Source organism: Ursus arctos, unplaced genomic scaffold (assembly GCF_023065955.2).
Source record: "Ursus arctos isolate Adak ecotype North America unplaced genomic scaffold, UrsArc2.0 scaffold_2, whole genome shotgun sequence".
Classification (NCBI taxonomy): domain Eukaryota; kingdom Metazoa; phylum Chordata; class Mammalia; order Carnivora; family Ursidae; genus Ursus; species Ursus arctos.
In genome coordinates, this window is record NW_026622874.1 from 32,312,825 (window position 1) to 32,384,913 (window position 72,089).

A 72,089-nucleotide genomic window follows, 5' to 3' on the forward strand; every position below is an offset into this window, starting at 1 on the left:
CGTTCCCCATCAAGAGTTGAAATCTATTTCTCCATCTCTTGAGCCTGGGCAAGCTTGTAGCTACCCCCACAAATAGAAAGTGATGGAGGTGACGCAGTGTGACTTCCCAGGCTAGGTTAGAAATGGTGATACAGCTTCCGCCTGGATTTCTTTCTCTTGGATGTTCACCTTTGAAACTCAGGCATCATGTTGTATGAAAGCCCAAGTCACATGGAGACGTCGTGTGTAAGTATTCACTACCAGATGTTTGAATGAATGAGAGATGGTTCAGTACCCAGCCTTCAAGCTGCCTTGGCCGATCCTGAGTGGAGCAGAGATGAACTATCCCCACTAAGCCCAGCCCAAACCTGAGCAAAAGACATAATGCCATTGATATAAGCCATTAAATTTTGGAACTGTTTCATATACTTGGATATACTAGGATGTTATGCTGTTACAAAGGGAACAATCCCAGTGGCAAGTATTTCTCTGTACTTAGCATTTGGCACTGATTACTTTTCCTAATCAAAATATAACTTACATGCAAAAAAGCACAGATCTCAAGTTTTCAAGGAATATGATGAGCTTTGACAATTATATATATATATATATATACCCTCGTAATCACATCCCAGAAGAAGAAATAAAATGTTTTTATTGTCAGAGAAATTTTCCTCATACCCACACAGTAGTGTGCTGGAGCCGGCTTGCATTGCCTCGTGCGAATCAATTGTGTATATCCATTCCCAGCTCCTCATGCAGCCACGTCATGGTGGCAGCTGGAAATCTTGAAATTGAGAGTATTTACAGAGTGAAAATCAGCAGACGCTATAAATCAGGACTTTCACCCCACCCCACCCGCACTGGTTGTTAAACATTTAACAGACACTATCGCTCATGCCTTCTTCCAGTCAATTCTTCCATGCTCCTGAGGCAGATACTTTTTAAATTTCTCTCCCTATAGCTTGTTTTGTCTATTTCTAGATTTCTTATCATGGGCTCATACAGCGTGTATTTTTCTGTGTTTGCCTTCTTTCACTTAAAATAATGTCTAGAAATTTATCCATGTTGCTGCTTCTATCCATAATTCACTCTTTTTTAATTGCTGAGCTGTATTCATTGTATGAACATGCAACAATTTCTTTATCTTTTTTGGTGAACGTTTGGGCTGTGCCCCCAATATTGAGCTACTGTGAATGTGGCATCGTATCTTAAACCTGTCGTCCTGTGGATGTGTCTTCATTTCTCTCGAGTAAATATCTAGGAATGTATTGCTGGGTCACAGCACAGAGGTATGTTTAGCATTATGAGAACAAGAGAAACAGTTCACCGAATTGGCTGTAACATTTTCCTGAGCCATAAGCAACGTACAAGAGTTTCAGTTGTTCCACGTACTTGTCAAGATTTGGTATAACTGGCATTTGACTTTAGACGTAGTTGTGGGCACGTATGGTATGTCATTTTGGTCTCAATGTGTGTATCTCTGATAAGATGTTGAGATCTCTTTTCATGTTATTAATCTTGTGATCAATGGCCATTTGTAGCTTCTTTTTAAACTGTCTGTTCAAGCATGCTTTTATATTGGATTGTTTGTTTTCTTATAATTCATTTGTAGAGGTTCTTCATACATTCTTTAGGCAAGTCTTTTGCTCTATCTATAATCTATCTATCTATCTATCTATCTATCTATCTATCTATCTATCTATCATCACCCATCTATTTATTTATCAGTCATCTATCTAGCTATCAGTATTTTTTCCAGTTTGTGGCTTGCCTATTCTTTTCTGGCTAATGCTTTTCATGTTCTTTAAAAATACAAAGTTCTTTAACTTCCCCTAGGTTGCAAAGACATTCTCTTCTGTTTTCTTCTAGCAGTTTAAGGTTCTTGCTAATGGTGGGATTTATTAGACATCTTAAATCAATGTTAATGTATGTTGGTAAGTCAGATAGGGCTTGGGGATCATTTTTGGTCCATACTTTCATCAGACATCCCAGCACTATTTAAAATTAACTTTGTTTTCCTATACACATCCTTTCTCTTCCCCAGTTGAATGGCACAGTGATTTGGTTGAAAATTAATTGACTGTATATATGTGGATATATCTTGGACTATCTAATCTGTTCTGTTGATCCATTTATCTATCTTTGTGGTAGCACCACGCTGTCTTGCTTACTGGAACTTTATAAAAAGTCTTCCGATCAAGTAGTATCAGTTCTTATTGTTTATGATTGTTTTGACTCTTCCAGATCACTTTATCTTCTATATAAGCTGTAGAAATAGTTTGTCAATCTCTTTAAAAAGAAAAAGCATGTGCTTTGTTTTTTATTCAGATTATGTTGAATGCATTACATTTTCTGATTATGTTGGGGAGAATGGCTTTGTGGTGATGTTCTCTTGATATCAATAATTTGTGGTTTTGTTGTTTTGTTTATTTTGAAGGAATTTATAAACTTATTAATATTTCAAAAGGATAAACTTGAATTTCTTGATTTTCTCTGTATTTTATGGTTTCCATATAAAAGGAATCTTGGAATATGTACTCTTTTATATGTCTTTCTGAGAGCATTGGATTTTTAAATTAATCTATGTTGTTGCAGGTATCCATAGTTTGTTCCTTTTTAATGTTCAGTAATAGCCATTTTATGTATATACCCTGGTTGAAGGACTTTTGAATTGTTTCCAGTTTGGGGCTATTCTGAAAACAGCCACTGTAAGTATTTGAGTACAAGCGCTGGTGTAGACACATTTTTAGTTCTCTTGGGTAAGTGTCTAAAAATTGAATGGCTAAGTTTCATGGTATATGTATGTATAATTTTTTAAGAAACTGACAGATGTTTTTCTTAAGTGGTTATGTCATTTTCCATCCCACTGGTTCCACGTGAGAATTCCGGTTGTTCCACAGCCTTACCGACACTTGCATTTGTTGGATGTTATTTTCTAATTTTAGTTATTCTAATATGCATGAAGTATTATACTTTTGTGGTTTTAACTTACATTTTTCAGGTGACCAAAGATGTTGAGCGTGCTTCCATGTGCTTATTGACCATTCATTTATCTTCTTCTGTTAAATATCTTTTTGAAATGTTTGCCATTATCTTAATTGTTTGTTTTCTTCTGGTTGAGTTGGTAGGGTTCTATATGTTTTCTGAATGTAAGTCCATATCAGATATGACTATCCTCCCAGGCAGTGGCTTGCTTCTTAATTTCTTTTTTTTTTTAAAGATTTTTATTTATTTGTTCAACAGAGATAGAGACAGCCAGCGAGAGAGGGAACACAAGCAGGGGGAGTGGGAGAGGAAGAAGCAGGCTCATAGCGGAGGAGCCTGATGTGGGGCTCGATCCCGGAACACCGGGATCACGCCCTGAGCCGAAGGCAGACGCTTAACCGCTGTGCCACCCAGGCGCCCCTGCTTCTTAATTTCTTACTGGTGTCTTCAGAAGAGCCGAAGGTAATGATCTTGATGATGTACAGTTTATCCAACTTTTATGTCTCATGCTTTTTGTGTCCTCTCTAAGAAGACTTTACTTATTTCCATGTCCCCAATTTTTTTTCCTCTAATGTTTCCTTCTAGAAGTTTTAGAGTTTTACTTTAGAAAGCATCCACTGGTATTTTGATAATAGGTTATAATGTGACAATTACTATAATAACACAATGGTGTTAGGTATCGGTGTAACTGAATACACTTTTTCAGAAAAGCAACTGGACATACAGCATCTCTATATTGCTTTTGGATATGTTCAGTTGATAATATACATTTAAAATTACTTTTTTATTTATGCTAAGTGAAATAAGCCAGACAGAGAAAGACAAATACTATATGATTTCACTTATATGTGGAATTTAAAAAACAAAATCTAAAACAGACTCAAATACAGAGAACAAACTGGTGGTTGACACAAGGAAGGTGGGTGGGAAGATGGGTGAAATAAAGCAGATTGTGTGGTACAAACTTCCAGTTTTAAAATAAATAGGTCACAGAGATGAAAAGTACAGCATAGGAAATATAATCAATAATATTGAAATAATGTTATATGGTGACAGATGTTGACTACACTTACAGTGGTGAGTACTGAGTAATGAATGTATGGAATTATTAAATCATTATGTTGTACACCTGAAACTAATATAATATTATAGAGTTTGCTTTTACTTTTAGGTCTATGATTCATTTTGTATTAGTTTTTGGTTACAATGAAAGGTAAAGGCTGAGGTTCACGTGTTTCCTTTGGAATGAGCAGTTGTTCCAGTATTATTTGTAGAAAAGATTCTATTTCCCAACTAAATTACCTGTCCTTTTTGTCAAAAATCAATTTTGTGTGGTTTTATTCTGGACTTTCTATTCTGTTTCATAATCTATGTTTGTTTTGGCCTTTTAAAATTTCTATCAATGATGTCTTGTATTCTTCTGTGCACAGGTTTTGCATATATTTTGTTAAATTTCTCCACAAATATTTCATATTTGGATGCTATAAAAATGGTATTACATTTACTATTTCCATTTCCAATTTTCCATTGCTAGCTTATAGGAATATTAGCCTATTAAGCTGCTCTCTTTCTAAACTCGTGTATTCTGGTAGTTCTTAGTAGATTCATTTTTTTCCCTCTCTCTCTTCTTTTTTTTCTCTTTTTTCAATTTAAATTCAATTAGCCAACATATAGGACATCATTAGTTTCAGATGTAGTGTTCAATAATTTACCAGTTGCCTGTAACATCCTGTGCTCATCACATCACGTGACCTCCTTAATGCCCATCACCCAGTTACCCCAAACCCGCCCCCCATTCCCCTCCAGCAACCCTCAGTTTGTTTCCCAGAGTCAAGAGTCTGTCATGGTTTGTCTCCCTCTCTGATTTTTTCCCATTCAGTTTTCCCTCCCTTCCCCTATGGTCCTCTTCACTGTTTCTTATATTACACATATCAGTGAAACCATATGATAATTGTCTTTCTCTGATTGACTTATTTCACTCAGCACAATACTCTCCAGTTCCATCCAAGTCGATATAAATATAAGTATTCATCCCTTCTGATGGCTGAGTAATAGTCCATTGTATGTATATATACCACATCTTCTTTATCCATTCATCTATTGGTGAACATATCAGCTCTTTCCACAGTTTGGCTATTGTGGACATTGCTGGTGTGAACATTAGGGTGCAGGTACCCCTTCGGATCACTACATTTGTATCTTTGGGGTAAATACCTAATAGTGCAATTGCTGGGTCATAGGGTAGCTCTATTTTTAACTTCTTGAGGAACCTCCATACTGCTTTCCAGAGTTGCTGTACCAACTTGCATTCCTACCAACAGTATAAGAGGGCTCCCCTTTCTCCACAACCTCACCAACATTTGTTGTTTCCTGTCTTGTTAATTTTTGACATTTTGACTTGTGTGAGGTGGTATCTCATTGTGGTTTTGATTTGTATTTCCCTGATGCCAAGTGATGTGGAGCATTTCTTCATGTGTCTGTTGGCCATTTGGATGTCTTCTTTGGAGAAATGTCTGTTCGTGGTTTTTACCCATTTCTTGACTGGATTATTTGTTTTAGGTGTTGAGTTTGATAAGTTCCTTATAGATCTTGGATACTAGCCCTCTATCTGATATGTCATTTGCAAATGTCTTCTCTCATTCAATAGGTCGTGTTTTAGTTTTATTGACTGTTTCCTTCGCTGTGCAGAAGTTTTATCTTGATAAAGTCCTAATAGTTCACTTTTTATTTTGTTTCCCTTGCCTTTGGAGATGTGTTTAGCAAGAAGTTTCTGCAGCCAAGGTTGAAGAGGTTGCCCCCTGTGTCTCCTCTAGGATTTTTATGGATTCCTGTCTCACATTGAGGTCTTTCATCCATTTTGAGTTTGTCTTTGTGTATGGTGTAACAAAATGGTCCAGTCTCATTTTTCTACATGGGGCTGTCCAATTTTCCCAGCACCATTTATTGAAGAGATTGTCATTTTTCCCTTTGATATCCTTTCCTGCTTTATGGAAGAGTAGTTAACTATAGAGTTGAGTGTCCATTTCTAGGTTCTCTATTCTGTTCCTCTGATCTATGTGTCTGTTTTTGTGCCAGTACCATACTGTCTCGATGATGATAGCTTTATAATAAGTTTGAAGTCTGGCATTGTGATGCCACTGGCTTTGGTTTTCTTTTTCGTCTTAGTAGATGCTTTAGGATTTTCTAAGCTACATGATCATGTAAATAAATAGTTTTTTGCATGTAAATAAAGTTTTACCTTTTTCTTCCCAAAATGTAGATTTTAAATTTATTTTTCTTGTCTTAGTACACTAACTAGGAGCATCACTAAAAATACAAGCTGTGGGAGTGGATATCTGTGTTTTCATAAGCTTGGGAAAACGTTCAATATTTCATCATTAAATATGATCTTATCACTAGGTCTTTTTGGTAGAAGCTTCTTACCCAGGTTTGGAAATTATCTTATATTTTTACTTTGCTGAGGCTTTTTTAAAAAATAGTAAACTTATTTATGTACAATTGAAGTACAATGAACTTCATATATTCAAACAGTACAATTTGGTCCACTTTGACAAAAGTATACATATGTGAAAACATCATTACCATCAAAATAATTAACATTTCCATAACTCACAAAGGTCTTTTTATGCCCTTGATAATCTGTCACTCCACTCCTGTCCCTAAGTGACAACTAAATTGCTTTTTGTCACCATAGAATATTTTGCATTTTCTGCAAATTTTATATAAATGAATCATTATGGCATGTACTCTTTTTTATCTGGCTTCTTTTACTAAGCCCAATTATTTTGATTTTTGTTCAGGCTGTTGCCTATAACAGTAAATCATTTTTTTCTTTCTTCTTTGCTATTGTTGTTATCTGTTTGTTCAAATTGTCAAGTAGCATTTCTATACATGAACAATGAGACTGAAGAAAGAGAAATTAGGGAATCCATTCCATTTACAATAGCACCAAAAATCATATGTTATCTTGGAATTAACTTAAGCAGAGAGGTAAAGGATCTATATTCTAGAAACTACAAATCACTCTTGAAAGACATTGAAGAAGACACAAAAAGATGGAAAACTATTCCATGCTCATGGATCGGAAGAATAAACATAGTTAAAATGTCTATGCTTCCCAGAGCAATCTACATTTTCAATGATATCCTGATCAAAATACCAATGACATTTTTCGAAGAACTGGAACAAACAGCCCTTGAATTTGTGTGGAACCAGAAAAGGCCCCAAATCGCCAAGAAATTGTTGAAAAAGAAAAACAGAGCTGGGGGCATCACGTTGCCAGATTTCAAGCTACACTACAAAGCTGTGATCACAAAGACAGCATGGTACTGACAAAAAAACAGACACATAGACCAATGGAACAGAATAGAAAACCCAGAAAAGGACCCTTGGCTTTTTGGGCAACTAATCTTTGACAAAGCAGGAAAAAACATCCAGTGGAAAAAAGACAGTCTCTTCAATAAATGGTTTCAAGAATGAAACTTGACCACTCTCTCACACCATACACAAAGATAAACTCCAAATGGATGAAAGACCTCGATGTGAGACAGGAATCCATCAAAATCCTAGAGGATAACATAGGCTGCAACCTCTTTGACATCAGCCACAGCAACTTTTTTCATGACACATCTCCAAAGGCAAGAGAAACAAAAGAAAAAGTGAACTTGTGGGACTTCATCAGGATAAAAAGCTTCTGCACAGCCAAGGAAACAGTCAAAAAAACTAAGAGGCAGCCCATGGAATGGGAGAAGATATTTGCAAATGACACTACAGATAAAAGACTGGTAGAGATCTACATAGAACTTCTCAAACTCAATTCACAAGAAACAAATAATCAAATAAAAAAAACGGGCAGAAGATATGAACAGACACTTTTCCAGTGAAGACATACAAATGGCTAAGAAACACATGAAAACATGTCCAAAATCATTAGCCATCAGGGAAATTCAAATCAAAACCACATTGAGATACCACCTTGTGCCAGTTAGAATGGCAAAAATGGACAAGGCAGGGAACAACAAATGTTGGAGAGGATATGGAGAAAGGGGATCCCTCTTACACTGGTGGTGGGAATGCAAGTTGGTACAGCCACTTTGGAAAACAGTGTGGAGGTCCCTTAAGAAGTTAAAAATTGAGCTACCCTATGATCCAGCAATTGCACTACTGGGTATTTACCCCAAAGATACAGATGTAGTGAAGAGAAGGGCCATATGCACCCCAATGTTCATAGCAGCATTGTCCATAATAGCTAAATCATGGAAAGAGCTGAGATGCCCTTCAACAGATGACTGGATTAAGAAGATGTGGTCCATATATACAATGGAATATTACTCAGCCATCAGAAAGAATGATTACCCAACATTTGCAGCAACGTGGATGGGACTGGAGGAGATTATGCTAAGTGAAATAAGCAGAGAAAGACAATTATCATATGGTTTCACTCATTTATGGAACATAAGAAATAGGAAGATCGGTAGGAGAAGGAAGGGAAGAATGAAGGGGGATAATCAGAAGGGGGAATGAATCATGAGAGACTATGGACACTAGGAAACAAACTGAGGGCTTCAGAGGGGGAAAGGGGTGGGGGATTGGGATAGGCTGGTGATGGGTATTAAGGAGGGCCTATATTGCATGGTGCACTGGGTGTTATACGAAAATAATGAATCACGGAACATTACATCAAAAACTAAGGATATACTGTATGGTGACTAACATAACATAATAAAAAATTATTATAAAAAAACAAAACAAGCAAACAAAAATCCAAATTGTCAAGTAGTTTTCTATTGTATTGCTATACCACAATTTGTTTATCCATTCACATGCTGCTTGACATTTGGGAAGATTCCAGTTCTTTGATATTACAAATAAATATGCTATGAACATTTGTGTACAAGTCTTTGTATGAGCATATGCTTTCATTTCTCTTAGGTAAACACCTAGGAATAAAATAGCTATTTTATATAGTAGGTCTGTATTTAACTTTTTAAAAAGCTACAAACCATTTTTTTTCAAAATTATTTTATTGTTTAATATCTCATCAGAAATTGAGTTCTATATGCTCCACAATCATATTGAAACATGGAATGATCAATCTTTTAAATTTAGGCATTCTAGGGAGAATACAGATAATGGCTCGTTTTAAGTTCATGTTCCCTAACAATTAATTATTTTATTTTATTTTATTTTATTTTATTTTATTTTATTTTTTTGCCATTTGTACTTATTTGATATTTTGATATCTTCTTTGGTGAAATGTCTATTCAAATCTTTTGACCATTTTTTATTTGACCTTCTTGTCTCCTAATTATTGAGTTGTAACTGTTCTTAATATGTTGTAGACATATATCCTTCATTGGATATATATTTTGGAAAAGATTTCCTTCAGGACTGGGGCATGCCTTTAATTTTAGTAATAGTGTTTTGAAGAGCAACTTTAAACATTGATAAATTCCAAGTTATTGAAGTTTTCCTTTATGGTTCATGATTTTTGAATCTTAAGAAATATTTGCCCAATCCAAGATTACTAAGGCTTTCTACTGATTTTTTCCTAGAAGATTTACATTTTTAACTCTTGCATTTGCCTTATCATCTTTTTCTTTTTGATTTCCTTTTTATATACTGTGGGAGGAAAAGATTGAGGTTAATTGTAAATGGCAATCCAATTATTGCAACATTGCATTTTGAAAGATTTTTTCCCCGTAGAATTACTTTGGCAGCTTTGTTGAAAATCAGTTGACTACATGGGGCGCCTGGGTGGCACAGCGGTTAAGCGTCTGCCTTCGGCTCAGGGCGTGATCCCGGCGATCTGGGATCGAGCCCCACATCAGGCTCTTCCACTATGAGCCTGCTTCTTCCTCTCCCACTCCCCCTGCTTGTGTTCCCTCTCTTGCTGGCTGTCTCTATCTCTGTCAAATAAATAAATAAAATCTTAAAAAAAAAAAAAGAAAATCAGTTGACTACATATATGTAGATCCAGCATTAAGTTTTCTACTCTGTTTCATTGGTGAATATGTACATGTGTTTTGTCAAGCCATGCAGAATTAATTACTTTAGCTTTACTATCAGTATTGCATCAGATTTTCCTTATTATTTTTAAACTATTTTTATTATTTTATAAAGTTGCTTTGCTACTCTAGGTCTATTACATTTCTATATAACTTTCAGAATCTATTTTTTTAATTTTTAGCAAAAAAAAAATAAAATAAAAAAGCCTGCTGCTGACTGGGATTGCACTGAATCTACAGATTAATTTGGGACAGTTGGCATCTTAAAAATATTGAATCTTCTTATCCATGAATATGATATATCAATTTATTTCAATATTTAATTTATTTCAACAATGTTTTATAGTTTCCAGTGCAACAAATTTTATACACCTTTTGTAATATTTACCTTAAGCTTTTTTTCTATATTAATTTCATACACTATAACTTATTAGTTCTAGTACCTTTTTTATGGCTTTCATAGGATTTTTTACATGGATGACTGAGGATAATAACAGTTTTTTTTTTCCATTTTGATCTGTATGTCTTTTATTTCTTTTTCTTGTCTTATTGCATTGACTAGAACTCAAGTGCAATATTGAAAAGTACTGATAAATATGGATACCTTTGTCTCATTCCTGATATTAAAAAGAAGTATTCAGTCTTTCACAATTACATATGGTATTAGCTACAGGTTTTTTTCAGAGATGTTTTTATCAGGTTGAGAAAGTTCTTTTCTTTTTTTTAAATTTGTATGACTGGTTCTTTTTGAATTGGAATTCTAGTTGTGCATTTTATTTTTTGAATACCTTACTCAATTCCTATAAGTATTCTTATGCTTTTTTTTCTGGGATTCAGTTAAGTTACTTGGAAATTGTTTGGTTATATGTAAGTTTTGCTAGTTGGGACCAGAGAAACCTTTAATCTAAGGCTAATTTTTCTCCACTCTTGAAGTAATACCTGTCCAAGTATTCTACTGGTATCCCACAATATATGAATTTTTTTCTCTTTGGATTGTAGGAATACTAACTGTTCCTAGCTCTGTGCAAGCTCCAGAGATTGTTGCCTCTGCTCCTTTCAGGTGATTTTAGCTTCAGGTGGTATCTTCACATGCATGTGCTGACCATTATTCAGCTGAACACCAGAGAGAAAAACTCTACAGATTCATTTGGTTCTTTTCACAGAGTTCATCTCTTTGGTGAAACTCTCCATCTATTTGAGCATGCATCTAACATGTATCTTAGACCCATTAATATAATTGTTGTAGTTATTTTAAAGTCCCTTTATGATAATCCCAATATCCAGGTCATCCTTGTATCTACTTCTCTTGAGTGTTTCTCTCTTGACCAAGGAATTTCATTTTCTTGCCTCTCTAGCCATATTTTTGATAGCATGCTTGAATTGTCTCTAAAAGATCAGTAGGTGCTAAAATAAATAATATTATGCACAAATTGGACATATCTATTCTGTCAGACTATGGGGATTAAGTCAATTTAATCTCTAGTTGAGCTTAATTTGGCTTTTGTTGCAACTTAGATTCAGTTTATCACCGACTTCAAATATTTTGAGGACAAAATCAGGAGTTTACCTTTAGCAAGGCTAAGATCTGAGCCCTCAAGAAACTTTGTATATATTTTATGCTTTGTAGTTCAGCTGCTAGCATTCTGAACCATGAGAAATCTGTCTCTGTTTTCAGGAAAAATGTTAGCTTTTTTTGGTCACTATAGAGTTCTCTTTGCTCACCAGTACCACCTTAAGATCTCAAAACCTCAGAAAATCTATTTCTACTCAGCTTCCTTGCCACTAGCCTTTGAAAGGCAGCTGTCTTATGTATTGTATGGGGTCAGAATACTTTGTATGGGTTTTTATCAGATATCCTTTCCCATCCACAATCTTCTGAAAGTTGCTTCTGTATTCCTTCCTGATGATAGCCTTGCATGACTAAAGGGAGAATCTCTCTCTGTTTTCTGGTTGTGCCCTCATCCTTTGGCATAATACCCCTTATATTCAATTAAGGCTCAAAAGAAAGAATTAAAAGGCTGGCTGCTATTCCCTTTTCCCCAGTTTTCTATGTATCTTTCCTCATCCTATAGCACTGCCAAAAATAAAAGCAGTCATGGGTTTCTTCTCTCCTAGGAAGAGATTTTCACTTTCTGAAATTTAGATTTCTTTGCACTTTCATCTCTCTGATGGGTTTGAAAAAAAGACAAATTTTATAGCTTATTTGGCTTCTTCTCATTAATATGAGAGTAACAGTCTCTCATCCACAATTAACTAAGAATAGGAGCTATTGTGGGTCTCTTCTCTTCTAGGAAGGAGTCATCACTTTCTGGAGTTTAGCTTTCTTCACATTCTCAGCATTATTGTGTGTTTAAACACACACACACACACACACACACTGTATGTTTTTGTAGCACATTTGGCTAATTTCTTTGGTAAGGTAGAAGTAACAGTCTTTTGTGACTTTCCACATAGTAGCTAGAAGCAGTATTATTTGCACTTTAAACACTCAATGTATGCTTTTCTTACTTAAAATAAACTATACACTTCTTGAGGGTAAGAAATACAACTAAAAAAATTCCCACATGCCTAGTTACTCATCCCAGTTACTCAGTACATATTTTATGTACTCAGTACATATTTTAAATGAGTATCTCACACATTATCTAATTTTATCAACTCATTGGTGCCCAAGGAAACCCAGAAAAAAGGTAAAATTATTTATTAAGTTTACTAGTAGAGCCCTGCCTAATGTAGATCTCCTCGCTCCCAATATTTTGTTGAACTATGTTATATTTTATTTGTAGTCCTAATGATATTTTATGTGGTATTTCTCTCTAAGGTGCAATATTATCATCCTCATCCTCATCTTTATCTCCTAGGTATCAAGCTTACGTCTACGTCAATATCTACTTATTTTGTTTTCCAAATGAATTTTTGTGCCATTTTTGCTATTTTAATGGAGTTATATCCCCCATGACCAATTATTGAAAAAGTAAAAGATATCAAAGATGACACTAAAAACTCATTGGGAGAATAAAATATGTAAATACAGACCTAACCATGAGCTTCGCTATAGACGTGATATAGATACATATGTATGTACATCAGCTTGCATCAAATAAAGAGTTAGACAATTTAAATGCCTTTAATATGCATAATTTAAACACCTGATTGCTTTTTTATAGCGATTTCATTTTTTAATGTTTTATATTCCAATTTTCCTTCTTTTAATCTTGCTTTTCTTTCCAGAAACTGCTATCCTGTCTTGAACAGGAGGGCTATTATGGAGCAGGCAAGTAGTTCTTTAATTGAAACACTTATGGGGTGCACTAGAAAACTATAAAGACTTTTAAGAAATAGGAAAGCTTTAATAGGTTCTTGTGTACTCGTGTTGTAACCTATTTCAGTGTTCTTTCAGCAATGCCGGAGGATGTTGCTAATTTATGGGTGTGATGAGCAATAAAGCAATAATAGTAATCTAAAGGTGCAATATTCCTTGTTTAGGGGGCATTTATGGTTATGTATTAAAACTATAAATACTTCAAGAGGCTGCAAAACTGATCTATAGAAAATGAAAGATAAGGTCTCACAGCCTTCTAAAAGTGCTTTTCTAGCAGAAATCTGAACCTGACTTTATGGTTTATAAATATAAACAAACCAAAAGTGAAATGCTCAACGTGTCTACCCCTCCAAAGGGACCACTTAAATAACCACTAGCACTCAAACCTAATAAGGGCTGGAAAGTTCCTTTCCCTCTTCTTTTATTTTTCAACTTTTTATTTCCTTCTTCTTGTTTGCTTTATAAAAATTGTTCTTCCTCTCTCCTTCACATCGTTTACGCTCTTCTTTTTTCCCTGTTTTTTCTCTTCTCTCTCATCTTCCCTCACACTACCTCCTATATCCATATTGGATGAAAGAAGCAAACTGTGTTGGGGTGGAAATAAGGTCCAGCCCACATGAGAGATATGAGGAAATCCAAAACACAAGTTTTTGCAGCCCACATGGCAGAGGGACTCTAGGCAAGTTTTTTCTGACTCTGATGCTCTTCTTGGACCAGCCCTAACCTCCAGACTGCCTGTCCAAGCAAATCCTAACGTTAATATACCTGTTCTATACAGTTGCTGATATCCCTGCCTCTTTTTACGTATCCGTACCACTCTGTCTTGTTCTTGCACTTATCAATCTCATTCCTGTGTTCCCATCCCGCCTTTGATATCTGCTGTTGGAATGTTTCTTTGGTAGCCCATAAAGTACCTTTTTTTCTCTTCTTGGATTGCTATTGTCTAAAAATATGTGTGTTTGATCTCATTATCTCAGGCTGCTACCTTACTTGTCCTTAGGGCCTTCAGTCCCTTTGAGGAAGGGGGGGAATGCAGATAGGTCAATTGATTTCTAATGCAATCAACATCCTATTCATTCTTTAAGGTTTGGGCCAGCTTGTTTCTCTGGTTTGGTACCTCATCTCAATACTCTCATGGTTTCCTATGCGTTTTTCTACCATTGCACCTTTCAGGTTATATCTGATCGTGTGTCTGTGTCTCACACAGAGATATGAGTTCTGTTTAGTTTCTAACACAGGGCCTAACCACAGTGGTCAGTCCATAAATGTAAATTAAATAATTGACACAATGATAAGCGTTATTTCCTCAACACATATTAGTTAAGCACTTGCTCGGTACTATGCTCTGTTTCCAGATACATAGAATCTAACAGTAAACAGGGTAAGTAAAGTCCTTGCCATCATCAGACAGATATTTTAATGGGGCATCCATACAGTGGATAAACAAATAGAAAGTGAAACATCATGTAATGATAAGAGGTATAAAGAAGAAACTAGGATAACAGATTGAGAATGACAGGGTGCCAGATAATCAAATTATAAACATGAAGAAACCTAATGGCGCTATACCAGTCTGAATCTTTCACAGAAAATAAAGAAGCCATAACTCCTTAACTTGGGGCTTTTAATCTCATTTCCTCTACTCCTGGTTCTTCCACTGATAGAGAAGTATTAGAAAAGTTGGAACGGACTTATTTCCTGGGGAAGTCTTCCATTCGTCTCTCTCTCTCTTCCACGGAGTTCTGTCTTCTGGAATCAGCATCAGATGGGCTCCTCAGGGCTGAGAATAAAGGACCACAAGTCCCAGTAGTTTTCATAGGCTCTCAATCCTACATCCGTATTATGACAGAGGCTCCCAGGAGTATCTGCCTGGGCAGGTCCCATTGCAGTTGAGACTCCAGAAATAACAGAGCAAGAGAAGACCATTCAAATATTCATGAGAGGGAGCTGCATGCATATACTTCATAAGAATAAAGTGAGAAGAGGTTTTAAAACAGTGTCTGACAGAATGAACGAAAAACCTATTTCCCTGTTTGCCTTCCTTTTGCTCTTCTCTAGGAGTCCAGGCAAGGAAGCCTAAAAGAAACGAGTAAATTGTGCCTGCATCAGGTCAGCTGATGAGCCCAGGGAGACTTCAGAACCATGTTGGCTGTGCTATAGGGAGAAAAACTGGGGGACCAAACTCTCTGTCCCTGTCCAGTGCCAGGTTGAGAAAAATCACCAACAGCCCCTTATACCAAGGGAATCATTCTTAGGTTTTCTGGCTCTTTCCAGATCACTCTAATTATGAATACTTCACCCTCCCTGTCCAGCATTACCTCCTGGGCTCCTCAACATACAGTGTCCCTGCTTTTGGGTGTGTCATCTTCCTGTCCCATAACACAGCATGTTCATTCTTGCCCCTGGGCAGGTAGTAGAGTTCAGTGGAAAGAACATGATCTCTGGAGTCAAAGAGATTTGGTTCTCTATCTACAATGATCATTTACTGTGTGACTTTGGGTAAATATCTTACCTCTTTGAACCCATGCTTTCATGTCTTTAAAACAAAGATCATACTTCTCTTCTTAAGTTGTACTAGAGGCATTGTGTACATATATAACATCTAGTACCATGTGTGGCACATGGTCACATCCTTGTCTACCCGGTGTCTACTCACCTCCCCCTTCCCCCCGTTCATCCTTCAAGAGTGAGCTCTCAACCCAATCCCTATAACCTTCCTCACTGATTTGTTGGACTCTGTTTTCCTCCTCCTGTGGATTCCTGTAAGAAGTGTGGTTTGTAACAACAAGGTGATCACTTAATAACCTCATGTCTTGGCTCTTCTATGAATTGTTTCTTGGAGAACAAGAGCATTTTACTCTTCTCATAATTGTCAAGCAGAGATCTCAAACACAAGCTTATGGATGAAAATGGGATACAAATCATGTCAGCTTTCTCCAGTGAAGTCTGGGTTTTGATTCAAACAAAATGAAACATTATTTTGAAATTATATAGATAATATGAATTTCTGAATCCCAGAGACTGGTAACCTCAGATAATTAAGGAAAAAAAGGAAACCCTGGTTTGTTATGACATTTCACATGTTACTTTATCTAACCAACAAGACATTTCTGTCTTAAGTGTATTAAGTATATATATTTCATGATAGGGAAATAGAGGTGGAAAGAGGGCGTGCCATAAAAGGAGAGTCAAAACTGGCAACTCTGACTCCAGACCACAAACCCCATGCCTCTTCATTTATGCAACTTCGCCATTCCCCTTCAATCTCTTAACTTTTTTAAGGTTACCATTACCCTTGTTTTCTTCTATGTCCAAATACCTGCACTCCAAATATCAAACTTGTCTGCACTAGGGATTGGGGGCATTTGGTTCTGCCCATTGCCCCAGAGTCCTTGAAATTTCTTGCCTTTCTCATTAGAAACAAATACCTCAAACAGCAAAATAATCCTTGTTTTGATATGCTAGAGCCCCGTTGTGTGGTGCTTTAGGGCTGCTGGTTCCTGAGAATTCTCTAGATAGTAGTTTCTCATACTCTTCTCTATCAAAAGGAAGGAAACTGGCAGAATGACCATGTTTTACTAATTCAAAAGCTGAAAGTCACTGGTTTTCGATTTGCTTTCTCACTGTATTAGCCATACCTCCAGACACTGATGGGAGAAAGGCTGTCAGTGATTGAGAGAGACAGAGACAGAGAGAAAGAGATGGCGGGAGAGGGTACAAAATGGTAGCTTGAAGGAATGATACATGCCTAGGTCTATTTCAAAAGAGACAACCATAAATAATGTGCTAACATGTGTAGAGGCAACAGAGCTGACAGGGCCAGATTTTTTATTCTTTCTTGTGTCTCCTTACTCTGCAAATGTGATACTCTCTTACTGAGAAAGAAACATTTCCAAAATGACGGGGAATAAACTCAAGGTGTATCAGTTAGACGTTGTGGAGAAACACCCCCCCCCCCATCGTAGGAGTTTGAACAACTGAGCTCTTATTCTGCTGCATCAGTTTCCATGTCAGCGGGATGGTGCCCATCTACTCTAGGCTTTGCACATCTCAACTGGACTTGCTCATGCATCTCTGGTCTCCTGGTTGGTAAGCTGTAGATTGACTAGACTAGGAAGGCCTCTCACATGTCTGGCTGTCACATGGAGTGATGGCAGTGACGGGGCCACATGTGTCTCATTACCCACTCTCCAGTGAGGCTTTTCCCATGGCGTAGACAGGCATTCCAAGACAGAGTGGAAGTGACCAAGGCTTTTTGAAGTCTAGGCTCAGAAATGGCCCAGCATCACCTTTGTGTATTCTTTTGGCTCAAGCAAAAAACAAAAACAACAACAAAACCAAAAAACCAGTCCAGATTCCAAGTGTGGGGAAATAGACTCTCCATCTATTTATTGACTGAAAGAGCTACGCAGTCAGTCGCAGTGCAGAGGACGTGACTTCAGGGAGGGATGGGGAGTTGCAGGCAGTTTTGCAATTGATCTTCTACAGTCTATATTCCGGTCACAACTCTTCATAGCCCTCCCACAACCATCACCACCTCCGCAGGTCCCACCGAAGGATGGCATTAAACTGGGAGTCTGGGATCTTTTGACCGACATCAAGTCTAGAGGTAGCTTCTTATAATCCAGAGCCTATGACATAAAAAGACAAGTTATCTGTCACACACACACACACAAAAGATACAATGGCAAGTAGGAATAAGGTGATGACTACAAACATTTGCATTCAAAAAGGGAAACGACAGAAGGTGAACACCTGTTCTCAAGTCTACGGAGCAAATGTGTCTAGGTCCCCTCCCTCTGGACATGGGGAGAGTACCTGGATTAGGCTCCAGTTCTGTGCCTGAAAGTGCCCACCCCCCCCCAGGTCCATTACTGCACACGGCTCTTAGCTTTGCCCTTCTATTTCTGTAGTTTCCCTTATCAACTTGGACAACTTTCTCATCCTGCTTACAGGAGAACCAGAGAAAGATTGTGATACACTAATTACAAAACTGGACCAAATGCACCACTCTACCCTGTGTTCATGCCATTAAAAAGTGAAGTCAATTTTCCTATTTCTTGGATTTGGGCTTCATCTTATGATTTGCTTTGGCCAATACAATGCAGCAAAAGCGATGAGTGTGCTAATGTGTGCCTCAGCCTCACGGAGATCTTCTCTTGGATGCCTGTGAACACCTGTGAACAAGCCTAGGGTAGCCTGCTGAATGAGAGCCATGGGGAGGAGAGTCGTGTCACATGAAGTCATCCTAGACCAGCCAGCGCCCAGATGACCTGTCTGCTGACTGCAGACATATGACTGAGTCAAGCCAAATTTAGTTTAACCTAACCCAGACCCCCATTAGATCTGTAGCTTCATGTCTTAAAATAAATGTTTGTCATCATGCATCTAGGCATTGTGTGGTCAGTGTGTAATATTACTGTGGCAATAGACACAAAAGGAGTCTCTTTAAATCACAACTATTGGCCTTTGAGCTCAGCTTGTTTCTTGGGCTGGGTGGCTGATGCCTGAACCTTATGTTGTCATCTTTTCTATTCTGCTCTTTTCCATTTCTTGTATTTAAGATGTGTATTGAACTTATAGACAGTTCCTCAGTCTTTTCTCACAACACTGTGAGGTATACTGTACAGGCATCCATTCCATTGATGTAGAAATTCCTGCTCAGAGAGGTTAAGTGACTTGCCAGGGTCACACAGAAGCCAAATGAAGTATGCATTTTTCTACATTAGTGATCTTCAATTTTTTTAGAAATTATATTAGATTATCTTGTCTCTTCTTGCTCCACTTCCCATTTTCCATGCGTTAGTCAAAAGAGATAGTGTGGTTTGGATGATTGACCCTCCACCTGGAAATCAGAACTCCTAAATTCTGACCAGTCTCAGTCCCTCTCTCTAGTTCCTTCTTCAGCAAACTAAGTGTGCCTTGGAAATCAGTCACCAGCACTAACTACGGTTCAATGATATTGTAAGGTTGAGAGGGGAACAGAAAGAAAAACCTCCTCTTAACTGGGATTTCAGAGGGCAGAACTAGGGCCATGGATACCAGATACAAAGAGAAAGATTTCAGGTTAATAGAAGATAGAGTTTTGTAAAATGTCATTGTGAAGATTCCAACATTTGGTAGGAGGGGAAACTAGATGACCTCTGGGGACCCTCTCAGCTCTAGGAGTCAATTACCCTGATGTATCAAATTAAAAAAAAAAAAAAACAGAAGAAGAAAAGAAAATTTTGTCTCCATCACTACATCAGGAGAGTCTAGCTACCACCTAAAAGGAACATTCAGTCAGTTACTACTGAAATGCTTTCTTGGATTTTCACTCCCTTGTTGAAATTTCCTCTTCTTTGTCCTTTGAAATGCTACTCTGGCTTTCCTGGTACTTTTTTGAACATTTCTGCTCGTCCTCTACTTGTGGCTTTCTCTCCTGTATATAGAGTATCTTAAATGTAGGTACTTCCTTAGGACAGCACATGTAGCCCCCTTCTTTTCAAGCTCAGTGTGGTTTTCCTGCATTATCCCCCGCTACAGCTTTATGCCATCTACATGCATATCATCCTCAGATCTTCGTTTCTGACTCTGTGTTAGTCATTACTGCTATTGCCAACTACTTCCAGCTCTTCCTCCCTCCAGGAGGAATGCACTCCTGGCTCCCTGCGGGTTAGTTCCTTTTTTTTTTTTTTTTAAGATTTTATTTATTTGAGAGAGAGAGCGAGAGAGAGAGCATGAGAGCATGAGCAAGGGGAGAAGAGAACATGAGCAGGGGGAGAAGCAGACTCCTCACTGATCAGAGAGCCTGATGCAGGGCTCAATCCCAGGACCTTGGACTCATGACCCGAGCTGAAGGCACACGCTTGACCAGCTGAACCAGCCAGGTACTGCCCCCCTCCATTGACTAGTTCTTTGTAGAAGTGCCACGTGCCACTTCTGGTTAAACATTTAATTGCCAGGGCAAAACCTTTCAGACTTTCTTTTTCCTTTAGTTCAATAGCCAAACACTTTTGAAATGGTGGCTACTCTCCCAGCTTGAGTCCGTGAATGACTACAGTGAGCGGAGGACCCCTGTAGACCTGCAAAAGATGGCAGAGTGAGGAAGAAATGAACCTTTGTTATCATAAATCACTGAGATTTTCATTTTTACTACATCATAGCCTAGTTCGTCCTGACTGACACAAGCCCCGACCTCTGTCTCTTGAGCTCCAAATCTATATTTTATCACCCCCTAATATTTCCATTTCGGTGTCACATGTACACCCCTAAGACTAAATCCCAAGCCAACATCACCATCTCAAAGGGAATCAATAATTTTTGTTCCAAACTGTGCTTTTTCACTTTCTCTCCATGATGTTATGCCCATTTGTCTAACCAATCAAATGACAAAAAGATCTTCTCATAGCCAATCAAGTACTATGATTTTTCCTCATCTCCTTCACATCTTCCTTACTCAAGCTCTCCTCTCTCTGACAGCTGTCACTGTTCTAGTATGGGCATTCAACAACTCTGGGTGGATGATTGCATCTGTCTTCTAATAGCTCACTCTCTGTAGCAACAAACTGAACTTTCTAGAAAGCACATCTGACCATGTACATGGTCTCCTTCAAATCCCTTAATATTTCCTCAGGGCCTTCAAGATAAGGCTTAAATTGTCCAACGTACTCCAAACAGTCCTCCGTAGTTTCAGGAGTATTCAAGAGAGAAAGAAGGGAAATCCAGGTAGAATGAGCATCATGAGAAAGGACCAGAACCTGGAAAAGGTGACGCATTATAAGGGGACTGCATGCAGATGAGTATGACTTTAGCAGCGGTCCAAACGGAGGGTGAAAAGAGAGGACTAGACCAGTCCTCTTTGTCCATGCTGCCTTCTCTGCCTAAATCTTACTTTCTTTTTCCTCCCAATGCTTACATCCTCATGGAAACAGCTACTGATTTTCCAGATATTTATCTTGTCACTACCACTATGAAGACTTTCGTGCTCACAATAACACTTTATCAAGTTATTTTGCATGGTTCTTCACCGTCACTAAGCCTGTAGCCTCCTGAGGGTAGAAACAATCCATCTCTGCTATGATTTCAGATCTCGACAGTCAGCCCAATAACTGCCATGTATCAGGTACTCAAGAAATGGTGCTTGAATGAACCAGTAAATGAATGGACGGAGGCCTTTCTTTTGCATCTTTTGGATACTCCAGTCACTATTCAAAATGAGTTACTTCTAGTCCCAGCTTTATGGATGGATAAGGGAGGGAGGTGCTTTAGCTTTCCACCCCTCCCCCCATATTATTGACAGTTCCCCGCCCCCCTGCCTGGTGCCAGTCTCTGCCTATAATCCTGTCAGCAGCCAGCTGCTTGGCGCCAACACAGCCAACTCAGCAGCTCTCCCCACACATCCCTGGGGGAAACCATTCACCTTATCACCAAAGAGAGAGAGAGAACTCCCATCTGTTACAGCTCAGAGCTAGAAGCCTCATAATTGTATCAGCGCACAGGCTGCATATCAGATTTTCTTGTTTTTAGGGAGCACTTAGGGAGATTTCACTCTCCTTTTATTGTTGTTTTCTCCCCAGCAAGTGACCGTATTTCATCTCCACCGAGGCACAATGAAAGAAATTTCCAAGCAAATTTGTTGCCTAATGATTCCAGGGAAGGTGCTTAGAACCATAAATGTCTTCCTGAAAATCTGTAGTGGAGCCCAGCTCTGTAAACTTTTTAAAATTAGCACATAGTACGTGTGCAACTCTTGTGCTGGGTCCATACTCCAAACAAAGATAGTAATGACATCAGAAGGGCTCCCAGGATGAGCACTGCTCTACACAAAAGGCAGTACTCATTGAAAATTGACTGCAGGGTTTCCAAAGACATCAGCAAGGGCAAAGTGGAAATCACATGGTAGTTCCTCAGACAGGAATGTGTGGAACTTCTAAGTGTCTTAGGGAATCACTAAGCTGGGAAAACAGGCTGGACTTATAATCAAACATCTCCTGATGACATGTATGATCATAGCTGGGTTGTTTCTCCATGTAACATAGAAGAAATCCTATTGCCCTTGACTTTTTTGTTCTCCCAAAAAAGAAGAAAGATGATTGAATTTTATGAAGTTATTTGAACACTAAGAAATAGAAAATGTGTTCAGTTAGCATGCAACTATTGATTACCCACTGTATGTCAGGAGCATGTAATAAGGAAAACAAACATGACTGATTTCTGCCCTCAGTCTGGTAGGGGAGATGACTATTAAACAAATCTTCACACAAATACATATTTTACTATTTTACTATTAACTAAATACTCTGAAGGAAGAATATGAGTTTGCTATGAGAGGTATGGGAGGTGACCTCATTTGGATTGGGAGCTAAAGGAAGCAGAGAGTAGGGAAGAGGACCTTGAAGGGAAGGAACAGCATGTGCAAAGGCCCTGAGGTAGCACATTGAAAAGTAGCAGGAAGAAAGCCATTGAGGTATGAGATGACATTATGTGGGGTTTGGATGCCATGCTAAGAAGTTTAGCTTCTGATCTAAGTGCAATGAGAATGCATTGAAGCATTTTAAGCAACAAAGTGGCATATCCACTTAGAATGGACTGGAAAACACTCATAATGAAGAAATAGGAACAGTATCTGAAAAAGGTGCACGCTGATGGTGATTTAGAGCAGGGGTTGACAAACTGTGACCTGTGGGTCAAATCTAGCCCACCACCCACTTTTTTGTAAATAAAGCTTTATTGAGACACATTCATATCCATTTGTTTACACATCTATGGCTGCTTTTGCTCTACGTGACACAGTGGAGTAGTTACCATATAAAGTATAGGGCCTGCAACAGGTAAGATACTTGCTATCAGGCCCTTTCCAGAGAGAGCTTGCTGACCCCTAGTTTAGACTGTTGTTGAAGGCTCTGTAGATAAATATGCCAATTCAAGATGTATCTTATTTTTTTAAATGTTTTTTTATTATATTATGTTAGTCACCATACAGTACATCCCCGGTTTCTGATGTAAAGTTCCATGATTCATTAGTTGCGTATAACACCCAGTGCACCATGCAACATGTGCCCTCCTTACTACCCATCACCGGTCTATCCCAAGATGTATCTTAAAGTTCGATGATAAGGCTGTCAGCCTAAACTCCCGCCTTCTCTTATTCAGAAGGATCATAAAGGGAAACTGAGAGATTTGAATGAGGTTCAGAGACTGTCATCTTGAGAGTGGTAGAGATTTGCATGAGTTTATTCACCTTATACTTGTGCGCTTTAGTCTTACTGGACTGATTTCACATTAGCTTCAAATGAGAGAGGAATAACGCTGATTAACTATCATTGCATTTTCATTTCGTCACGAGCACTTCCTGTTTGGATCAGAAATCGTTCAGACACAGATGGTGACTTCAGGTTTCTCTCTCTCTCTTTTTTAGGATGTTTATTAGAACCCCACAAGTATCTGCCAGTTGGGTCACAGGCCCTACAGGGAGGTGTGGAGGATTTTGGTAAGCCACCTTAAGCCCACACCTTATGCCTGGAAGCATACCAGAAGCTCAGGGGCTTTGGGACAGGCTTCCCTTTCTTCAGTTTGCCTTCTTTAGTGGGTAAATGGGACACAGAATGTTCTGGGTCATTTTTCCTGGTTACCTACTCAGTGGAGAGCCCACTGCAGAGTTTCATGGTTAAGTGCTGACATTCAGGAGCTGGATCACCTGGGTTGGAATCTCGGCGCTACCACAGATTGGCTGTAGGTGGTCGGAGGGTCACTGTGTTATGACATGGAAGACACTCAGCATGGTTACGGCCCGTAGAAATACTCCAAAAGTTTATGCTATTTTGTGTCCTTATGCTTTGCAAGAAAACCTTGTAATTAGATAATTGTTGTGTGTCCAGAGGTTTAAGTATTATTTAATCCTCTCAAAGAAACTGGGAGGTAGACAATACTCTCACTATTTTACAGATGATAACACTGAGGCATGTTCAAGCTCTCATGGCCTGTGAGGGTCAAGCCAGGTGTCAAATACAAGTTTGCTCGATTTCAAACTTTATACTCACAGCACTGATGCTGACTGCTTTCTTGACACCCTTTTGTCCTGGAGAGCTTGCCCAGAGGGTGACAGACATGTGGGGAAAGGCGATGAGAAGCGATGAGTCAGAGCTGTTGACATTTTATGTTTTCCCTTAAATCCCATAGGAATTCTGAATTTAATCTTTTGTTGATCTTCTTTCAACTTCATGGACAAAGCCAATGTCCTTGATTAAATGTCACAACCTCTCATTTTGAGCAAGGAAGGGGTTTAGGAGACCCCAAGCCATGATCTCAGCCACCACTGCCGTTAAAGGATCCTAACTGGATTAAAATTTTAAATTATATGGAATTGGCTTTAGCGCATGTAGACACCATGCAAGGGGACTTAATAAGTCTGTTACTTGTTTAGAAATTTCTAATCTCACCCAGTTAAGGTAGGACCACACTGCTAAACTAGAAGAACTGTTCTAAGCCCCCTAATTTCCTGTCCTTGAAAAATACAATCTCCCTAATGTCAATATATGTCCCAGAAGCCCGCACTATTTTAGATTTCCTTGGGGAGGCTAGTATTGCACAAACACTGTGGCGTAACTGTAGAAAAGACATAGAATATTTTATATATTTTCTGCTAATAGTAGCCAGGAAAATTAAATTCTACTCCCTGTTTCACCCACCAAAAGTAAGCACTTAAAGGGCAAATGGCTAAAACCCACACATTTTGTGATTAATCTAATTCTAGTTTCTCAGTGTGGCCACTTTCATTTGCTATTCCATCCATAAATAATGCAAGGTGCGCCACTCCGACAATGATATGAAATTAGAGGTGAAAAACACGTGACTCCTGAGGGGAAGAACAAAGGAGATTGTAACTCAATTTATTTATTTTTTTAAAAAAATTGTTGTTATTTGGGTAAATTTGCAGCCGTCAATAAAGCATTCCTGTAGGGCTCCTTCATCCCTGGGTGGCCTTTAATTTCATTTGCATATTGGAAATTCAGCACTTTCTCTTGCTCTAATCAAACTTGCCAAAAAAAAAAAAAAAAGCTGGCTTTTTGTAACAAGGCTTTTCGACACTGGTAGAGCAGAGTATTGCAAAAAATACAAAACCATGGCAGGTACCTGCTTATGAGTGTCCTCCTCCCCTGTTTACTGGCCAGCGCTCCAAGGCCCAGTGCTTCAGCTTTTAGAGGTGTGAAATCAGACGCAGTGTGCCATGGAGAAGCATGACAGGCCCGCACGTCAGAAGTTCTGCGTTCCGCATCCACCTTGCTCCTCGGACATACCCTGAACATGATTTATGTCTCCCTTTCCCCACCTTTAAAATGAGAGTGTTGGTTTATGGCCCCCCACATACCATTCTCTTTTATGTCTTTGTTTCTTTTCTCATACCCTTTCCTCCAGTAAGTACGTCTTCCTGCAGTTCATCGGGGCACCGAATCTTTCTTTTTTTAGGACTCAGGTCAAAAATCATCTTAACATGTGTTGCGGAGCTCAGTGTCCCGCTTATGTTGATTGGTCTGTTATGTGCACTGCTCTCTTGTTTGAGGAAGCTTGTAAAAATCTCCAATGAGGGAAGGATTAATTTTTCCTCTCAGCATCAGGTGAAGATTGTTTTCCTTCCTGGGGGAAGCAAATGGCCTGGACGCACTGCGCAGGGACTATCCTGAGAGAACTTCCAGAAAGGCCATGTTCTGAAGGACAGAACAATGAATGGCTGACAGATTGCTGTTTAAAAGGTCTTGGTGTAAAATCCTTGTTTTTTTCTCAATTTGGTTCTGTACACAGGCTGAGAAATCTTTGTCCTGTATGTTCCTAGAGGGCAAACATCAAGTGTGTTTGGACAGCACCACGGACCCATGGCTCTCCCCAAGGAGTCAGAACTCCTTCCCTTGGCTCCTTGTTGTGCACTCACGCAGTTGTCCTTGCAGACATGTGGCTGTGGGCTTCGGGGAGCCAGGAGAATCCAGGGACCCAGAATTGCTCACACTACGGAAGGGCATCTCAGCAGCCCAGACAGCGCCATAACTGTGCATTTCTCACCAGTGTATCGGTGAGCAGGACAATAAGAATAAAGTCGTCTGAATGTTCTTTGTCTATTTGTGATCAACAGATTAAGAATACACTATTCTAGGGGCACCTGGGTGGCTTAGTTGTTGAAACATCCAACTCTTGATTTCAGCCATGGTCATGGTCTCAGGGTCATAAAACGGAGCTCTGCGTTTGGCTCTGCACTCAGCGTAGAGTCGGCTTGAGATTCTCTCTCTCCCTCTCCCCCTCCCCTCACTCACACTCTCTCTTTCTCTTAAAGAAATAAATTTAAAAACGTTTTAAATTTATTTACTTAATAAATTTAAAAAATGTAAAAAAATGTTTTAAATACACTATTCTAGGGAGAAAATATATCCCTAAATTTTGCATCGCTGGTAACACTGAAACATTAAATTGAAATGATCTATCTTTCCTACTACCCTAAAGTTCTTAAAAGCAGGAACTTGTCTTGTTTTCCTCTGTGTCACAACATCGAATCATGTCTGGCACATGATATGTGCACCGTAGAAGTTGGTGGCAATGGTAAAGTCAGGCCGTGGAATACTTTGGGAAGAGTCGTTGATAAGCTTGGTGATTTCTGGGGACATTTTTCAGTGGAGCTCTACTATCTGCTCTGTAAAATGAGGAGATTGGAACAGATGATTTTTAAGATCCTTCCATTTTTCCATGGATTTCTCCATTTATTTCTATGGATTTTTAAACCATGGGGGCTAAAAGAGTGAGCAATGCCCAAGAAGAGCAAAGCGAGGGCTACAGGCCTGCTGGCCTTTATGATAGGCCCGCGAAGAATTTTCCTAGGGCATTTCTTTACTCCAGCCTCAGTGGATCGTCTTTGTCTCATACTTGCTGAAGGTGAATGGAAAACAACTCTCATAGGATCAGAATCAAGGGAGTGGGGATTGAGATTCAACCTCATGCGTCTTGCTTCAGTAGCGAGATCTCAGAGAACACAAAGATCCAGGTGACAGACTCAGATCACCTAATTCAGATAACCATCCTGGGTCGTCCCTCCTTTTCTTCCCACCTCTCCAAATGCACCCGGTCAGCAGGTTTACTGCTGGTTTGGGGATGGAATCACCTAGAGTAGGGTAGATGTGAGTTCATTGGCCAGGGCTGCAGGGGTGCTTCACCCTGTTTCAGGGAATTTTCTCTTTGGAGCTACTTCAAAAGAAATTTCTCGGAGGATCTAAATCCTTAAGGAAAACTTCATGTTTTCATGTTTCAAGTACTGCCCAAGCCACTGGGTTGAGCTTCCTGGAGAACGATGGGACATGGATCACTGGTCAGGAACATGGGTCACTCCAGGGACATATGGAGCTCCTCATGCTCTGCCTGTGCTCTTGGATCTCTGGACAGGATCATACCAGAAAGATGAGAAGCTGTAATTAGATACTGACAGCCCTTGGGCATCACTTCATACTGTTTATTCCTCCTGCATTCTATGCAAGGTGCAATATTTGGTTCAAATGGCAGAAGCCTCTAATTAATGAAGCGCTGTCTTCCCCTGGGGGTGTGGACAGCTTCAACAACCTCTCAAGCATACTTCTGATTTCCACTCCAGACCTGCTCTAACTTTGCAAATCTCTAGATTGTGTGTGTGTGTGTGCATGTGTATGTGCGTGTGTGATAACAGTTTTTAAAAATTAAAATGTCCAGATAATGCAATCTGACATATTTAATTAAATATTTGCAGAGGTCCTGATGTCAAATGTCTTTAGAGGTCAAGAAGATAAAGTGTGTGTGTAAAGCAGCCAGGCAGAACAGCAAACAGAGCATAGGGAACAGCCACGTGCACGCCCTGCCTAGCAAGTACCGTTCTGCCAAACAACACATTGGCAAGCTGTATTTGCATCAGCGTTCAATCCCTGGATTGGAGCAATTGTTGAATGTACCTTATAACGCACACTCATTAATTCAACACATGTATATTGAGGGGTTACATGTCAAGTGTTGGGCTAGACACCTAATACTAATAATGGACATAGACCTAGAGTTTAAACTATTTATGCCTATTGACCCGTTAGTTTTCTTTAAAAGCAGTTATCAGTAATTTTTTAAAAATTGAAGGCAAAGAGAATAATGTCATATAGAATGTAAACTATTCAAAAAGGTACTTCCAGCCTGAACATGGTAACACAAGTCAGCACATTCTCGTTTTCTTCCCAGAAATTATCCCAAAGCAACAAGAATGGGAAATAAAGGCACTCATGGGATTTCCGATGGAACAGGTGACTGCTGAAATCTGAAACCATGTAGGGAGCGCAAGTGCTGCCTAAAGCGGAGGGGATCAGGCCGGGGTGCCAACGCGAGGACCCTGAAGGAAGATGAGATGACCTTGGGTTTCACACAGAGTCACAGGCGATGCGTCAGGAAGGTGAAGAGTGTGAAGAGTGCAGTCTGAGATGCAACCGAAGCGTCCCTGGGCACTAGCGGGCCAGGCTCCTGGACTTCAAACACCACAATCCCGCCCCACGTTGGGGGGGAGCCAGAAGGAGCCACCGAAACCAGTCAGCTACTTTCTAGCTGTTTGCTAAAGATCCGACCTTGAACTGTGGAAACCCATACATCTTTGTTTATCCTTTGGCTGCGGAGAAATCAAGGCTCAAGAATTCACATATAAGGCTCCAGACAGGAGGAGAAATCTCACTAACCTGGCACGTGGCCCTGACTTCTCTCAACATAAACCTCCAGCAAACCGCTGGTTAGGAGAAAACAAAACCAAACCAAACCAAAAAAAAAGACAACCAAAAACATCTCCCCGTTCAAAGATGAATAATCTAGAAAGAGCCACTGGAGGACCTGAAAATCTGGTCAAATATTTTGCCCAAATTAAAAAAAAAAAAGGGACAACCAAACTTAAGCAAGAATTTCTATGAAAGAAGAGCACACACATGTGTGAGAACTCAGGCGGACAGGAGCTGGAACGTGATCTAGCCGACAGCCGTCAAGAAATGGTGGGGGAGGGGCGCCTGGGTGGCACAGCGGTTAAGCGTCTGCTTTCGACTCAGGGCGTGATCCCTGCGTTATGGGATCGAGCCCCACATCAGGCTCCTCCGCTATGAGTCTGCTTCTTCCTCTCCCACTCCCCCTGCTTGTGTCCCCTCTCTCGCTGGCTGTCTCTATCTCTGTTGAATAAATAAAGAAAATCTTTAAATTAAAAAAAAAAAAAGGAAATGGTAGGGGAAAATGATCATGGCAAGAAAGTTGAAATTGGAAAGGGAATGAATAAATTCAAAAGCTGATTTTGCAATAAAATAAAATGTTGAAGCTGTTGGCTAATCTAAACAAGAAAAAAAGTGAAGAAGCACAAATAGGCAAAATAAGAAATGATAAGAGGTAGCACTAAAGGCATAGAGGAAATTAAAAGAAATTGCTGAGCCCAATTTTCTACAAGTAAAGTTGAAAACATAGGTAAAATGAAGGCTATACTAGAAAATATACGAGAAACATTAAACAGACCAGTTAGTATGCATGAGTCAGTACACACCAAAGGCATAAAATCCAGTTTTTAAAGTTCTGTTAAGTCCAAAGAACAGAATGAATCTTACTGAAACCATTCTGGAGCATGGGCAGGGTGGTAGGATGGCAGGAAGGAGGACTTCCCAACATTGAGGAGGATGGCACAGGAAAATAAAACTATAGCTGAATCCTACGTATCAATATTAATGCAAAAATCCTAAATAAATTAAAAATATAAGCCACTCTGACAAAGCGAGATTTATTCCAGGAGGAGAAATGCGGTCCTTTGAAAATAAATTTCACCATTTTTATGTTGCAAAGGAGAATACCAGATAGGTTTCTCCATAGGTACTGAGAAAAGGCACTTTATATCCTACATTTGCTTTTCAAAAAAAAGAAAAAAATGAAAGGAAGAGTTCATGAAATAGGAATAGGTGGAATTTCTTTAATGTGAAAAAATGTATCTCAGCTGCAAAGCCAGCATCATGCTCAATAAAAAACACCAGGAACATTAACAGGCAGAAAGCACTGGAGTCAGGAATAGAATGTCCTACGTCACCACTGCTCTTCTATCATCTGGTAGTACTAGCAAATGCCATCCTATACGAGGCGGGAATTAGAGGCTTACACATAGAAAGGAATTTGTGAAGTTATTATTACTTGCATACGATATAACAAAACCTATTACAAACAGGGGAATTCAGTGAGATGAAAGGAAGAAAATCAATAGCTTTCTTACGTTAAAAACAGCTAGCTAGAGCTCCAATAGAAAAAAAGATGTAATTAGCCATTGGTTTTAAAAATAAAAAATGCCTGGTAGTAAATTTAATGAGAAATACGTGTACGTGTGCACACATTTAGTGTGTAAGATATGCTACTGAGGATATGTGACAATTTGCACAAAGAGATAGGCACATCATGTGTTCGAGATCTAAGGACTCAGCAACACAAGACTATCAATTATTCCTTAGCGAAACATATAGTTAACCGAATCCCAATGATTTAAAAAGTTAAAAAATCTGTTTTTGGAAGCAGACAAGCCAATTCTGAAACTCAAATGGAAAGATAAATGAAGAAAAGGAAGAAAATGGAAATAAATAAAAAGGAGAGAGAAAGACTGGCGTTACCAGATATTAAAAGAACTTGCCAGGTTGCAAACATTAAATTTTTGGTTCTGGCCCATGAATAAACCAACAGTCAATGAGACAGAATTGGAAATCTAGAAATAGGTCTGGAGATGTAGGCAACTTTAGTATATGATAAATTTCCATTTCATATCAGTGGGAAAAGATGAATTATTCAATATATTTTATGGGAAAACTGGGTCATTTTATAGAAAAAAATTAAGTTGGATTTATGCTTCAAGTCTTATAACAGGATAAATTGAAAACAGATCAAAGACTTAAGGGTGAAAAACAAAGAAATAGAAGTACTAAAAGAAACCAAGGAGCATTTGTTTTGTAATCTCAGAGTGCTAAAGGTCTTTTTAATCATATCGCAAATCTCAGGAACTGAAAGGAAAGACTGATGTATTAAATTACAGTAAATTAGAAAACAGATGTATATTTATGGCAAAAGCACCATATGCAATCAAAAGTTTTACGAACTTTGAAAAAAAACTTTCAAATCTTATCACAGACAGAAAGCCAATCTCCCTCATATGTAAAGAGTTAATATAAATCAATAACAAAAAACCCCAACATCCCAAAAGAAAAAAGGGTTAAAGACATGAATCCACAGTTCCCATGAAAGAAAATAAAAATATGGCTATTGAGCATGCGAAAAGACACTCAACTTCACTCACATTAAGGCACGTGGAGCGGCACCTGGGTGGCTCAGTTGGTTAAGCATCCTACTCTTGATTTCAGCTTAGGTCATGATCTCAGGATCCTGGGATCAAGCCCCACATCGGCTCCATGCTCAGTAGGGAGTCTGCTTGAGAATTCTCTCTCCTTCTCCCTTTGCTCCTCCTGCTACTCATGTGCTTTCACTCTCTCTCTCTCTCTCTCTCAAATAAATAAATCAATCCTAAAAAAAAGAGAGACGTGGAAACAAGACTACAAAGAGATCATTTTTCACCTAGCATATAGTCAAAGTTGCAAAAGTTTCATAACCTGCTATCTGGATGAGAGTGTGGGGACAGACTCTCAGACTTTGTGGGAGAGTAAAAATTGGAGCCACATGTATGAAAGGCATTTTGGCAGCAATGAACACACCTTTAGACTCAGTAATTTCACTGCTAGAAATTTAATCTAAATATATACTTTCACATGAGTAAAATGGTGACTACACAAGATGAAGAACTGATGATTGCTTTCTGTAGTTAGTGGGTGGTCACACCCTAAATATCTATCAGTAGGAAACTGGTTAAATAAATTATGGGACATCCATATGATGGAATATTATGTAGCCATAAAGAAGAAGAAATCCTCTATGGGCTGATAAGGAGAAATCTCTAAAATTTGTTATGTTAAAAAAGAGAAGGGAAAGATAATGTATTCAGCATACTACCATTTGTGTAGTAAAGGGCTAGTACACACACACACACACACACACACACACACACACACACATTTGGGTGTACATAAAATCTCCAAAAGTATTCTGGAGAGTGGATAACAATTGTCAGTGGGAAAGGGGGCTAAGTAGCTACAGAATCAAAGTGGAGAAAAATTTGTGTGCTTTTTTATCTTTTAAATGTTAAACCATGTTGAAAGTCCTATTTATATAAAAATGCAATTCAAAATATTAATTAAAACAAAGTTAAAAATCAAGTCATTTTCTGTAAAGCTCAATTTATTCAGTCTTTTTAATGTCAAAAGGTCTCACTTTTATAATATAGTGGTGATCGTTGATGAAAGATACATTTTTTTATTAAATGCCTTTAATTTTCAAAATAAAAAGAAGACAACCCTTTAAAAATATTGTATCTTGCTACATGGGTCTTGGGCACCTACACATGATTTTGTTATTTTAAAACACTGGAATAAATAAAGATCAAATAATATACAGAAGAAATAGGAAAATGTGAATAAGAAACAAAAGTGACTTCTTACATCTTCATAAATAGTATCAAAAAGCACCAACATACTCTTCAATGAGAGAGATGGGGACATCCAATTATTGAAAAAAAAGGGGCACAAAACAGGAGGAAAACGCGAATACCTCAGAAGAACTATGGAAACAGCTGTTGCTGAATAGTCAAGGAGTGTAAAATACTGAAAGTTAATTATATGCTTTTTATAGCAATTTGAAATGGACCCAGTGATCTGATTCCACAGTTTTAAAAACATGGACATACTTTTTTTCCAGCCCTGCAGGGTTGGGCTGTAAGAATGTGACTGTGGCCATGGTGAGACTAGCCTGTTACTCACTCACACATTTCACTTCACGGTTTGCCACTCATTTCCATTTACATGATTTTGATGCTTCATTCCAATCTTAAAGGCTATTCAAGGCAAATATTTTTATTTCATTTTTACAGACCTGGAAGTGAAGTTTGGTTTGCTTAAGTCACTTGCTCACAATGATATGGCTAAGAATTGTAGAGCCAGAACTCAGAAATAACCTGGCTGCTGTCTAGGCTTTATTGCTCTAAATCAGGCTATCTAACTTAAATATTTCTTGTTTCATGGAGCCGGCAGGGAAGTCCGCCCTGCAGAAGCAGGCCACCAGCATCGAGGAACACGTCCAATCTTTCTTGCATTAAACCCCAATAGCTTTCTCAAACACAATCTTCCTCTAATTGTGTCTTCAATGTGAGCAGTCATTTCTTTGGTGTGGGAGTGTGAGTGTGTATGTGTAATGATGTTATCTATATGCCATCAGGGCACCTGCACATTTGCATATTGGGAAAGAACTGAATAAAACATGAGGTGCTTTATTCCAATGGGATGCAAGATCCTCAAAGGATATTTACAAATGTACTCAAGTCCTGAGAATCAATCAATCCTTGAATCAACAAATGTTTTTTGATTCCCAGAGCTGTGCCTAGCACTAGGATAAATGCTGTAGGGGAAACCATGAAGCAAGGAGAGAAGAATCCCTTCCAGACCACCAATAGCCCACCACCCCCACCCCACCTGCCACCAACTTTGGAAAGCTTCGGTTTAACTCAGATAAAAGAATCAGATTTATGGTGGTCTCTAACCAGTGTCTACAGAGCACGCGTTCACTGGGTTTCCTTCTAAGGGCTCCAATTGGATAGACAGGAGGAGCGGAAAAAGCTGAAGTTCAGGTATGTACATCCTAGTGACCGTTCCTCGGAAGGTGATTGAGGAGAGACTTGAGGCTTCCCTTGCAGCAGATGAAATCAGGCACATTGCCAGCCTGGAGAGCTAGTCGTGCATGTGGCCTTTGCCGTGAGTAATCCTTAGTGCTGTTGCCCTGCTTCCCTCCTGCTTCTCTATAGTCCATTTCCTACCTAGTCAACACAATGTTTTAAAAAAGTAAATCGGGGATGCCTCAGTGGCACGGTCAGTCAAAGTGTCCAACTCTTGGTTTCAGCTCAGGTCTGATCTCAGGGTCGTGAGATTGAGCCCGGCCTGGAGCTCCATGCTCAGTGTGAGTCTGCTTGAGTTTCTCTCTCTCCCTCTTTTTCTGCCCCTCCCCCCACTAGCTCTCTCTTTCTCAAATAAATAAATAAATCTTTTAAAAAATAAAAAAGTAAATTGGATCATGTTGTTCTTGTGCTTATGGTCTTATGGTCTTGTTCTTAGAATAAAATTCAAACCCTTCACTGTGGCTCGCAAGACCATTATCCAACCCTTGACTTCCTCTCATACTCACCACCACTTCCCCTTCTCACTCACAGTGCTCCAGACATGCTTCTGATTTTCTTCCCGTCCCCCGCTCTTCCCAACTACAGGCTTGTGCACTTGCTGTCTTTTCTCCCTGGAGTGTTTGGACCCAGATCTTCGTATGGTTGGTTCCTTGTCATCATTCAGATTTCAACTCAAACACGGACACAAAGAGAGACCCCCCTACCCAAGCCAACTAAAGTAGCTGCTTCACTTCTTGCCCTGTTCTCTATTTATCAAGAAAAGAACAGATTAGCTGTTCTTTTCTTACAGTAGTTATTACTCTATGTAATTACCGTATATAGTTGTTTGCTTATTCATTGTCTCCCCCAACTAGAGTGCAAGAGCTCTATGAAAGCAGCAGCCTTGTCTGCCTTGTTTATTGTTCTTTATGCAGTTCCTAGCAAGTAGTAGCATTTAACAAATATTTATTGAATGAATGAATGAGAAGCCTCAGAAATTGAGTGTTTATGGCTTTCACTATCATCTGCATCCCTTTACCGTCAATGGCTATTCTGAGCTATTACCCAAGAGTCTCCCTACCCCCTGTGCCCACCTTACCTCCACAAGGGACTCTGGGACACTCCCTCTATTAAATCAGTGGCACCCTTTGCTCCAGGGAAGATTGAGATGATTAGAGCAGTAATACAAAGAGAAAAGAAAAATAACAGTAGGTCCTGGACTTTTTGAGTTTCTAAATGGATTTTTAAAATTACAGCTGTTGCTTGGCAAAAGCCAGGCCCTTTTGAGCATCAGAGGTAAAGCCCTGAAGGAACCATGGCATAAAGTGCATGCAATAAGCAAGTGACTGGAAAAAGAATAGAAGAAGAGCATTTTATCCAATCATGGAGAGAAGATAAAGATGGAAGTTGTGGGGGGTGGAGGAGGAGGATGTAGACGGGAGACAAGGACTGGGGTGGGGGGGCATGATGAGATATTAGAAGATAGTTGACAGGGGACCCAGTGTTCTTCCAGCTTCCCAGTTGGCCATGCTCTGAAAGACCAAGGGGTCTAAGACTAGAGAAGAGTTAGGTTTCATTATGCTGGTAAGTCTGAGGAGTTATGAGAGAATGGCCACATGCCCCACAGTCCTAAAACATAAAAGGTGGTGTGGCATGTCCAACCAAGTTGAATCTGAAAGAGCCTTCCAGATTTCTTTAGAAGTAGCCAAATGGAGCATATTGAATTCTCTGAGCTCCCAGCAAAGGAGTGAAAATGCTTGAGGGAGACCTGGTAGACTGAAAGTGGCCTGACAGGATTAGAACAGAGAGGTGGTTGTGAGTTCTGATAATGAGAGATCACTGCAGGACCATGGACGGTAGCATCAGATTCCCTGGGAATCAACGCTAATGACCAATGATCAAGCAGCATCATAAGCCAGCAGAGGGTGGAGGGCAGTGAGTGGTAAATGTGATGTTTCTCCCTCATTCTTACTTTACCACTCCTTTGAATGTTCATAGGCCCCGCCTCTCTTCCAAATATTAGATGGCACTTGGGTAGAAAGGGAACTAGGGGATGAACTCTTAATATGGCTGAATGTATACCCAAAATGTTTCATTCTAATTTTGTGGGATCATACAAAAATGTCCAGACTGGGGGGGGGGGGTGTCTTAATCAGGTGGAGATCAGACTTGATGTAAAAATTAACATTAGTTCAGAGACAGTTCCATTTTTTCCACATTTGAAACTTTTACCCATTACACATATATGAAAAGACGTTCAGAATCTCAAAGCTAATACATAGTTAGAAGTGTATGGTGTTGCAGCAAAAGGTATGGCTACCTCACAGAAATAACTATTTTGCACCTGACAGTGGACTGAGGCTTCTGAGCAGGGCTCTGAAACCCAGGCTTCATGTCTGGAGTCAGACAGACCTACGTTCAAATCTCTGCCTTTAGTTTTTACAAGACAGTAAGTTGAGACAAGACATTTAAACCTTGGGGACTTCAGTTACCTCCTCTATGAAAATAATACCTAACATCTTAAAAAACTGTTTAGGAATTAAATAATATAATGTATATAATTGTTTAGATCATTTCCTCATTGTCAATAGAAACTCAAAATGGGAATTACTACTGTCTTCATAAGTGGGAATGACTTTTATTTTAACCAAACTTGATGTATTCTTTTAAGCACAGGCATGTTATATGTTGTTCATGAATTTCTAGTTGTATAAAGCAGTTGTTCTTTTAAGTACAGCAATTCATTGAGGAGGAATTAACAACCAACATGGAAGATACATTGGTTCAGACTGTGAGTTAACAAAGCAGACAATTATCGTAAGCTATAAATCGGAACACTTGTATTCTCACATTTAATTTAACCTGCTCTTAGAAGAAGAACAAATAACAACAACAAACAAAAACTTATTCTCTGGTTCAGTTCTCCTTAGCAACCGATAGCATCCACGTACGGGAGGTTTTTCTAGGAATTCATGCTACCGATTATAGACACTGAGTTCTAGAATTTGAGGAGATGTTGAAGAGAACTTAGAGAATATTTGGCTTAAACCTTATATTTTTACACAGGGGAAAACTGAGGCCTTGGGGAGAAGTGACTTAGTTGGGATTAGCTAGTTATTGGTAGGGTTGGAATAAGGTCTATTAGTTGGGTTTTGTTGTGTAACAAACCACTCCAAAACTCAGTTGTGGCTGGGTTGATCTCAGCCAGGCTCTGTTGGGCTTGGCTACAAGCTTCTGGTTGGGTCCAGGTCTGCTCTATGTCTCTCACCCTTGGATCAATGGCTACCAGGGGCTTTTTATAGTGGAGCAATGGAGTACAGAAAGGCAAGATGAAAAATGTGCTGCTTCTTGAGAACTCAGCCCAGAACTGAAACACTTTATTTAACTTCCACCCTCATGCCATCAGCTAAATCAAATCACGTGGGCTGAACTCCAAAATCAGTGGGTCCAAAAATATACTCTGTCCATTACTTCCATGTCACATGGTCAAGGTGTGGATATGTAATTCTAATAAAGGGAGGACATGAGTGACTGTAATGACTCAGTTTACCATAGGGTCCCAGTCTTCGGATTCCCACGTGAGTTTTCCTTCCCCTCCAGAATGTTCTGAGTAGGCTTCTCACCTAGTGAGGTAACTACCCATTTGAAACTGTTTTGCTGCTGAACCACATAGGACCAGCCTTGACAGTAAGTTGCCAATATCACCTTTAGAGAAAACAATTGTAAAGTCTAGGAACAGTCACACAGTGATAAAGAAATTTTTAAAAAATTGTTCATAGGCCAAAAATATTTTCTACCTCCCTTCCACAAAACTGAAACTTTTAGTAAGTTTTCCCTTCAGCAAGAAGGGATTTATAGCTTCAACCCTATCAATTGTTTTTTAATTAAAAATGTATTGAGGTCCTCACAACTGGAGAACATAAACCAGACATGCCAATGCTTGGCACAGTCTGCTCAGCGTATGTGTATAAATTATATCCAGGGTTACTGGGGTCTGGCCGGGAGACACTGCAGCGACTCTGAGTTACACTTTCTCTGACTTAGAACTACTAAAACTGACAATGCTTTAGTAGGATATTTAAAACACCTATCGTAGGCCTGTGAATGGGTGACTTCTCCACCCCATCCTGCCTTTAGCAGTTTCAGATGCTGACCTTACCTGCCAAAAAGTGAGTTTGCTCCTACCAGCCGGAAAGACACCAAGTCAGTCCAAGAAAAGATGACCTGGATGTCCTTCAGCATCTTGCCCTGAAATCCAAATTAGCAGCCAAATTCTTTTTTTTTTTTAAAGATTTTATTTTTTATGTATTTGACAGAGATAGAGACAGCCAGTGAGAGAGGGAACACAAGCAGGGGGAGTGGGAGAGGAAGAAGCAGGCTTCCCGTGGAGGAGCCTGATGTGGGGCTTGATCCCGGAATGCGAGGATCACGCCCTGAGCTGAAGGCAGACGCTTAACGACTGAGCCACCCAGACACCCCTAGCAGCCAAATTCTGACAGCAAGTGCCTTTATTGTCTCTGGTGACATTGAAGAGAGAGAGGATAAGACTTGATACTGGGTTTCTAGGAAGCATAGGAGAAGCCCAGTGACTTATCCTCCATCCGTCCGTTCAAGGGCATTAACATTTACTGGGGTTCAGCTAGGAGGTGCAGGTTGCTGTAGAGCGGAAATGGCATAGATTTTGCCATCAGGTCCACCTGGTTTCAAACGTCAAGTCCAACACTATCTAGGAATATACATCGGGGAATTTCATTCATTCATTCATTCATTCATTCATTCATTCCTTTACCAATCATTTACTGTATGACTGCTGTATTCCAGACACTGCTCACTGGGCACTGTGGTTCCAGTGGTACAAAGCAACACAGTTCCTGCCTTCTGGGAAATCACTACTGAAAGAGAAAGCAGGTAGGTTCATGATGACATTACCATGTGATCAGTGCCAAGACTGAAGTTAGCACAAGGTGCTGTGGCAATAATAGAGTGCTTTTCTCTTAGTCTAAAAACAGCAACAACAATGAAGCAAAACCTCTTCATTATAAAACCAGATTATAAAGTAATTCAGTAAATAACGTTGGCTGAATGTCTCTTGTTCCTAGTAGTTACATATACTCACTTATCTTCACAACATGGTTTTTTTTTCCCCAATCATTGCCCCATTTTATGCATGAAGTAACTGAGGTTCAGAGAGATTGAATAGGTTTTTCCGGGTTACTCAGCCAGTGGTGGAAGAACTGGGGTGGGAAGCCAGCTCTGTGTGGCCGCAGTGCCTACGCGTGCTTATCCGGCAATGCCAGGGGTTTTCTCTTCAGTATGTGGCCCTAATCCTTCTTCTCCAGCAACCATGACATAGATGTCACCAAAAGGCAGTCACTCTCTTGAGATAATATGACCAAACCACGTGAAAAGCCATTGTGGCTTGACTTCTCTGCTCCTAGAGGTTGCCCACAGTAGCAGTGAGGGAGGATGGGATGTGGCTGCAATTCAGGGCCCGTTTTGATGGCTGGGATCTCCACCCCTGGAGGCCCCAGTGCACATCTCCCAGCAATCTCCGCTTTGCAAGGTGCGCTGCTCTGAGTTACCGTGTCCGATGCAGAGCTAGCACTGAAGCAACTGCATTTGATCCCTATCCTTACACACAATCTGAAAAAAAAAAAAAAAAGTAAGAGTATGCAGAGAAAGCCAAGTACAAAACATAACTCAGAAATGGTAATGTAACAGGGCCCACCACGGCTGCTGACTAGTTGCATTCGTAATGATTTTCTCCAAATAATGCAAACACTTATTTTTTCCTGAGAAAATGAAATATAGGAGTGCCACATTCCACAGATGATAGGGGAGAACTCATAAAAGATTTTAATCTTTCCTTGTCAGGCTTCAGAAATGCAAACGGCCTCGTCCTCATTTTCTTTATGCCCTGGACTTCTAATTGAGGAAGCTGGCATCAATTATGCATGTGGGTACCGCTGGGGAGGGAACTAGAATAAATATTTGGGGGGTATCGTTAGCCAGAACATCGCTTCATCTTCGTGTCACCATAATTCCCCATGTCGTCGTGCTTTAGATTAGAACATATGGCAATAAGGTAGGTAATGAGAACAACAATTTTCTGAAACAACATTATAACTTTTCCCTCTTTATGGTCACATTTAGTTACAGTACATGCTGCCATTTAGGTGTAGAGCTTTATAAAAGCCAATCTCAGAGAGAAGGGAGTTCAGGAGCAGGAGTCTAGGACGTCTGAATGCCTGGGCCCAGAGCCAACCCCGCAGATGGGAATTTAGAGGTGTGGGCTACTTAGCTTTTCTGCAGCAACAATTCCCGTTCTGAAGGGGCTTCGAGCAGCAGCGTTTCTTCCATTTGCACGTTACATGAGGGTTGTGAGTCTCCATGAGGCGGCTGGGCTCAGCTTCACCCACCTTCTCATTCAGAAGCCAGGTCGGAGGAGGGGCCACTTTCTGGGAGATGCAGCTGTCATGGCGGAAGCCTCCGAACCAATTACCCAAGAGCACTTAACACTTAACACCTCTGCTTAGGAGGGTGTATTTCGTATCCACACCACAATCCTCTTCCCAAAGCAAGTCATAGGCTGAGCCTGTCCATAAAGCAGGGAGGCAGAGCAAAGGAGAGGTGTATTATACGCTATGGAGAGGGGCAGAGATGGCGAATAATGACACTGTGGGCCACAGGGTGATCCCTCAGCTCTACCCCATCATCACTGGGGAAACTGTATTGGGCAATTTAGTAAATCAGCGAATAAGCAAAGAGAGTCTCCATCGGTTGGTGTCGGTGGATCTGGAGGGCATGTAAATACGAATCCAGCAAGCAGCTTTGGAGTACCAGTCTACATGTGGGGTATGGTGCAGTGCATTCTGGGAAAATGATGCTGAATAAGATGACCTCTGCCATTCAGGACCTCTTCATTTTAAAGACACAATAACGAGGCCAAGAGTGAATCAAACACATGGCCAGAGTGAAAAAGTTCTATAGAGGAAGAGGAAAGGGGGAGGAAGGAAGGTTTAAGTGCACTGTGTTCAGTGTGTTATACATACTATCTGACTTAATCTGCCCAACATACGGAGATGGGAGAAACGCAAAGAGCAAACTTGAGTATTGGACAAGTTTAATGACCTGCCTGCCTAACAGCTAGTGGGGGCTGAAACTGGGAGTGAAGTGAGTGACACTGTGGGAAGGGAAGGCAGAGCACTTCCTTCTGCCTGGGGTGACCGGTACAGGAGCCACACTCTGGAGGCAGCATTCAGACAGACTGCAACAAAGGAGCAGCATTTCAGTAGCCAGAGGAGGAAAGACAGGCAGAACATCCAGCCAGGGAACGGCACGGGGAAAGCCCAGGAGGCATGAAAGAGCCCAGACTTTGTAGGGAACAGCCGGGACAGTCCTCTGGTGTGCCTGCGGCATAAAGTAGGATCAAGGATCGGGTTACTCAGGGTGCGCAGTGTGTCTCGTGTTGAACATTTTGGACTTGACTCTGCAGGTAGTGGAACTATTGAAGAATTCTGAGTAAGGACTGATAGGATCTCAGCTGTATCTTTAAAAGGATCATTCTGTTAAAGAGTTCTCCAGGGAACATCTCAGAGACAGACCGACTGACCTCTAAGATATTATACACTCCCCTAAACCTGTGTATAAAATTTCTGTAACATTTTTACCCCTCCAAGGCTTTAGAGATAGGGAGGGGCCTTAGGAGAGAGAGAGAGAGAGAGAGAGAGAGAGACTTTCTAAATTCAAGGCTATATTTGAGATGACTTTAATCACATGTCTGCTTGTCAAATATGAGGTAGTGCTGTCCCGTGGATGGGTTTACTGTAAGACTAGGCTTCCCAAATTCCTTAAGTTTGCCTTACTTGGGTTTTCATCCTTGTCCTGTTAATGATCGTCATGGTCCAGCCCCAGACCAGCCTCTAAGGAAGAGGTACCATTATGAAAATAAAACATGAATCACAAACAGCATGCACTTCCTCAACATCACCATGTAAAACACACACACACACACACACACACACACACACACACACACACATTCAGCACACAGACAAAATTTAAAGAGAAAAACTAATGAGAAGAAGCTTCATGTGAAAAGTCGGATTTTAGGAGTTCCTTATGATTTGTCAACCACCTTCTTGCCATCCCCTCAGGTTCTTGTCCTTACCAGCCCAAAGGTAAGCAAAACTTTTTCTCTTGATTCTCTTTAGTGGAAAGATGAGGTTGGCATTTAAAAGAGAAACATTTAAGGCAAAAAACTGGGGGATGAGGTGTAATCACTTTTCTGAATCTGGAAATCCCAGAACGTTCTGACTAACTTTCCTCAGTCTTATGCCCCTTATTCTAAGAAAACTGCTAATACTCTTGTTGGTGGACTCTAATCTCTCCTATGTCCCTCCTCTCTGAGTTTCCTGACTTGGGAACCACCATTCTGCCCCCCACAAGTATGTTCTACTTCAACATCTCTCCTTTACCAGGACAAATGTCAAAAATTTCTCAGCCAGTTATCATCTTCTCACCTGGTTCCAAATGAATTTTCTTAACTTCTCATTCGATATGCAAAAAATGGTGACTAACACCCATTAGGCTTCAAAGAATGAGGTAAGCCAGTGGTTCTCAAGTTTTAGCTTACCTGGAAGAGTTGATAAATTGTATTTCTGGGCCCTATCTTCTGGAGTTTCTGCTTCAGGTGGTCTGGGATGGGACTCAAGAATGCATTTCTACCAAGTCCTCAGGTGATGCTAATGAACTGGTCCCCCACATTTTGAGACCACAGATGAAGCCAATGAGGCCCACAGGTCACCAGCCCCACACTCTCCTGGTGTCTTCTATAAAGCAATGCAGGGCGGTATGGGATGGAGGTGGGAGTGCTTCAGTGCTTTTTAGCTCCGATTCTGAATCCTGGCTCTTTTACTAGTTAACCAAATCATCTTGGACAAACTGCTTAATCTCACTGGGATTCAATTTTCAAACTTTAAAAATAGCAATGATAATATCATCTCTCAAGTTTTTTTGTGAAGAATAAAGAATATGGCAAATATAAAGTCTCTAGCACAATGTCTGATACGTGGTATGCATTCTGTAAATGTTAGCCTTCTAATTCTTTTTGTTCTGTGGGACCTCATTCAGGTGAGAGTCTTCCACACTTCATACAGGTGAATGATCCTGCACTAGTTCTTCTACTAAGATGGGCCATAAAACAGAGAAGTCTCCATAACATGTAAACAATAATGGTTTATGTGTTATGTTGGCGTGCTATACTTGAATACAGCACCTACTAGTCTCCATTCTGTGGCTCAGCCCAAAGGAATGATATTTCCATATGGAAGTTGCAAGAAAGACAGTCATAAACCATACTAATGGAAGTCTAAATTCTACTTTAATGACAGCTATATCTTCAACATTAAGTACAGAATGCCAAGGAAGGATGGCTCTGCTTTAGAGGCAAGGACTAGGGTTATTTCTCACTAAGTCCTGCATGAGTCATACACAGTGAGGGGTGGGGTGGGGGTGGGGCTCAGCACCAAGGGGAAGGGTAATCAATGAGTCAAGCACCAAAGGGGAGAAAGCTGGCAAAAGCTATGCAGAGCCATGAAATAGAAAGCTGTGACTTCGGGAAATTAAAGTGTCGTGGAAGCTGAAGTTTCTCAGGTTTATCTCTGGAGATAGGTAGATAGAAGAGATAATGTTGGCATTAAAATTCAAGCAAATACAGAGAAATGTATGAAATATCCAAGGGATTATGAGCGGGGCATTTGATAGGAAGAAAAAGTTTGAACTACCTCTCATCATCTCATTTAGGATGATATTTCCGGAGTAAGGTCCTTAAAGAAAGGAGATAATGCATAATTCATAGTGTTTTGTAAAGGCTAATAAGATAATGCATTAAAGGTGCTCACCAAAATTCTTGATGCATCTTAATCCCTCAATAAATGATAACTATTAATGATGTTATTCCTGAAAAGCATATTTGTAATATGATGAATTGCTCAATGACCATCCTACCTTCGTCCCCCACTAACTAGATTGCAAGTTCCACGAAGGCAGGAACCAGATCTATCTTTGTAACATTCTATGCCCAGTGCTAGTGTGGTGCCTGGGGCATAGCAGATGCATGATAAATATCTGTTGGCGGCAAAAAAGAAAGAGAAGGCTCAAGAGGAGATGGAAGATTTGGGTATAGGCTCTACCATGGCCAACACAGGGAAGAACGAAAAAAATGTGGGGAATCACGAATAGGAAAATGAGACAGAAATCCTCTGTTGACTCTAGGCATCAGACAGCATTTCCTTTCTGACTAAGTGTCTATCATTACTTGACTTTTTCTTTCCCTGCCATTGGCCACCCTGGAATGCCAAGTGTTGACCTTGATCCCTCTAGTCACTGGCTATGGGTTCACCCTAAGCCTTCCCAATTGTCTGAGTCACCTGAAGCTCCATGAAGGCCACCATGAACCTATGTGACATCATCATACGAATTAGAAAAAGGTACCCCTTCTTCCAGGTGGATGTAGCCAACAGCTAGTAGGTTCTATTTGGTGAGTAGAGTGTGGGCTGCTGTTTAAGCTTCTCTCACCCATTGCTCCTATTACCCCATTTAGCTGGGTCCATCCTAACTCAATTGTACTTGGTGGGCCAGAGCTCCTTTCAACTTCGGCTCTAGCAACACACATTTACCGACTGTGTATTTACAACATGTATGCCCTGGGGCTGAAGTGATATGGCACACATAGCCCCTGTCCTCATGGAGCTTATTCTGTAACGAAGGAAGTGGCAGCAGGCAAAACGGTTGAGCAGAAAGCCTAGGAGTGAGACACATCTAGTTTGAACACGGGGCCTGCCAGTCACCAGCCATGCTTTCTCGAGCAAGTGATGGGACCTTTCAAAGCCTTCATTTTCTCATTGTGAAAATGGGGATAATGACACTACCTCCCTCAGAGACTTGTTGTGAGCATTGAGAGGCAGGGTGCTATGGTTTGAATGTTTGTCTTCCCCCCCACCTCCAAATTCATGTGTTGAAGACCTAACATAATATAATAAAAAATATTATTATAAAAAAATAAATAAAATAAAATAAAATTAAATTAAATTAAAAAGAAAAGAAAACCTAATACCCAATGTGATGCAATGGGGGAGTGGGGCTTTGGAAGGGGCTTAGGTCATGAGGGTAGAGCCCTCCTAGATGGGATTAGGGTTCTTATAAAAGCTCCTTCCGCCAAATGAAGACAGAGCTAGAAGTCTGCAGTCTCAACCTGGAGAGGACCCTTATCAGACGCCGAATTTCCTGGTGCTGTGAGTTTGGGCTTCCCAGTGTCTGAAACCGTAGGAAATAAAGTCCTGCGGTTTGTAAGCCACCCAGGCTAGGATACTTTGTTATGGAGGCCAGAACAGACTAAGATAGTACATGCTCCCTGTATGTTAGCTATCATCATCGTCATCATCTTCATAATTTCATAGAACCAGTGACATAATCATGAAAAGAATAAAGATATTCTTTTGGACCAGGACATTCAGAAAAACCATCACCAACGCAATGGAACTCAAGAGTGGTAGCATAAAATACCTTCAGGGAAGACACAAGAGTAAAACTTATTAAAACAGGCCCAATTTGAGGCAATAAGGGCTGGTGCGGAGTACGGCAAACTAAAGAACACATCGAAAACGTTCAGCTTCAAATGTTTTAAAACAAATGACATCGTCTGTGAGGTAAGTTCTGCCTCTCCAGGGTAGGCAGAAGGATACAGAACATTGGATAAGAAAATACCCAGTCCTCTCAGGAGCTTTGCTCTTTGTAATCCACTGCCATCACTTTTCCCCCTCGTTCCTCTAGTGATGTTTGGGAAAGATCTTGGGCCCTTAAAATCCCTTTTAGCAGTCTTGCTTGACAATGGTACAAGCCCAAAGCTACAAAGAGTGAAATCACTGTTTGCAGACTCTAAATGGTGTCCTGTGCTCAACTCTCAGGAATTCTAGGCCTTTCCTGTCCCCTCATCCCCCACCCCACACTCAGTCCGAGGTGAGCTGGCTGCAGAGACTTCTTGCTGGCTCAGAGTACATTGTTTGAAAGTTTGTGTCATAAACGTATCGATCTTGCCCGCGTTCCCAAACAGAATCTCGATGTTGAAGCACTCCTTTAATCAAAAGTAAATTATGTACAGGCCACGTAGGTCAGCTCAGCCAGGCTCACAAAAAAGGCAATCCATCATTTATTCGTAAATGTCAGTGAAATCTGGGGATCAATATGTGTGCCAATGTGGATTATGTTTATTATTTTTCTGTAAATATCAATGCTGAGAAATATTTCAAGAGAGCCCGTGGGTGCCATGGGAAATCAGAACCCAACCTAGGGTAGGTGGTGAAGTGGTGGAATCTTTCCAAATGGATTTCATCTGGGCTTTTTTGGAATTCCTTTGCAGGCGAGAGCTGGGCCATCCCTAATCCTGTGGGAAATAAAGGAGAGAAGCTTAGTGATTAAGGTGTCTGAGAAAGTTCTGGAATGGATGTAGCTTACAATGAGATAGAAATGATTTCTCCTGATACATTTTGAAGAGTGAGTTTGGACATAGAAAGTAAAAGTGATTCCCAAAGATCTGGTTCCTCTACAGGATCCCTAGAGCCCGAAGGCAATCTGCAGTCCTGTCCTATCCCTTTCTGCTGGCTTATCTGGTTTAGTACCATCTAGGTCACATCAGAGTCTTGGCAGTAGAAGCAGCAGCAAGCAGTTGTTTGAGAGGAAAGACCCGATTTCTTACTTCCTATTTTTTCTTCCATTTATTATAAAGGTGATACAGAGCCCTGGAGGTTTTTGAGTCAGTGAAAGACATGCCGAAAGTGGTATTTAGGAAAGACAAACAATAAACATTAAATAACCAATATTGGAAACATAAGAGATTGAAAGCAGAGAAGCCAATTGCGAGATCCAGGATGGATGGATAGACACCTTTTTGTGGTCGAAAGATCACAAGCTTTGGAGTCAGATGTTAGGACTTGAAGTTGAATTCTTACTCTGTTAATTATTAGATGCAAATTACAATACCTTTCTGAGCCTCAGTGACCTGCTTTGTGAAGTGAGACTAATAACCACAGCTGTATCAGGATAGACTAGATTATGTTGCAGTAACAAATAATCCTCTGAATCTCTGTATCTTCAAAAAGCTTTCTTTCCCTCTCGTACTTCATGCCCATCCTGGGTCAAAGAGGCAGGGGTACCCTGTGAACCATGCGCTTGCTCTTCCTCTCACATCAAGCATGCTTTATGGCAAGGGGTTCGGGAAAGTATGATCGTACAGTGTGTTCACCCGGAGAACACAGGGATATGCTTGGCAAACAGCACTCATAGCTATCACACAAACTCACTGGATTTGGGGGCACATTAGAAGTCGCATGTAAATATGAAGCAGGTGTGTGACACATGACATAAAGTCAGTAAACCACAGCTGTTTACCTTGAGTCAGTCCTTCGATGTCAGATTCTGAGGCCTGGATTTGATCTGGGAGACAACATAGCATCTTCACGGGTGTGAAGAAGGAGTATGACTACATTGTGGGCTTTTGACATTAAAAGAGTCCAAGTGTGGAGAAGCCGAAGGCTTTGAGAGCCCTCCTGAAGGTGGCGCTACATGTCTAGGCATGTGGTAGCGAGGCTCGGGAATATCAGCTGACATTTGGGTTCTTGCAGTCCTGCTAAATGCGAAACCGAGACTTCTAGAAAAGGATGCCTTGAGCATAATGAATGTTCTTATGAAAATATCAACTTAAGTTGTGACCAAGCATACAGTTAGCGCCCAGTGTACTTGAGAGAACTTATACTGCTCTCTCCCCCTATAGTTTCTCCTGGTCTTCGTGTCTCCATCAGAAGTCTTGCAGTTGTGTCATCCTGGATTAGGTGATAGAAGACCTAAGATCTAGGCCTGTTACTTAAATTGTCTCTCTGACCTTGATAAAGCAGTCCCGTTCCTTCTCTGGGCTTCAGGAGACTCATTTGTAAAATAGGAAAGTTAAAATCCATCATCCCTAAGGTCTCTTTCAACATCAAATTTACAGTTTTTTGACAAGCCTTGGCAATGAGCGTGATTACTCTCCTTTTGTGCAAGTTAGCTGTAATAAAAGATAGTCTAAGAATATCTGATTTGGTTTGAGCATTTGTGCTTCCAAGAGTCTATTTTCTCCATCCATTGAAGGATTAGGAAAAGACAAAAGGAAAAAGGTAGAGTAAAATCAGCATGCATAACTTTGACAGTTCTTTTAATGTACTGGAAATAATTAAAAGGGGAGAACTCAATTCATGCTTTTTTGTTCGTTTGTTTTTGGACTTGGGAGGATTCCTGCAAATCCTCCAGTAGGATTCCCTCAAACTTAGCAGGGCTGAAAGAAACATAGCTGGAATCAATCCCAACAAACATGGTTGGACTATGGTATACCCATAGCACTGAGCTCCATAGTAAGGCAGGGACATTGTCTTGTTCCATGCTGTATCCTCAGCACTGAGGAGAGTGGACGACATAAAGAAGGTGTCCAACAGATGTCTGTAGAACAAATAAAGGGATTGTGGGGAGGAAACTAATCACATGGTCCTCCCATGCGTGGTCCTTTTCCAGTCTCCTTGTAGGTCAAAGTGCTTTCTCTATGTATGTCTCCAGTGTTCTCTTCTCTGTCCTTCAGCCAACGCACGCAGAGCCCTTAATCCATGCTTAACCCTACTACATGTCTTTAATAAAACACGTGCTAATCTGCTTTTCGCCACCTAGTGTACAAACTTGCAAATTGACTGTTGCTAAGCCTTTCTTTCCAGAGAAATGGAAGTTTTGACCTCTTCTCTATGTAGGTTCTGGGGACACAGGGGAGCATCTTTTTCTGCCCTTTTCCCCTGATAAAAAAAATCTATTAATGGATCATAAAAGAGTAGTATATATTCTTGCCTTAGAGGAGTTATTAAAGGAAAGCATAGTGTTTCAGAGAGTATGTTAAGGTAGGTTTGGAACCAGACAAGCTGGTATGAATCCCAGTGCTGTCCACGCTTAGTGGTGAGAACGTGGCAAATTACTTGCATTTTCTTAGCTTTGGTTCCCTCCTCCCTAATGTGGATGAGAGTAATAGTAATACTTCTCAAGATAATCTGTAAAACCAAATTTATGGTAAGTGTTCATTCATTTATTTATTAAACAAATATTTATTGAGTGCTTTCTATGTCTTAGACATTGAGTCTCTGCGATACAGCAATTAGCAAGCAGCTAGAAATCTCTGTCCTTATTTTGCTTAGCTCCTAATGTTCAATAAATATTAGCTATTATTATTCTTGTTATTAGTCTTATGGTAAGCATGAGTGTTTCAGAATTTTTATCTAGGTGGAGTCTTGTTTTCCGTAACTGCTGTCAGTCAGTCTGTTGCATTGGCTAAGTAATCACAGAGCGCAGAGCCGTGAGCTGGTGTCTATACGGATGCTAAAGGAGGGGAGAGGATAGATTGAATTTGGATTTGAGAAGCACATCTAAATTAAACACACTACCTCTTCTTGCTTGTTCCTAATTACCTTTCAGTAATAATAAGAACTTGAGTGGATTTTCAGGACTGTCCATTGTAATCTGTCCAGAAAACCTACTGAATCATTCTCTCTTTTTTAAGATTTTATTAATTTATTTGACAGAGAGAGAGTACAAGCAGGGAGAGTGGCAGGGAGAGGGAGAAGCAGGCCCCTGCCTGAGCAGAGAGCCCAACATGGGGCTTGATCCCAGGACCTGGGATCATAACCTGAGCTGAAGGCAGACACTTAACCTACTGAGCCACCCAGGCGCCCCTCACTGAACCATTCTAAGGGGTCTAGAAGGGAAAAGCAGCGGCTGTATCTAACTCCTTGGGAAAGAGCATAGTTTAATAAATAAATGGATGCACGCTTCTTAAATTAGCAAGAGTCCTTGTCAAGCAGCCTGACAAGGCAACAAGCAGATGAATGTCAATGTTACGTATTCGATCCCTAACCCACCCACGTAACTAGGCAAGCTCAGAGAACTGGGGCCTCTGAAGGGGATATCAGAAAGTCCCCTTGCTCAGATCCTTGATTTGACAGATAAGGAAACAGATGCAGAGAGGACAAGACTGTGTGGCTGGTGTTCGGGCCACCTGATCAGAACCTCATTATCCCCGTCCCCTACCCAGTGTTTCCATAGCCGCTGGAAGTCTCCTTTTGTCTAACTTTGAGTGAAAACCCCTGGAGCTCAATGGCCTTTTCACTAAATTGTTTGTTCTGGACTCAGCCCAGTGGCACATTGTGAGGGAATCAGAGAAGTAGCTTTCTGTGTCAGGCGGTGCCTGTGCTGAGATTAGACACATCCCCAGTGATGGAACTAGAGAGGGGGCTTTGCAGGTACTCTCCCTCACATTGCTCTCTTTCCCAAGGAGCTTTCCCTCCTGGACCCCTCAGATGCTAAAACAGTTTTTTTCTGGACAGACTACAATGGATGGGGGATGAGAACCCACTCACGTTTTTATTATTACTGAGAGGTAACTGGCAACAAGTAAGAAAAGCATGGTGTCTTTAATTTATGCATGTTTCTTAAATTCAAGAGTCCTTGTGACCCTTGCAAGGGGCTTCTGTCACCATGAAGGGAACAGGACTCCAAACCCCCTCCTTTAGAGTTGACAAAATCCCTCTCTGATGCGTTTTGCTTCTGAAAAGATCCAGGTTCACTAGGGGAAAGTGGGGAGAGAGTTTAAAAGGAGGTGCCATCTAGCGGCCTCAGGGATGACGAGCAGCCCACAGCGAGAACAGGCCAGGGGCTGAGAGCCGCTGCAGCCCTTTATCTGGAGCCCCACTAAATGGCCAGAAGAATCGTGGGATGTTTATATTGGGAGCAGCGTCCAGAGACTTTTCGTCAAGGCGTCTGCCTCCAGTCGGCACGAACCATATGCCTTTGTCTTAGATCGTTGTAAAAAACACTTTTACAAATATTAGCACATTTAATTCGCAGGTCAGCCCTGTGAATTTTGATAGAATCATCTCTGTTTTAAAGCTGAGGAGATGATCATTCATCATTAGGTTTCTTCAGCAAAAGCACTGGACTCGTGAGAGGTTACTTAGGCTCCTGGCTGGAACCCTGGCAGACCACACATACCCTCCCACTTGAAATCACCTCTCTACCAACCCCAGGAAAACACCTGGAAACCCAGAGGCTTAGACAAGTTCCTCACCCCAGGCTTACACCCCATCCCTCACACAAGGATTGGGTCAGTGTTGGAAGGCAATTTTATAGCAGTATTTTTGAGTTAGAAAGTTCCTTCCACCGGGGGCGCCTGGGTGGCACAGCGGTTAAGCGTCTGCCTTCGGCTAAGGGCGTGATCCTGGCGTTCTGGGATCGAGCCCCACGTCAGGCTTCTCCACTATGAGCCTGCTTCCTCCTCTCCCACTCCCCCTGCTTGTGTTCCCTCTCTCGCTGGCTGTCTCTATCTCTGTCGAATAAATAAATAAAATCTTTAAAAAAAAAAAAAAAAAAGAAAGTTCCTTCCACCGGCAGCTCAGCTCCAAATTCCCCCTCAACACATGGACAAATGGGTCTTGGCCAGCGGGAATGTGGGGGGAGGGGGCTTGACAAGAGGTGGCTGTGGTGGGGAGGGGGCTGCTGTGTCCATGTGGCAGTGAACGATGGGGCCACCCTAGAATACGGAAGAGACTGCTGGTTGTGTCAGAAGACTCCTTGTAAGAGGAAATGAAGCCGGATATAACCCCGCTATGAAATCACTGGGCATATCTCAGGTCCCCATTTTAAATATTCAACAGTCTTCAGAGAGAAAATGAATTAATGAATAGGGTCATCTGACAGTAGAATGAAAAAAAATATTTGAAAAGTTAAAAAAAAAAAGGAAGAAAAAGAAAAAAGTATTCTATCCCATCTACTCGCTCAGTGCCTCCCTCTCTATGGAAGGACCAAGTCCTCATAGGTACAGGAGTGTGGCTCGTTCTCACCTACCCCTACCCTAGCCCAGTCTGATGCCCATCACACCCCACTACGTCTCCTGGTACTTGCACGTTCAAGGACAGTGACCCTTAGCCATTGTGCAATCACAGGGCATTCTCTGGAAGGGAAGCAATCTTGTGTGGTTTGGTTGTTTGAGAAAGAAAGCATTGTTAATGGAGGTCTTGACTTGTGGGCTGAAATAGCAAGTTAGGGACGTGTTTGCTTTTTCTGGCTCTTCCTTGCTAGAGAAAAAATATATTTATGAGAGAAAAGGTCATCCCTACAATCTCTGTGTTCCTAGAGGATTGGGCTGGGTGGGAAGGTTTCCAAGATGCAAGCCAGAGAGGAGAGCAGACCTTACAGCACCAGGGTCTCTCTCAAGAGCACGCTGGTGTGGACGTCAGGCATTCTTCACTGAAGGTTGGGAGGGACCTTCCTTCCCCTCAAGGAAGAGGCTGTGGCTGTGTCAGATGCGTCCTTATAATAGGAAGAGCCGCACAGTATGCAGGGCTGCTTTCTCATGGGGGAAACTCAGTCAGTTCCCCGCACTTCCTGAGTTCCAGTCACTTCTTTTTCTCCTCAGGATTCAGCAAGTTGGGTGTTGGTCTCCACTGTCAAGCAGAAGAGAGTGAAATAGGAGATCTTAAGGGTTAATGACAGACCAAAAATTTCTTTAGTTTTCTCTTTTTTTTTTTTTTTTTACTGGTCTGATAGGAAACCACATGGCCTTGGAAACCAGTTCTCTAGTGGACACGTGAAGGGACAGTTTGGTAAGTGGAGACATCCACTTAGTCTTAGTAGAGAAAGTTCAAAGGAGTGGTATCAGAACTTCCTTAGTAGCCCTGAGGCACTCAGGTCTGGGAGAGAATTTGAGTGGCCCTTTGATCCATCCCTCTGCCCGGGGGCAGGATGGCCACGTGGACATTGGACAACTTCTGGGATATTGCCAGTGACAATGGGCATCACTGTTGGGCTGTTCAGAGCACAAGAGCAAATAAGCCACTAGGGACTTGGGTTTGACTTCTTCCTCTCTTGCGTCAGTGCCCGAACATAGATGATGAGCGGGCACGACAGGTAGCAAGCAGCCGCTATACCTATCCAGACCCCCGGGCCCCACATCACAGAAACAGCGGCAGCCTAGGATCCCTTCTCAAGGAAGCCTGTTACACAAAAGCGGCCCCTGCCTTCTAACAAAGCTGCCCCTGTGAGGACGGGAGGCTGGAGTGCACACGTCTCTTCCACAGAGGAGAGAAAAATGATATGAGAGCAGCTTGGATGGGAACAATATTTCAGGCATGGCTAGCTGTTAAAAATGAGCTAATTCAGAAGAGGCACATTTAAATAAATATAATGCAAAGGCATAATGGTACAAGATAATAGTTTTGAATGGGGAATTCTAATGACTTCAAGTGCATTTCACAGGGCAATTAATACACATGGCAATGCTGCAATGTTCAGCAAAAGGGGAGGGGAGAACCGGGGTCGGGAGCGAAAAAACGGGAGATGACAGCACCCGATAAAAATAGGATTTGATTTTCTTTGCAGAAGGAGTAATGCTTACAAATATAATAAAAGAGAAAAATAAGTGTGTGTCAGTTTTTATAATTCAGCTTGTAAAATTCAGAATGATTAGTTTTTGAAGAGGGCAATTAGTCCTCTTTTGCATATTCATGGGGATTTAATGAAATAGGGTTGGGCTTTCTCCATTCTCTCCTGGTTACCCCTACATTACCCTTCCCCCACCACAAACTAAAAATATATCTGGTAGCCATCAAACAGAGGCCTCATCCCCTTCAAATCATAGAGGAGGTTCTCTCCACTGATTGGTACATATACCAAATACCTAGGACTATCTTTAAGAAATTACGTGTTTTTAGTGCCTCTGCCATTAGTTAACAGATGAAGTGTGTGATTCTTCGTGGGGGGGGGAGGCTGAGGAAGAGATTTTTGATCACAGCAAAGAGAGAATAATACACAGGGCGCAAAAGCCTGGCCTCCTGGGACAGACGGAGGACATCTTATTTGTTTCTTCTTTTTCATTTTTACTCAGGCGTGTGTGTGCGCGTGTGTGTGTGTGTGCGCGCGCATGTGTAGAGAAGAAAAGAGAAGAAGACATAAAGACAGAAAAAGAGAGAGTGAAGGAGAGAAAGAAAGACAAGGAGGGAAGGAAGGAAGGAAGGAAGGAAGGAAGGAAGGAAGGAAGGAAGGAAGGAAGGAAGGAATTGAAGAAGCTAAGGAGAAAGAAAAGAGTCTGAAGAGATCAGAATCCTTTGCTGTCCGGTTTGGTGGAGGCCTGGTGGATAATTTCACCGCAGCAGGCAGGTGTAGGGATTTTTCCCGCCTTTTTATTTATATTCTTTTCAAGTGTTGCCTAGAGCAAACACAACCAGAAACCAATGAACAAACAAACTCCAAAAGCCACACACAGTCAAAACCCACCTCAGCACAAAAGGGAGAGACCCTGATGGCCCATCTGGTTTGCTTACATTTCCCGTGTGCTGATTTCTGGTGTGCACGTGCGTGCGTGCGTGCGTGCGTGCGTGCGTGAAAAGCTCAGTCATTTTCCTAATGTCTTGTACTAAGAATCATTTGGGTCAGCTCCCGAATCCCTGCGGCCTTCTTCTCATGCCCTGATCCGGGGAAGGGTTCAGTTCTTCCTGACATTGCATTGACTGTTCTTCCCTTCTTTCCCCTTTCCAAATGCTTTGTTTTTTAAATGCATTCCCTCCATCCTTGACCTTAAATAGGGACAGAAGATAAATGACCATTTTAGTTCCTCCCCAATACAAAAATATTTACAGATTTTATCTGCACAAGATTTTGCCCATGAAGACAGGAAGGCTGGGAGGAATTCATTATTCAAGGTCACAGTGCTAATAGGTGGTAGAGCGAGAGTTGGAGTTCAGGTCTGTCTGCCTCCAAATTCTACACTCCTAACACACCTACGGCTTCCCAGCTTCTAGATTCTGAACACTTTTTAAAAAGTCCCTAATCTTTTTGTAAGGAGAAATTGCCTTTCATTTCTCCTGAAAGGGGAGGGAAATTGGGAGAAAAGGGATTGACTGCAAGACAACGTTTGCTTTCCATTCCTGATGTTCTTTGTTCGGAGTGATGTCCCCTTGCCTAACACTCTTCAGCCCCCTTCTCCCTTCTCTGTGGCATCCACCTGTCTGTAGAGTGTGCATTCCAGAGTCCTCTTTTATGGAAAAGGCCAGTCTCTTTCTAAAATAGTCTCTGTCTAGAAGATAAGTCTGTAATTCTGGGGTTCAATCTTAGGAAGCCTAAGTCACATTTTCCAACAATTCCTAATAATAATTTTTAAAAACTCACCTTTGGTCTGCCTTTGCCTGCCTCTGGTCTGTCCTTCAATTGGTTTAAAAATCAGGTGAAGAAAAAAAGTATTATCTATTGGACCCCCTCAACCTTCAATCTTTATTGAGTCCTTCTTCTGACCCAGTCAGTCATGGTGCTAGATTCCTATCTGCTACCTTCAACTTGGGATATGTCATCTAGTGGGTATGAAAAAAAAAAAAAAAACCTGCTGGTCTTATCCTTCGATTGCCTGTGGATATTGAAAACACTCATAGGGATGATCCAGGAGTCTGAACCTGGCATTTTCAAACCCTGGAATTGGAGTATAGGCAAGTGAGTAGGGATAATTACATTTCATGTGAATATGTGTACATATATTTTTCTAGGAAAGGCCCATAGCTCTAATCAGATACTCAGAATGTCTCTGATCCCCTAAAATAAGCCTCTAGATTAGAAAGTCATAGTGACAGGTACCAGCTTCAAAATAAAAACTTTAAGATCGGCTCCTGGATTCTTACTCTGTGTGACTATTTCCACTTCGCATATTTTCAACGTCTCCAGCTTCTGGCCTGATAATCCCAACTGGAGACTGGGATATTTTTTGGAATTCAGGAGGAACAAATTCCTGTTGAGAGTTTCTTAATCATGAAAGTACAGAGTAACAGGGAGAGTCAGCTCCCAGCCCTGGAGCCCAGGACTGTCCCCTCCTCTCTGAGTCTTCCCGCCCATTTCCTATGATCCCTCTGTTTTCCACTTGACGTGAAAACATACCTGCCCTGGTCCCGAGAGTCATTGCCCCCTTTTGCCTCCCTCTTCCCTTTTTTGGAGATCCATTAAGCGACACCCTGCAGAGAACTTGCGTTCCCCAAAGACGGCCCCCATGCTGTCCTTGAGAGGAAACCAGACTTTATAGTGCATGGCAGTTTAATTCATAAATAAATATTACATGTGCTACCAGATGGTTCATTAGCCAGTTGTTATGGCAATCAGCATTTCAGCCAATTAAAAACCTTTCCCAAGACTTTAAAATATGTTGATTGTGGAAACATGAAGTGCCTGAAGACCATGCAAATACACTTGAATGCAAGAGGCATTTCTGCTCTGGGATAGGAGGGAGCAGGTGGGGGTTGGGAAGGGGGAAAGTGAGGGGCAGTACAGACACCGGAATGAACATAAAGCATGCCGGGTGAAGAAGACACTTTTACTAATCTCTACCCTACATGTATAAAAACTCTTCAGGTCCAGTCAAAAATTAAAGGGGCTATTCTTTTCTTTCTTCTTTCTTTCTTTCTTTCTTTCTTTCTTTCTTTCTTTCTTTCTTTCTTTCTTTCTTTTCTTTCTTTCTTTCTTTCCTTTTCTTTTCTTTTCTTTTCTTTTCTTTTCTTTTCTTTTCTTTCTTTTCTTTTTTAGTAGGTTCCTTGAAGGTGGTGACAGTGTCTCATTGACTTTTGTGTTTTCACTGCCTAGAATACTGCTTGGCACATAGGAGGTGACAATTTATAGTAATAAAAGGTAGTTTACCAATCATCATCGTCATGGATTATAATAAGTAGCAGAAAAAATATTTTTGTCCTAAAATAGAATCCAGAGACAAGGTGAGTTACTAGGTTTCGATAAAAGCCAGCGAGGGAGGCTGCTGCTGTGGTCCTGGGCCATCGGCTGGCACGGGAGAGCCTTCCTGGTTTTGCATCTTCTGCTAGGACTGGGAAGGACAGGAATGAGCACTCCGTTGGACTTCCGCCATGCGCTGTCCTGTCAGTTTCGATGACCTGTGCCTGCGTAGATGTTCTGTCCCCCCACCTCAATCTAATCCTCTCCAGGGCTGGTATTTAATGGCCCCCTTCAAGGGGTCTGGGGGTGAGGCTGGCCTGGCTGAGCAGTAGCTAAGAGGCAAGCATCAGAGATTCGGTTTGGAATAGCAAAATCTAAGTTAACAAATTTCTATCCGAGTTGCTAGGAGATGAAGAGGGCCAGAGGCATGAGTCAAGACAAGTCTACAGGGAAAGACTCAGATCCACTAGGAGGATGTGAAGGAGCCCAGATGGTAGTGGAAGCTTGGTTGTAGAGAGAAACATCCTGACTTACTAGAAGCAGATGAGAGAGAAACCAGTCAGACGTAGCCAAGGAGATAGGGCCCATATTCCGCTCATCTCTGTATCCCCATGGCCTTCTACACTGGCTATCACATAGTAGGTGCTCAGCAAACACTGATTAAATGAACAGCCTTTTTAAAAAAATCATCTCAGTGTGTGCTAAACCATGTCATGCGTGGGTGTCCGAGAGAATCAAAATTCTGAAATCGATTTTGGGCTTTTTCGTTCTTTCCCTACAGAATCCTTTTCCAATTATAATACTCAGAATTGAGATTTCCCTTCATTTTCACTCTCTGATCAAAGGAATTTTCTAGGGAAGTGGACTCCCTCAATGCCAGGAGTCGGATGCTTTTCAGGGACCCAGTCCAGGGGACAGTGAAGGGTCTAGGATTCCCACCTCACCGGCTGCCAAGAGGTCTGGCTCTGCTCCCAGAGCTCCGTGAGCCCCCACTGCCTCCCGCCGAGTCTGCACAGAGCTGTCTGGACCCCTTCGCCCGGAAATCTGCTGCCTCTGAAATGGCACTGATACAGTGACGGGAAAGGAGGCGCGAAAAATAACTTCCCTAGACAATCAGAGCAGATTATTTTAATGAGGGCTTGGAAATGAGAAACAAACAGCACCAAATTAGCCTCCCTCCCATTCGTCAGCTCCGTGGGAGAAGGCAAAGTGCCTTTGTCTGAGTCAGCAGTGGGGGAGCCGCGAAGCCTGTCTCTGGTTTCAGGAAGCTTCTCTTTCAGGAGCTCCTGCGCTTGCTCTCTCTGAGCTGCTTCTCCCCATTCAGCTCGACGGCCTTCACTCAAGTAGGGTCCGGGCTGCCGGGGCCCATCATCGCTCATCCACAACTGCTTTACATTTCCTCTAGATTCAAGTGCAGATCTGAAGGGAAGGAGGGCCCCAGAGCCCACCCGTGACTCACGGGGAGGTGGGTGACAGACCCAAGCTGCTCACGTCTCCCAGACTCAGGCCAGGGACCTCTGGTGGGCCACACTGCAGCACGAGGCGGTTTCTGTTTCCTTCCCAGGCACATGATTGTTCTCTGTACTGTCCCGTGCTGTCCCCTGGCAGCCCCTGGGTGTTGTCGCAGGAGGTCACCAGCTGGGCAGGCGCGACCGTGGCTTCACGATTCCCAAAGTAAAATAGCACCAATCACAGTTCTCCCACGTGTGGCTGGGTGGGAGAGGCTGAGCTCCTCAGAAATCCGGCCTCAGGTCACAGCGGCGAACGGAGGGGACTACAATGGATTATTACATTAAGCAAAACGAAATTGTTTCCCCGCTGGAAGGAAGGAAAGTCATTAACTCGGAGGGTCCAGTTATCAGAGAAAATGATATCACATCTGCAGTGTGTTCTGGATTGCAATTTAAGAGGAAGAATTGGAAGAGGATTTGATGTGGGGTGAAAGGTGTGGGATTGACAGCTCAGGGAATTGGAATATGTTGTTTTTTTGACCCCCTCTTGGTCTCTGTCTGTCTCTTGGTCTCTGGGTCTCATCTCAGCTACTCTGACATCCTCCCCTCCCTCTCCCAAGGAGGCAATGTGGGGAAGACACTGAGGTGAATTCTATCCCTTTCTGTTTCTGAAAACGTGGAGGGTCTCCCTTTTTGAATCCATACCCAGATTCTAGTTGGGCTCTTAGCTTATGGGAAAATTCCAGGGCTTTCTGCCTGCTTTTGTTACTTTGGGGGCCACCGTATAAGACGGTTGTGCTAGAACAGGAGTGGGGGTAGCCCAGCAAACAAGGGAGTGTTCATAGCAGAGGAAGTAACTTGGGGTGAATTATTCCACCAAAAACGTTTTGCTGAGGGCTTACCACGTACAGAACACTGTATTCCATGCCGCAGAAGACATGAAGGTGAACATGACCTAACGTTCCCTTGAGATGGTCACCTAGATGAACAGACAGCTCACACGTTACAGAGGAATCTAGAAACACCCGGCAGTTGATGGTCACAGTCACTGAAGAAACTATCTTCTTTTTCCATTGCTGAATTTCCTTTTTTATTTTTATTTTATTTTTTAAAAAGATTGTATTTATTTATTTGACAGAGAGAGAGAGAGAGACAGCGAGAGAGGGAAACACAAGCAGGGGCAGAGGGAGAGGGAGAAGCAGACTCCCCGCTGAGCAGGGAGCCCGATGCAGGGCTTGATCCCAGGACCCTGGGATCATGACCTGAGCCGAAGGCAGACACTTAACACCTGAGCCACCCAGGCGCCCCTCCATTGCTGAATTTATATTCTGACTTTAGACATGCTCTGTCTTGTGCTGACACAAAATAGAGAAATCTGGTTTTCTGACTTCAAGGGTCTTCCATTCCCTCAGTGACGCTTGCTTCTTGCTAACTCCTTTGTTCTCACCCAGGTTCTGTCTCAGTCTTCACCTGGCTCTTCTTCCTGGCCCATTCTTTTCCCCCAAAATACCTGGGATTGTTCCGACATTGTCCTTGCAACCTGCTCTGTTTCCACCCAGAGGAACTCTTTATTACCACACACGATTATTTGATTTACACACTCACCAAATTATCCTTTTGTTCAAAATCTAGAGTCTGTTCCTACTCCATGCAGACTCTGTTCCAGGCATTGAGGACACAGTGGTCAACACATAGTCTCTGCTGTTCCAGATTCACTCTTGCCTGTGGAGACAGTCAGTAAACAAATGCACTTATAATTACAGAATGTATAAAGTATCTTAGAAAAATAAAAAGAAAAGACTGCCACAGGAGAGGATAACAAGGAAGACTTCCTTAAGTTTGCAGTTAGTCTGGGGACGTGATGAGCCTAGGGGAAGAGCGGCGTTGTCCAGGCAGAGCGAGGGGAACAGCACTTCAATCAGAACAGCACCTGTGGGAATCCTACGAAGTGGAAGAGGTTGGGACGTCTGAAGGACCGAAAGGAGGCAATGTGACAGAGACATGGATTGTACAAACACAAGAGACGATGATAGGGAATGCAGGGAGGTGTGAGGGGATGGCAGAACACACTGCTTTGTGAAATGGAAACATACCAGAGGATCCTAATGAACACCTATGTTTAAAGTTCACTCTACTGCGGGGAGGATGTATTAGAAGGTGGCAAGCAGGAAAAAAAGAGAAAATGACTATCTCACTCGCAAGGAATAAGGGTGGCCCGGACCAGGATGGGCATGGTGATGGAAAGAATCACAATGTCTCAGTGATACAATTCACCCTCCACCTGCTTTTGTAAAGAAAGGTTTACTGAAACACAGCTACTCGTTCATTCCGTCTTGTCCACAGCCACTTTCTTTCTTCAATGGGAGAGATGAACAGTTGCAACAGAGACCCTCTGGCCCACAGAACCTAATTGTTTGCTTTCTGGCCCTTCATGGACTCTGCTGAGTCCTGTTCTAGACAATAGACTCAGAGGGTATACAAGGTGCAGTAAACGTTGGTCAACCTACTTGCTCAATGATTTTCTTTAAGTTTTTAAAAAAACATTTTCTTTAATATACAGTGGGAATCTCTTCCTTTCACCAGCTGGAGGCCAAAGAAGGTAGAATTAAAAAGAATGTCCTGGGAACTAAGGAAACACGGAATGAGTAGGAAGGAAACTGAGACAGCCACAGCCATACTGAATTTCCCATAGGGTTCAAAGGAGCTGCTGACAGTGGAGAGAAGCCATAGCCATCGGTATTTTTCCATGAGAAAGATCTGGAGTAATCCTCATGCCTTCAGATATCCTGGTAGTTGCAATTGCTTGTGCCCTGCACACTGAACCAGCAATCTACCAAATTATTTCTTTGCTCGACAAACATCACTCCCAGCCCTATTATGGCTGGAAGGCTTTTTAATAAAACTGTCTATAAAGATTACAAAATAACCCTCTGGAGCAACCTCCTCATGACTTCCTTCTGTTTCCCCACAGATTGTTCTCTGTTTCCCACAGAGGTTTGTGTTTCCAACCAGGTGCCTCTCCGGAGCTCTCCTGGAGAGTAGCCGAATGCAGCAGTCTCTGCCCATCCTCAATGCACTGCCAGGAGCTGCCTTTCACAAAGGACTTGACATAGAAGTATGCTTGATTTTGGCTCCCTCCTCAGAACACACCCCTCTAGTCAAGGCACGAGGTATTTTTCATTCAAGCCGGAAGTCAAAAATAATCTTAAGCCCACTACTTTGGTTCCTCCTACAGGCTGTATCCTCTGTAGTAAGAGTATAGGTCACTTATTTCTCTTTTAGGTAAATAGCTGTTATGTTCCCACCCAAGGTGAGAGTCCATTTTTGTCCGGGAAAAAATCACTTTAAATTGATTTGGAAGTAGATGGATGTAAAAAGAGAGACAGGATTCCTTAGCTATGAGAGAGATTAACAAATCAAACGAATAGACACAAACAGCATGGTTCTGGCCAAATTGATGCAGGGAGCTCATGCCAGAGAGGGTGGTGAGCTGGGGGACTGGCCTAGAATCCAAATCACTGGCTTTGTGGGAGAGTGGGTTTCGTATTAATACATGGATCTCCCAAGGGATGTTGTTAAAATGCAGATTCTGTTTTGGTAGGGTCTGGGGTGGCGCCCGAGAGTCCACAATTCTAACAAGCTGCCCGGTGATGCCAAAACCATGGGTCCGTGGACCACACGTTGAGTACCAAGGGCATTAGGATCTCACTCTAGGGTCCACCTGTATGTGGGTTCAAGGTTTTGAAGATAACGTAGGTTACCTATATCCATTTAGAGTCTAAATCATTCATCGGTGGTCATAGGGGATGGTGATGCGTGTGATTTCAGAAAGCGTGCAGAATTAGGAAACTCGGGAAACAGGGAAGTGAGCAAACAGGTAGTGGATTCCCTAGGGGACAGATTGGCATTATCTACTAAAAATGTAACAGGTGATCTTGGCCCCAGATATCCAGGCAAAAGAGTGGTTTGCAAGATTGGCCACACCCAGGGGCTGAATCAAGGAAGCAGGAGCACTGGAGGGCTAACCCCATAACAGTGTGAGGGCTAACCCCACTGTCAGGGACACTGGACAGGAAATCTGGCTCTATCACTCTGAGATTCATTTGTTTTATCTCTGGAAACTTGCCTCATGGGTCCTTTGGGAGCATGAAATAAGAAAATTCCTGTGTTTTAGTTTCTGGTCCCTAAAAATAAGCCCCGAGATGACAATTTGTGTGCAAGTGACTTACTCCACAGTGCTTCCAGGCAAAACAGTTAGGGAAGCAGGAAAGTGGGACCTAGGAAGCAAAAGGAGCCAAGCAACTTTGATAGTAAGCAAAATTCTATGAGAATAACTGTAGCTCAGTCCTACAAGGGAGCACTGCAGAGTCAGGCGCAAACCAAGAGTCCTCCTGAACTGGAATTCAGATGGATTATTTATCTTCTCAAATCCATCAGTCGTTAAGGGCTGCCCCCTGAGAGATATAAATTCCCAAGCACTTCTGGTCCTCTGCAAAAAAAAAAAAAAAAAAAAAAAGAAGGTTCTGAAGCCCCAGGGTAGCTCTTTGACAAGGACTTGGGGTCTGCTTGTTGGGAGCAGAAGCACACCTGAAATTGTTTGCACACAGTTGGTAAACAGCAAAAGATCCAAGGGGATAGAGAGGCAATTTGCACATTCTGCTAAATCATGCAAAGACCATAGCATGGTTTCTGGCAATCCTAAATCATCAGTAGATCTCCCTTTATTATACGCACTGTATAAATAAACATTATCTGAGAAGATGACGATAAAGAAGGACAAAGGAGAGTAAGGCACCTATCTCATGGCCCACTAGGCAGTGGGACTAGTGCAGACTGTGCAAATGCAGCATACCACTAGAAAACCTGGAATGCAGTTATGAGGGATCCAAATGACCAGAAATCCTTAAGACCCACCTATTGATATTACCAGAAAAGCAACCTCATGAACCTCTCTCTCTCTTTTTTTTTTTCTTTCATTCCAGGAATTCACAGACTCCAATTCAGCATTGACAGTGCTTCTAGATGTGAGTGGCCACATTTGATAGCTTGTGGCTTAAAGAGTGGATAACCTCTCTGGACTCAACTTTCTCATCCTTCGGGTGAGAGGTCCGCCAGCTCTACAATGTTGTGCTCTGACACGCCACTAAATGCAAGAGGAACGCTCCATAAATACCCCACGTTCTTCCTGGCTTCGCGTCTCCAAAGCTAGGTATTTCCCTTCCTCGCTGACAGGGTCGCAGACAGCCTGAGTGGGTCTCCTGCATTCCTCCTCTGCAGATATATATATGGTGCTCCCCCAGACTGGCTTCTTGTGGCTGCTCGTGTCATCTCTTCCTCCTCACTGTGAGCGGTGTGTGTGCGTGTGCGTGTGTGCATGTGTGTGTGTCTTTGTCTCTCATTTTTCTGTGCATTGAAAAAAACAGCTGAAGTGCCTTTTTGCTCTGATTTTGGAGATTATAGCTTTTAGGATGTATGGGTTAGGGGGTGAAATGGGAAGCAGGAAAAAAATGTACTCAGTCAGGATTCTGATGCTACTAATTACTTACCAAGATATGGATAAGACCATTTTTGCAAGCAGTGAATTGGCTCATTTAAAATTCCTTTGTTTTTGTTTTAGAAGGAAGAAAAAAGAAAGTCAAAGGATGAGAGAACAAAAGAAGCTCCCCATAGAAAGACAGAATCTTTTGCCAGCACATTTGAGAATCTAAATGGTGCCAAGTGCCCAGCAGATAGAAGGGCTCTGCTTACTGCATAGTAAATAAAATGGAAGGCAGGTGGACGTGGGAGTCAAACAATGCTTTCTGAAGGAGGGACAAGACTTCAGAGCATTCAAACCCCAACTTTTCCTGCCTTACCTCATAGCACAGCCAGGCACAAAAAGGTGTCTAACAGAAATGGGGTAGAATCGACTGGAATCAGACCTAGAACAGAGCCCTTCTCAACACAAGGGAGTGGGGTAAGCATTGTGAAGATAGACCCAGCTGCAGCCAGGTGGATGGCTGGTGGTGGCCAGAGGGCATATCCGGACAGCGGTGGGCATCCAGACTATCAGATGGTGTCAGTGAGGACAGCAAGAAGGTTTTGACTACCTATTATAGGACATGAGTGTGGAATGTTCAGGGCAGACATTATTATGAGCTCGAGGCAGGTAATTTCTTGTCAGCAGGGAAGACAGATGATGAGGGGTGAGAGCTGGAAGGCCTTGGTCACATTGCCAGAGCTAGGAGGCCGGTTCCAGTCACGGCGTGGGATTGGGAACAAGCACTCCTGTCCTGGTAGCTGCAGAGTGGAAGGGGAATTGAGAAGAGGAAGGGCCATTGTGAAGCAGGTTCCTAAATGAGTTTTCTAGAGCTGCCATATCACGATACTACACACCGAGTGACTTAAAACTATGAAGATTTATTGTTTCAGCATTTGGAAGGCTAGAAGTCTGAAATCTAGTTATCAGCAGGATTGATTCTTTCTGGAAGCTCTGAGGGAAAATCTGTTCCATGTCTCTCTCCTAGCTTTGGTTGTTGCTGGCAATTCTTGGTGTTGCTTGGTTTATAGCTATATTACTCCAATCTCTGCCTCCACCATCGCATGGCATTCTCCCTGTGTGTATCTGTGTCTCTGTTTTCTCTTCTCATACAGAAATAAGTCATTGGATTAGGGTCCACCTTAATCCAGTATGACTTCATTTTACTAACTTATTTTATTTGCAATGGCCCTATTTCCAAATAAGGTCCAAGGTTCTGGGTAAACACAAATTTGGGTCTAGGGGGTTGGGGGCAAAGGAGAGACACTATTCAACTCAGTATAGTTACCAAAAGAGATTGAAACTCTATGGAACAATATAGAAACATGTTAGTAAAGCAAGGGCATGAGATTGTGCTCTGGTCTTGGGAACAAGGCTGAGGTCAAGTTTTAACCATAAGATGTAGCAAAAGTATGGTTCCAGGGCTGATGATGGCAGCCACGGAATGGTGACTTCGGTTTCATGTTTTAAGAGGTAACCTCAACGGTCAGTTCATGTGTTTAGCCTGAGCAGGGTTGACCTCTCACTGAAGGATCCTATTTAAATTAGCACACTTCTCCTTCCTCCCCAAGATTCTGGTCCAACCCAGGAAAGGTATCAGCTTTTCTCCTTACCACCCAACCCATCGTTTCCTCATCAGAATTGCTACTTTACTGAGCCGTCGCCACTAATCTGAGAATGCCAGACTGCAGGAGAATTCGAGGGCTGCTGCTATCATATAATCCCACCTTTTGTGTGTGAAGAAATTGGGGTTGGACATCCGGGTACTGCTGGAAATCCTGATGGTCTACTTTCACATCAGCCTTGGCTGGATTTTCTTAGATTATTCTGTAAATGATAGGACAGACACCTCTGAGACTGAGAAAGTTCATACCTTTGGAGAGAAATAAATAAAGACTCTCAGAGTCTGTGAAGGAAAGAAATGCAAGACTTTCCTGCTGAACAGCTCTGACAAGGTTAACGGTGTCAACACCACCAAATAGAGTGGAGAACAAGCAGGAGGAAGGATTGATTTATTAGCCTAGGGGTAGACATGTTGAGATGAGAAGTTGAGCGGAGCTTCTGGGGAGAAGCAGATATAAGCACTATAAGCAAACCCTCTGAGAGATGGAATTTCCCTCCGTCTCTCTGAGAGCTCTGAGTGTTCAGACACAGGCGGAAATCCATCAGTTAAGTCCATTGGCCAAGCTTGAGCCAGAGGTCAGAGGAGAGACTCGAGAATCCCGGAGAGTCAGGCCACCTCTCAGACGAGGACAAAGAGATCATCAGCATGCAGGAGAATGTCTGGGGGCTTCCTCCAACACAATCTTCCTTCTGGGCCACTTCATGTAGACCTTCCGGTTAACCCATAGCCACGCTGAGCCCTACTACCGCACAACATCACGACCAAGGGATTCTTCCCTTGTGGGCTCACCATCTTCTAGCAAGCTCGGTAGACTCATAATAGAAGAGAAGAACGAGAACAGAAAGGTGAGGAGACAAGAAAGAACAAGGACTTACTTTGTGCAACGTGGGGCTGGCTGATAGTCACAATAAGAAAAAGGACTTCGTCACATTACTAATTGACTCCCTTCTCTCCTTTTCTCAGCACTTTTAATCTGCCTTTTTCTGAAAGTATTCAGCCTAGTTAGGAATAGTCACTGTGGAATAATAGGGCCCACTACAATTTATAAAAACATGCCTATTCGTGTCACTTTCTTTCAACAGCCCTATGACGTAACAGCCCATTTCGCAGAGGGAAAAACCAAACAAGCTACAACTAGAAGTAAGGTGAGCCGGGACTTGTCTCTGGGACTCCTGAGTCTAATTTCAGTGCTAGTTCCACGCATCGCACTTCACCGCCGTGGAAGAGAAGAACCGTGGAAGAGAACGTCTGTCGGTTTTCGAGGCAGTGAAGCAGGGCTGATCCCTCAGGGCAGAGCTCAGACACCACCCTGCAGCAGGGGCTGATGGCAAGGTCGGTCGCCGGGAGCGGGAGCGGGAGGGCTGGAACTCACACTCGGTTCCCAAAGACACCAGCGCAGCCCAAGCCGGGAGCCGCTCCGCTACCTCCATCACTTCATTAGTGCAGGCGGCACTCCCTTTGCTGGGGTCCCCAACACGCCTGCCCTTGTATTGCTTTCTTGGCTCTTCATTCAGGGCAAGGCTCTTTCACAGGAGCTCCTCCAGGCCCTTGGGGAGCTGGATAGGAAGGGAAGAAAGAATGTGACGGGGGATTCTCTGAACGTGGCTCTGTGTAGGCTTCCCCTGTGATCTCCCGCTTTCTATTGCTGTCTCGCCTGGTGGGGTTCCCGGGGAGCCGCCTGAATGGAGCCTCTGGGATGTGTTTGAATCCCATCCTTCCTTCGGAAGGTAGGGAAGTCACAGCTCCGGCACCTCTCTGCCTAACTCATTTAAAATGCCTTTTTTTTTTTTTTAAATTGAAGTTAAAAAAAAAAAGGAAAAAAGAGAACAAATTCAGTGGCTGAACAAACAAAGAGAACCCCTGGGTCTAGAGAGAGACGTGGCTAATCCATTCACAACTAACTCACAGGCGCTGCCGGAGGCCCGCAGCTCCGCAGGCAGACACATGCCGGGGCCCAGGAGCACAGGGGAGCCAAAGCCATAAAAAACCTACTCTCAATTTCAGAGAAGCGCAAGTCTCTTCTCTAAGGTGTTGAGAACTGGCTTCAGTTGGCTCCCAAGCTTTAGTAAAAGAAGCATGAAATGGCTGTCAGAGATGAAAGGCCCGTACGAATGCGCGAAACCAGACCTTCTTAGCTCGTACTCCTGAGCATTGAACACCAAATACTTTGGGGCCAGGCCTTTGGGCAGGATGACATGGCCGTGAATTTGACGCAGGCTGCCCAAGGATCGCCCGACTTTCTGAACAACTGAGAAGAGAAGAGAGGTCAGCCTCAGTGCCGTCCTCTGCAAGCCTGTGCAGAATCACGGATGACAATGAACCCGCCCTTGGGTGGCCGTTCCCTTCGCCCAGGCTGGTCCTACTGCTTCTCTGACCACCCTCCCATCTGAGCTTCCCTCCCCAACTGCTCTAAGCGCGCAGCACACCCAAGCGCACTCACCGGGACCGGGAGCCCTTATTTCAAATACCGATGAGAATTCATCTCAACGATTGCAGCCACTTGGGTCATCTTCTGATGGGGATGAGGACCTAGGAGAAATGGAGGGAGGAGAGAAGGAGAGAATTGAAACTTAGCGTAGCAACCACCCTGCCTGCCCCCCCTCCCCCTGCCAACCCCACTCATTCTTCTGTTTGTTTAATTTCAACTGCCAAGAGGGAGAAAATAAGTAGACTTCACTCCTTCAATTTTATCTTTCCTTTCGAGCCAGTGTATTTTCTCTCCCTCTCGTCACGCCTTCCTCCCTCAGCCCTCCTTACTCCAGGACTGACACTGGCATAACATCTGCTGATTGTGGAGCCCATTTTGGTACAAAAGGTCTTTTCAAAAGTGGATATGCAGCAGCTTAGCAAGGGTTCAATGTTAAGGACTTTAGAGGAACTGATGGCTTGCCTTTATAGGGATCTGAGACTATCAGTGCCTCTCATTGTGTCCTTGATTCTGGGGGACAGAGGGGAGAATGTAGAAGTAATCTCCTTTCAATGGGCCAACAGTAATAACCAGTCTGCTTAAAAGTTCATGAATAAGAGATTGTATATAATCTCCATGCTATAAATTATGCACAGACTGTGGACAGAAAAGAGATAGGCAACTTCCCACTTGACTCCCCTCTGCCAATTTCACCTTCACTTCCAACATCCCCGGGTGGGGGCAGCCATCAGATCTACTTCAATCTATTAAAAAGGAGTTGGTCCAGGAAAAGAGCACTGCTAACATCAAACATCCTTGACTTTGGTGAACTCATATATTTCTTAAAATTTCTTTCCCTTGATACTAATTTCAAATCGCCTAAACTAATTTCCACTTCAAAACTCCTGACAGAGACTTCAAATTGCAAATCCCAGTGTTAACCAAGGGAAAAATATATATATATGAAAAATGGGAAAAGCAGCCACTTAAGAAAAAGTGGGTAGAGATAGAGAGAGAAATGGCAATATCTTAAATGATGGCCAGTGAATAACCTTGATAAACATCTGGATCTGGAGTAAAATTCAGCTGCCACCTCAAAAAGTAGTGGTACTAAATCCTTTGTATAGACATGCACGGCTAGATCTCAGTGAGCCGTATCTTCCACAATGGTGCAGTCTGGCCCCCTCTCCCATCCGAGCACTGACAGTCAGCTGACTATCTCAGCAACAGCTGGACGCTGCACACTCTGCACCTGCCAGCTTGCACGAGCCTGACCAGTCCAGGAGCGCACCGCTGGGTCAGGCTAGTCACCAGCACTTCCACCCGGAACACGATTTAGTCCTAGTCTTAGGTAAATCGTGGAAGGAGCCGCGATGCCCTTCAACAGATGACTGGATTAAGAAGATGTGGTCCTAATGAATCATGGAACATTGCGTCAAGAACTGGGGATGTACTGTATGGTGACTAATATAACAAAATAAATATGATTTTAAAAAAAAAGAAGTTGTGGTCCATATATACAATGGAATATTACTCAGCCATCAAAAAGAACGATTTCTCAACATTTGCTGCAACATGGACGGCACTGGAGGAGATAATGCTAAGCGAAATAAGTCAAGCAGAGAAAGACAATTATCATATGGTTTCTCTCATCTATGGAACATAAGAACTAGGAAGATCGGTAGGGGAAGAAAGGGATAAAGAAAGGGGGGGTAATCAGAAGGGGGAATGAAGCATGAGAGACTATGGACTCTGAGAAACAAACGGAGGGCTTCAGAGGGGAGGGGGTGGGGGAATGGGATAGGCTGGTGATGGGTAGTAAGGAGGGCACGTATTGCATGGTGCACTGGGTGTTATACGCAACTAATGAATCATGGAACTTGACATCAAAAACCAGGGATGTACTGTATGGTGACTAACATAATATAACAAAAAAATTATTATAATAATAATAAAAAAAGAATCCTTAGGAAACCAGGGCTTTAGGCTATCATCTATGGGGTTTATCCTGTTACAATAGATAGAAGTCTCTCCTCTACTGCTTTTCTCTGTAGCCAATGTCAGAGTGGAGACAGAAATGATACCTGTTAGTTTATCATGCAGCCTAATGATATTCCAGTGCTAAAAAGAACTTCAGGAATCCCGTTATCCTCTCCAGCCTCTAAGAAAAGCTGCCCCTACATGATCTCAAATAAACAAAAACTGTCCATATATTTTTTAAATAAAATAAAGGAATGAGGGGACATAGAGACAGAATGTTTGTGTCCCCCCCAAAATTCCTAAGTTGAAACCTAATCCCCAACATGACGGCATTTGGTGAGGGAGAATTGGGGAGGTGATGAGATCATAAAGGTGGGCCCTCATGAATGTGATTAGTGCCTCTATAAAAGAGTTCCCAGAGAGCTCTTTCACCCCTCCTACCACGTGAGGACATAGTGAGAAGACAGCCGTCTATGACCTAGGAAGCCAGCTCTCACCAGCCACTGAACATGCTGGTACCATGACCTTGGACTTCCCAGCCTCTAGAACGGTGAGAAATAAATTTCTGGTGCTTGTAAGCCACCAAGTCTATGGCATTCTTGTTACAGCAGCCAGAACAAACTAGCACAGAGGACACTAATATTTCTGAGCATCTGATATGTGCCAAATAGGATATAAAATATTCACCCTGACTGGTGAAACAAGAATGATTATAGAAGTGAAAACCAAATTTCTGGGAGCCAAATGACTTGCCGTGTTCCCACAACTGAAAAGTCTCAGTGTTTGGAACCTGACTGGTCTTGTGTTAAAGACCACATGCTTTCCTAACTGTTGTGGCCTCTGCCCCGAGAGAGTTTTCAGCCTTGCTAAGCCTATGCCAGTGTGTGTGTCACCGTCTAAAACCAAAAAGTGCTTTCTTGTATCTTGCCCAAATCCTTTCTGTTATTGGACACGTGCCTCCCACTTTTCTCTCTCCTCTATCTCCAACAAATCTTTAAAAAATTAACTTTATAGCCTTTGGGTGGAAATACCATCTAATTCCTTCGGGGCTATTGTTTCTATCATCTGACCACGACAAGCATTGTGTGGGTTACATCAGAGTTCGGGTACTGATGTGATGGGCTAGATTGAAAGGAGAAAGAATTCGGCCTCATTGCTAGAAGTGGGATGCTCCCTGGCTGAAAATCTCTTTTCATAAATTCAGGTACGGTGAGCTATATGATCCATACCCCATGCTGTAATCCACCCCTGTCTCCCAGGGGCTCCCCATTACATTTTGAATATTTGGGGGGTTTGCTTTAAAGCCTTTCATTATCAAATAGTGTTAGGGGAGCCAGTGTGTAATGAGGAAATTGGCAGCCGTCCCAGAGTGATCTGAGGGTCTGGGATTCAGAATACTAAGCCACCATTCAAAATGTAAGTAATTAAAATTAATTAAAAATCATTAGATAAACTTTCACTTTTGCAATTTCAAGGTGCAACCCAAGTCACCAGAGTTCATAAAGGATGTGCATGCTGTAGCGTCTACGTGAAGTATTTCCATGACCTGAGCATGGACAGAGGGAGGGACTGAGCAGGGGGAAGCTGCATCGAGGAACCACAGTGAGTCAAAACTTTGTCTAAAAAAAAAATAAGAATAGATACATCGGTGCACATCCATACGCATGGATCCCTGACTGACATGGCAACTGCTTGATCCACTCACTCTCACGTCATCAATCAATGGTACTTATTCTGTTACTCTCCAGTGCTCAGCATGCCCGAGAGCTCTGCTAGTTCAGCAGTGTAGAGAGCATCAGACCTCCCCTCAGCTTACTTATGATCCCATCGGGGTGGGGAAGGTGGACCAGAAGCCAAGAATAACACAGATGAAGGAGTGGAGAAGACTGTGTCTTTTGTTCAGTCAGCACACATTTTGGAGCGCCTGCTCCCATAAGGGCAAGCATTGTGCCCGTGTGTGTGGTTACAGAGCCCTTGCCTTCAAGGCCTGCCACCTGCTAGGTAGGGTCAGGACAACTGGAGGGGGCAAGTGTGTTACACTCGTGGACTTAAGCAGGAGCCCTGTGTGTTTCTGCAGTAGGCTGACGACAGTAAAGATGCATAATAGGGACCAGTAGAAAGGATCACTCCTGCACCCCAGTGATGGGTGAGATGAGGTAAGGATCAAGTGAAGGAAGACCTTCATAACCAGGAAATGCTTCTCTGCAATCACGTCTTAGACAATTGGGATTCCACAT